Source organism: Mesoplodon bidens (genome assembly GCF_964165515.1).
Source record: "Mesoplodon bidens genome assembly, chromosome: 1".
Classification (NCBI taxonomy): Eukaryota; Metazoa; Chordata; class Mammalia; order Artiodactyla; family Ziphiidae; genus Mesoplodon; species Mesoplodon bidens.
In genome coordinates this window covers 156,780,578-156,852,666 of record NC_138176.1, presented here as the reverse complement: position 1 = coordinate 156,852,666, position 72,089 = coordinate 156,780,578, and positions in this window count along the sequence as shown.

The window sequence follows — 72,089 nt, the reverse complement described above, 5'->3', positions numbered from 1 at the left end:
TTTACAGTATTGTGTTAGCTTCTGCTGTACAACAAAGTGAATCAGCTATATGCATACGTATATCCCCATATCCCCTCCCTCTTGCATGTCCCTCCCACCCTCCTTATCCCACCCCTCCAGTTGATAGCAAAGCACCGAGCTGATCTCCCTGTGTGATGCAGCTGCTTCCACCTAGCTATCTATTTTACATATGGTAGTGTATATATGTCAGCGCTACCCTCTTACTTCATACCAGCTTTCCCTTCCACCTCCCCATATCCTCAAGTCCATTCTCTAAATCTGTGTCTTTATTCTTGTCCTGCCCCTAGGTTCTTCAGAAACATTTTTTCTTTTTTTTTTCTTTTTAGATTCCATATATATGTGTTAGCATATGGTGTTTGTTTTTCTCTTTCTAACTTACTTAACTCTGTATGACAGACCCTAGGTCCATCCGCTTCATTACAAATAACTTAATTTCGTTTATTTTTATGGCTGAGAAATATTCCATTGTATATATGTGCCACATCTTCTTTATCCATTCATCTGTTGATGGACACTTAGGTTACTTCCATGTCCTGGCTATTGTAAATAGTGCTGCACTGAACATGGTGGTACATGACTCTTTTGGAATTATGGTTTTCTCAGGGCATATGCATAGCAGTGGGATTGCTGGACCATATGGTAGTCCTATTTTTAGATTTTTAGGGAACTTCCATACCATTCTCCATAGTGGCTGTACCAATTTACATTCCCACCAACAGTGCAAGAGGGTTCCCTTTTCTCCACACCTTCTCCAGCATTTATTTTTTCTAGATTTTTTGATGATGACCATTCTGACCGGTGTGAGGTGATACCTCATTGTAGTTTGGATTTGCATTTCTCTAATGATTAGTGATGTTGAGCATCTTTTCATGTGTTTGCTGGCAATCTCTATATCTTCTTTAGAGAAATATCTATTTAGGTCTTCTGCCTATTTTTGGATTCGGTTTTTGTTTTTTGATATTGAGCTGCATCAACTGCTTGTATAATTTGGAGATTAATCCTTGTCAGTTGCTTCATTTGCAAATATTTTCTCCCATTCTGAGGGTTGTCTTTTCATCTTGTTTATGGTTTCCTTGCTGTGCAAAAGCTTCTAAGTTTCATTATGTCTCATTTGTTTATTTTTGTTTTTATTTCCATTTCTCTAGGAGGTGGGTCAAAAAGGATCTTGCTGTGATTTATGACAAAGAGTGTTCTGCCCATGTTTTCCTCTAAGAGTTTTATAGTGTCTGGCCTTAACATTTAGGTCTTTAATCCATTTCGAGTTTATTTTTGTGTGTGATGTTAGGGAGTGTTCTAATTTATTCTTTTACATGTAGCTGTCCTGTTTTCCCAGCACCACTTATTGAGTAGACTGTCTTCTCTCCATTGTATATTCTTGCCTCTTTTTTCAAAGATAAGATGACCGTATGCATGCATGTAGGACTACCATATGGTCCAGCAATCCCACTGCTAGGCATATGTCCTGAGAAAACCATAATTCCAATTATGCATGTGGTCTGGGCATTCTATCCTGTTCCATTGATCTATATTTCTGTTTCTGTGCCAGTACCTACTGTCTTGATTACTGTAGATTTGTAGTATAGTCTTAAGTCAGGAAGCTTCATTCTTCCAGCTCCATTTTTCTTTCTCAAGATTGTTTTGGCTATTCGGGATCTTTTGTGTTTTCATAGAAATTGTGCAATTTTTTGTTCGAGTTTTGTGAAAAGTGCCATTGATAGTTTGATAGGGATTGCATTGAATCTGTAGATTGCTTTGTGTAGTATAGTCATTTTCACAATGTTGTTTCTTCCAATCCAAGAACATAGTATATCTCTCCATCTCTTTGCATCATCTTTAATTTCTTTCATCAATGTCTTATAGTTTTACGCATACAGGTCTTTACTCTCCTTAGGTAGGTTTATTCCTAGGTATTTTATTCTTTCTGTTACAATTGTAAATGGGAATGTTTCCTTAATTTCTCTTTCAGATATTTCATCATTAGTGTATAGGAATTCAAGAGATTTCTGTGCATTGATTTGGTATCCTGCTACTCTACTAAATTCATTGATTAGTAGCTTTCTGGTAGCATTTTTAGGATTCTGTATGTATAGTATCATGTCATCTGCAAACGTGACAGTTTTGCTTCTTTTCTGATTTGGATTCCTTTTATTTCTTTCTCTTCTGTGATTGCTGTGGCTAAAACTTCCTAAACTATGTTGAATAATAGTGGTGAGAGTGGGCAACCTTGTCTTTTTCCTGATCTTAGAGGAAATGGTTTCAGTTTTTCAACTTTGAGAATGATGTTGGTTGTGGTTTTGTCATATATGGCTTTTATTATGTTGAGGTATGTTCTCTCTATGCCTTCTTTCTGGACAGTTTTTTTTTTTAATTTATTTATATATATATATATATATATATATTTATTTATTTATTTATTTATTTATTTATTTTGGCTGCAATGGGTCTTCATTATTGTGAGTGGGCTTTCTGTTGTTATGGCAAGTGGGTTTCTCATTGTGGTGGTTTCTCTTGTTGCGGACCATGGGCTCTAGAGTGCAGGCTCAATAGTTGTGGCTCATGGGCTCTTCAGTGCATGCTCAGTAGTTGTGGTGCATGGGCTTAGTAGCTCCTTGGTATGTGGGATCTTCCCAGACCAGGGCTCGAATCATGTCCCCTGCATTGGCAGGCGGATTCTTAACCATTGCACCACCAGGGAACCCCTGGACAATTTTTATCATAAATGGGTGTTGAATTTTCTTGATAGCTTTTTTTGCATCTATTGAGAGATTATCATAAGGTTTTTAACCTTCAATTTGTTAATATGTTGTATCACATTGATTGATTTGTGTATACTGAAGAATCCTTGCATTCTTGGGATAAACCCCACTTGATCATGATGTATGATCATTTTTATGTGCTGTTGGATTCTGCTTGCTAGTGTTTTGTTGAGGATTTTTGCATCTATGTTCATCATAGATATTGGCCTGTTTTTTTTTTTTTTTTCTTTTTTGTGACATCTTTGCTGGTTTTGGTATCAGAGTGATGGTGGCCTTGTAGAATAAGTTTGGGAGTGTTCCCAACTCTGCTATATTTTGGAAGTGTTTCAGAAGGATAGGTGTTGGCTCTGCTAAATGTTTGATAGAATTCGCCTCTGAAGCCATATGGTCCTGGGCTCTTGTTTGTTGGAAGATTTTTAATCACAGTTTCAATTTCAGTGCTTGTGATTGGTCTGCTTATCTTTTCTATTTCTTCCTGTTTCATTCTCTGAAGGTTGTGCTTTTCTAAGAATTTGTTCATTTCTTCCAGGTTGTCCATTTTATTGGCATATAGTTGCTTGTAGTAATCTCTCATGATCCTTTGTATTTCTGTAGTGTCAGATGTTACTTCTCCTTTTACATTTCTCATTCTGTTGATTTGAGTCTTCTCCCTTTTTTCCTTGATGAGTCTGGCTAATGATTTATCAATTTTGTTTATCTTCTCAAAGAAGCAACTTTTAGTTTTATTGATCTTTGCTATTGTTTCTTTCATTTCTTTTTTCAGTTACCTCTGATCTGATTTTTATGATTTCTTTCCTTCTGCTAAATTAGGGATTTTTTTGTTCTTCTTTCTCTAATTGCTTTAGGTGTAAGGTTAGGTTGTTTATTTGAGATGTTTCTTGTTTCTTGAGGTAGGATTGTATTGTTATAAACTTCCCTCTTAGAACTTCCTTTGCTGCATGCCATAGGTTTTGGGTTGTCTTGTTTTCATTGTCAATTGTTTCCAGGTAATTTTTGATTTCCTCTTTGATTTTTTCATTGCTCTCATTTATTTTATAGCTTATTGTTTAGCCTCCATATGTTTTTATTTTTTATAGTTTTTTTTTCCTGTAATTGATATCTAGTCTCATAGCTTGTAGTTGGAAAAGATACTTGATATGATTTCAATTTTCTTAAAGTTACCAAGGCTTGGTTTGTGACCCAAGATATGTTCTTACCTGAAGAATGTTCCATGAGCATTTGGGAAGAAAGTGTATTCTGTTTTTTTTTTTTTTTTTTTTGGATGGAATGTCCTATCAATATGAATATCAATTGAGCCCATCTAATTTAATGTGTCATTTAAAGCTTGTGTTTCCTTAGTTATTTTAATTTTGGATCTGTCTACTGGTGAAAGTTCCCTACTATTATTGAGTTACTCTTGATTTCCCCTTTTATGGCTGTTATCATTTGCTTTATGTATTAAGGTGTTCCTATGTTGGGTGCATAAATATTTACAATTGTTATATCTTCTTCTTGGATCGATCCCTTGATCATTATGTAGTGTCCTTCTTTGACTCTTGTAATAGTCTTTATTTGAAAGTCTATTTTGTCTGATATGAGAATTGCTAATCCAGGTTTCTTTTAATTTCCATTTGCATGGAATATCTTTTTTCATCCCCTCACTTTCAGTCTGTATGTGTCCCTAGGTCTAAAGTGCATCTCTTGTAGACAGCATATGTATGGGTCTTGTTTTTGTGTCCATTCAACCAGTCTATGTCTTTTGGTTGGAACATTTAATCCATTTACATTTAAGGTAGTTATTGATATGTATGTTCCTATTACCATTTTCTTAATTGTTTTGAGTTTGTTATTGCAGGTTTTTTCCTTCTCTTTTGTTTCCTGCCTAGAGAAATTCCTTTAGGATTTGTTGTAAAGCTGGTTTGGTTGTGCTGAATTCTGTTAGCTTTTGCTTGTCTGTAAAGTTTTTAATTTCTCCTTCAAATCTGAATGAGATCTTTGCTGGGTAGAGTAATCTTGGTTGTAGTTATTTCCCTTTCATCACTTTAAATATGTCCTGCCACTCCCTTCTGGCTTGCAGTTTCTGCTGAAAGATCAGCTGTTAACCTTATGGGGATTCCCTTGTATGTTACTTGTTGCTTTTCCCTTGCTACTTTCAATATATTTCCTTTGTATTTAATTTCTGATAGTTTGATTAATATGTGTCTTGCCATGTGTCTCTTGAGGTTTATCCTGTATGGTACTCTCTGTGTTTCCTTGGCTTGACTGACTATTTCCTTTCCCATGTTAGGAAAGTTTTTGACTATAATCTCTTCAAATATCTTCTCAGTCCCAATGTTTCCGCATTTAATGTTGTCCCAGAGGTCTGTGATTCTGTCCTCAATTCTTTGCATTTTTTTTTCTTTTTTCTCCTCTGTGGTAGTTATTTCCACCATTTTATCTTCCCGGTCACTTATCAGTTCTTCTGCTTCAGTTGTTCTGTTATTGACTCCTTCTAGAGTATTTTTGTTTCAGTAATTGTGTTGTTCACCATTGTTTGTTTGCTCTTTAGTTTTTCTAGATCCTTGTTAAATGTTTCTTGTATTTTCTCCATTCTGTTTCCAAGATTTTGGATCATCTTTACTATCATTATTCTGAATTCTTTATCAGGTAGGTTGCCTATTTCATCTTAATTTATTTGGTCTTGTAGGTTTTTACCTTGCTCCTTCCTCTGTAATAAATTATTTTGTTATTTCATTTTTTTTTCATTTTTTTTTGTTTTGATTGTTGGTGCTGTATTCCTATCTTACTGGTTGTTTAGCCTGAGATGTCCAGTCCTGGAGTTTATAGGCAGTTGGATAGAGCTGAGTCTTCGTGCTGAGCTGAGGACCTCCAGGAAACCTCACTCCAACTGATATTCCCTGGGGTCTGGGGTCCTCTGTTAGTCCAGCGTTTTGGACTTGAAGCTCCCACCACAGGAGCTTGGGCCTGACTTCCAGCCTGGGAACCAAGATCCCACAAGCTGGCCACTGGGGTCTCCTCCCATCTCCTTAGGTGTCTGTGGTTCCCCACCAGTGTCTGGTAGGTGCCCCAGTTGTGAGGAGTTGTGAATTCAGTGCCCTCTTAATATGCCATCTTGCCTCCACCCCCCCATCTTCATGCTTTTTAAATTAAGGTAATTACATAATTGAAACTGAATTTAAATTTATCTTTGGATGTGTTTATTAATAGAATCAGAATGATCTGCAGAGTATCACTTCAAGTCAAAATGACTGTGTATTGGACACATCTGCTTTATTTTGTAGGGACTAACAATAATTTCATTTCTATGTTAAAATATACAAACTAGTAAACTAATAAATAAATAAATTACAAAAATATACAAAACTATAAAAACAGTATATAGTAAACTAGAATTGAAATTAAAATATGTAAGAAACTAGAACTAAGTTTTTGGATTTAATTACTTGGAAAAGGGCAATAAATCTATTGGTTTTGGTAGCCATGCTAGGGAGTTTCTTTAGAGCTTATTAGACATCAGACACTGTTGTTAATGCTTTTTGTGCATTAACACATTTAATACTCACAAGAACCCAATAAATCTGTTCTATTTTTATTAACCCAAATTTACTGATGAAGAAGATGAGGCATAGAGGTGAAATTGCCCAAACTTAGGAAGCTAATGAAGGTTGACCTGGGATTCATACACAACAGTGTGACTCTGCAGCATCCAAACTTTCCACTATACTTCCTGCAAGCTGAAATTTATGCAATGTTTTGATTTTTCAGAATAGACAGCCTGAAATTTTTAGCCAAGAAGATTTTTGAATAAAATGCTATCAATCATTTATGGTAATGGTAAGATAGGCACATCATCAATAAAGTAAATTTTATGCAAGTACTATTCTTGGACTGGTAATCAATTGAAAGCCATTTTCTCTCATAGTGCTACACACACTTGAGAATTTTTTTTTTGTGTTTTAATGCTGACTGGTCTATGGACTACATTATCACCAAACAGCTTAAGTTCTTCAAGAATTGTACAGTTGACTTATTTAGGCCATGTTCTCACTTGCAATTTTGCAAAACACTCAGTAGTAAGGCCATCTAACATTAACTAAAACATTTGAACTCTTATGTATGATCATTATTCAATATAGTGCCACCAATCTATTTCATAGTGAGAAGTCTACAAAGATAAGTAATATCTGAAAGTATTTGAATCTAGGTTTCAGCACAATGGCAGCTAGCTCACAATTGAGATTATGCAGTATCTTTCTATTTTTCTCTCATAGTTATATTTAGCTCCTATAAAAGCCATCTCTGGGAAGATATTTGTGAGGTACAGTTATTATTCAGAACCCAATTGAACTGATATATCAAAATGTTATAGTTTTTCCTCTAAGGTTAATGAATATTTACAAAGTTAATCAAGAATTGATAAAATAATTCAGGAAACTTTTGGCATATATTTATTTATTTATTTGCTTTGAATAATCAAGATTTTTGCTAACATTCATCAAATTTAAAAGGTAATCACTGGGGGTCCCCTGGTAGTGCAGTGGTTGAGAGTCCGCCTGCTGATGCAGGGGACACGGGTTCATGTCCCTGTCCAGGAAGATCCCACATGCTGCAGAGTGGCTGGGCCCGTGAAGCCATGGCCCACTGAGCCTGCGCGTCCAGAGTCTGTGCTCCACAACGGGAGAGGTCACAGCAGTTAGAGGTCCATGTACTGCAAAAAAAACAAAAAAAACAAAAAAAAGGTAATCACTGAACTATTTATTTTTCACAGCAGAACAGGAGAGACTTGGAAATTAAGGGAAGAGTTGGACGAAATTCCCCAACTATATGCCCATTATAAACCCATATTAGGGGGAAAAATCATTTTCTGCAATGGAGAATGAGTGGACTCTCTTGCTTTTCCACTTATTCAATAAGCATTCATGCAGCATTTACCATGATTCAGGCAATATGATAAGAACAGAAACACAAAAGTGGCTTAGATGTGGCCCCTGTCCTCAAGGAACATACTGTCTGGGAGACAGAATGAAATAGTAAGAAAACAAGTCTTAAAACTGTGAAAATTAATTTAATGTTTCAAAGAGGTAGAATGGAAAAAGAAACACATAATTACCTTGGGTTTTAGAGACAGTTTGAGTTTATTTATAACTTAAGAGTCAAGAACTGCTTTTTAAAAAAATATTATGTATTTTAAAAGATTTGAAAGTTTTGCCTAAGTCAAAAATGTCAGGCACTTAATTTTTGTAATATTTGGTTTTAAAGCCTAACTATGTTTCCAATAGAGCAGCATCAATGTTATCAGTGTGTAAGGGATTATCTGATTAATTTTAATTATTAATAATTTTATTAATTATTTATTTTGATTTTTCCAGTGTGTTGTGTTCCTTAGGAAACAAAATGCTGTGTTCATGTTAATTGACAGAAACTAGCTCAGGATAAGGAAGAACCTGATAATGACTGACAGTGAAAACCAGATTTTCTGTGAGGAGTGAAAAGTTGAAATCTAGTTTAAATGTATTGATGAAAAAGCTATGAATGATAGTTTAAAAAAAATTATTGTATAAAATGTTTGTTATTTTCATGTCCCATATCTCACTTCTCTTTTTTTATTACTGACTGTAGGCTACAATATTCATACAAGCATTAAAAAATAATTCAGGTAAGTGAAATAACCCTCAATCATATCATCATGGTTGGCGTTTTTGTGCATTGCCACATACTTCACTCTGTTATGCATATATTGTATAGTGGGAAGTAAAATCAATGCTAGTAAAAAAAGATCTCATTCTCACTTTCTCTCCCTCTCACTCTCTCACTCTCTCACTCTCACTGTAATTGCTTCTTTTCATCCATCAGTGATACGAGAAGAAAAGGTGGCATTACTCCCTCTAGAATGAAGAAAATCTGACACAAAATGTGAGTTGCCCCATGATGTAAACATAAATGGAATGTCAGTGTTTCTTAGTGACGCCAAATGCTAGAGAATGTGAGAAGCATTAATACACTCTGAGATTTAGAAAGATAAATACTAGTTTGTAGTGGAGAAATTGAGAAAGCTGAATTTCTATGCATAAGATAGTGTTAGGACTTTTTGCTTTTTAGATTGTCAACCAAGAGGAAGAGGAGAAGGGAGTCCTATAAGATGGTAAGAAGCCAGTACTTCAAACGCGAGAATAAGTAGGAGAGAAGTGCCCAACCCCCCGGGCCACAGACCCCTACCAGTCCGTGGCCTGTTAGGAACCGGGCCGCAGAGCAGGAGGTGAGCAGCAGCGAGCAAGTGAAGCTTCATCTGCTGCTCCCCATCGCTCACATTACTGCCTGAACCATCCCCCCACCTCCATCTGTGGAAAAATTGTCTTCCACAAAACTGGTCCCTGGTGCCAAAAAGGTTGGAGACCGCTGAAGTAAGAGGTAAACTCAGTACCAGGACTCAGTTCCCAAGTGACTTTGAAGAGTGAGGAAAAACAATATTCAGTATTAAACTGTAAGCTGTACTCTGCTGTGGAGTAACATCTCCCCATTGTGTCAGGTTTTCATGGCATTCAGCTCACACAAACATTTTTAATTGGTTCTTTAGTGTCGATGGAGGAAGAGGAGCTCATTTGGGGATGAGAGAGGGAAAACATATTTTGACAGACGTTGCCTGAACACACAGAGATAGAAATGGAGAGAGTTGGAGCAGTTGACAGGATTAGCAGGACCAGGTGACAGGTGAATACTTTCAGGGTTCTCCAGAGATTTTAGGAAAAATGTATTAAAGTACATGAGATGGTGAGGCGAGTTTGAGCTGATTTTAGCAAGATCTTAAAGGCCAACGTGACCCTTACAAGCTAGAAGTCCTGCAGATCAACTGAGAAGTTTCCAATTGGCCCATGTATGCACACCCACCCACACACACCCACAAAGTCTCTCTCTCTCTCTCTCTCTCTCTGCTATGGCCTGTATTGTGCTGCCCCACACACCCAAATTCATATATTTAAACCCTAACCTCCAATGTGACAGTATTTTGGAATGGAGTCTTTGGAAAGTAATTAGGTTTTGATCAGGTCTTTAGTGTAGTATCCTCATGATGGGATTAATACCCTTAGAAGAGACCAGAGAGCTTCTTTCTCTCTCTCTCTGTCTTTTTATTGCTCAACTATGTAAAGACACAGGGATAAGCAAGTTGTCTACAAGCCAGAAAGAGAGCCCATATCAGAAAATTAATTGGCTGGTACTTTGATCTTAGACCTCAGCTTCTAGAATTATGAGAAATAAATATCAGATGTTTAAGCCACCCAACCTGTGGTATTTTGTTAGAGTAGCTCAAACATACTAAGACACACCACACACACACACACACACACACAAAAATGCACACACAACTTCTATATGTTTGCAGGTAGACTAGGATTTCATGCTACTGTTTTCTAATCCACTTCTTTATTTAGTAGGGTACCACAGTTGCTTCCCCAATTCATTTAATTGGGGAATTTACCATGACTTTCAAAAGTACCACAGTACACCATTCTGTGGGTATATGTAGTTCATTTGTTATACATTCACAAAATAAATAACTTATTTTATATATATTAAATAAAGAAATCTTTATTGTTTAAACATTAATTCTTGTTTTTGAATATTTCCCCTAAAATATTTTCCCAGAGATATTAAAGTTGAAAATTTTAAATACATTTGCAGTCCTTATATTATAATTTGAATATATTGTGCATATGACATTTATTCTAATAGATTGTAAGCATTGGTTTGTGGTATTTTATTTTATACATCTTTTGATTATTTCATAGTAGCTAACACATTGGCTGTGCAGAGTAGATATTCAGCAAATATCTCTTGGATATTGAAGTAATCACGTATTTATACTACAAAACTACCATCTGTTAAGTGAAACTATTTTTTTGTTTTGTTTCTTTCATGAGATTTGAGCAAATGTTTATGGTTTTATTAGTAATTTTTATTAAATTTTAATCCTCCTTATCCTTTTGTATTTGTACTTATCAACCACGTGACTTAATGGTTTTATACCATTAACTTTAATTTCCCCCACAATTAAAAATATAATGAAATAAAGGTATTATGTAAGTTAAATTTTGAGACTTTTCTTAGATCTTACAACCAAATAAAAATGGTTTCAGAAAACCAATTCTTCTGTTAATACTTACAATAGGTCCAGAGCTTTACTGCACTTTATGACTGTTTTGACAAAGGTTTTAAGCTCTTTGGAGAGATAAAACCAACATATTTGAAATCTGAGTGAGCCACATATCACAGGATGCAATTACTAAGTGACATAGTGAAAAGATGTTGCTGATCAATCATTGAAAAAATAAGCAAAAAAATTAAATGCAATTGTCTTAATCAAAGATAAACACTTTTATTTCAGTTCCAGACTATGCACATACAAAACAAGAAATCGGAGGCCATATCATATTTTGCAGGAGTTTGTTGTGAAGAAAGTTTTAGTGACAACGTTTAGTTCAATCTTATAATTTAAAAAAATAAAACTTTTTTTTCTAAGCATTCAAAATAAAGCTGTATCAACTGTGGTTCAATTCTTAAAACCACCTAAATGAATATTCCAATGATCCAGGGAATGGTAAGTAAAAAGCTAGTGATCTTCCTCTGCTGTCATGTAAAGTCATCAATATCAGATTTAAAGAACTTTTCTGATGGGAGAAATATCATAAGATTCTCAGGCTAACAGACCTTCTGTCTATGGTACCAATAATAAGCGAAGCCTTTTTCATCATATTATATTGTATTTTGAACTGCTCACATGTCAGTTTTAAACTACATTTTCATGCTAACAGGCCCATGGTGTGCCTGATCAATAGTTCAGCATTTATAAAATCAATACTTTCACTCATTCTAAATCCATTGATTTTTGTATGATCTGAATATCAGCCATGCTTGGGTTCTTTTACTCTACATGTATTGACTTTATGCTCAATTTAAATTCAGAAGATTGGAAGATAGCCTATCCTTAATATCATACCTATTTTCTTCCTACATTTTTTTTCCCACAGGTTTAATTCCAGGCACCAATCTCTGATGAAATCATATGTGACTCAACCTAAACAACATTTCTATCCATTACTTGTTGCATACTCCCTACTTCCATTTCATTAACCAAAATAGTTTGATCTGTGTTTTGGGGTGGTTTTCTTTTTTAACATTTTTATTGGAGTATAATTGCTTTACAATGGTGTGTTAGTTTCTGCTTTATGACAGAGTGAATCAGCTATACATATACATATATCCCCATATCTCTTCACTCTTCTGTCTCTCTCCCTCCCACCCTCCTTATCCCACCCATCTAGGTGGTCACAAAGCACGGAGTTGATCTCCCTGTGCTATGCAGTTGCTTCCCACTAGCTATCTATTTTACATTTGGTAGTGTGTATATGTCCATGTCACTCTCTCACTTGGTCCCAGCTTACTCTTCCCCCTCCCCGTGTCCTCAAGTCCATTCTCTAGTAGGTCTGTGTCTTTATTCCTGCCCTGCCCCTAGGTTCTTCATGATATATATATTTTTTAGATCCCATATATATGTGTTAGCATATGGTATTTGTTTTTCTCTTTCTGACTTACTTCACTCTGTATGACAGACTCTATGTCCATCCACCTCATTACAAATGACTCAATTTTGTTTCTTTTTATGGCTGAGTAATATGTTTGATCTGTTTTTGATCTATTGTTTTATTCTAGGGTACACTAACTCTAAAAGGTATGGCATCACAAAAGAATAGAAACTAGAAACTTATTTTAAGTTTATTACAATGTGACTTTATTGTAATTCAAATATAAAATTTCATACATAAGTGATGAGGCTATGTAAATTAGCAATACTTTGATGATAGTTTTTAGATGATACCTCTTTGTGTCTTTTGTAGTCCTACCAGAAGTAGTCACATAAATCCACTGCAGTAAATTTAGGGAAATAATCTTACACTCTTATTTCCCAATTAATTTTTAGGTAACATATTATTATTAAATAGATAATATAAAGAAGGTAGGTTAGATTCTCCAGGGTATGTCAGTTTAAATAAGCAAATCTGTTACCAAAAATGGACATAGATTAATATTAATAGCAATGATGATGACAATAATAATAGAGCTCACACTTACATAGCAGTTAACACACGCTGTTCACTGTTCTCAGTGCTTTACATGCATTAACTCAATTAACTATGTTAGGAAATGAATGCTATAGATTGTGGTGATATTCAAAATACTTCATGATCCTTGCAGTTCATGGCAGAAACAGCAGTTTCTACAGGCAGGTGGATACATTTCTGGTGGGTAGAGGCCAGATACTGATGATCATGATCTCTGGGTTCTTATAAGTACTGAGCTGTTTGACTTCCTGAGTGCTAGTACTACCAATAGGATGGCATCAGCCCTACAACTTCTAGGCCTGTCTTAGAGAAGAGTCTGCATTTGTGGACTTTCTCAGTTACCTAGCATGTGTTAAATTTGGAAGGGATCCAGGTGGTATCTCCGTTTCTCCAGTCTCTTAACCCTTCACATACTAGTTTGAATAACTGGATGGGGAACCTCAGGAGGCTCAGGCAGTAACTATTTACCAATAGATATGCTTCAAAATTATACCGATTGGCACAGGTCTCTCATTGGGTACCATTGGATTGTCAGCCCAGAGGATGAGTGCTGAAATAAATTTTCACACAAGGTATGTCAGTTCAAAGGCAAAGGAGATGATGTCAAGTGATTTGAGGGTAACTGCTTAATAAAAAATGTGGAGTTTAAATTGAGGGTGAATTTGCAGATGTTTACAATTTCCTTTACCAAAAAAATTGGGATAACACTTTAGTCTGAAATAGAAACATGAGTTAATATGCAGGGGCAGGAGACCATGGGAAAGGTGCAGAAAATACAGAATTTGATGTTGACTTGACATGAAGTTATGAGAAGTAAGTCTAGAAATATAAGTTGACTCTAAATTGTAGAATATCCACATGTTCCACGGATGTAAACTGGCACATAATTGGTAAAACTGTGGGGAGACAAGGCATTGGGAAGAGGAGTTCCCTGATTACCGCATTAAGTCCTTATAGAGGAAATTTGGTACTAGGAAGCAGGAGGAGTTGAATGACGTTTTCTGAAAATATCTACAAAACAAAAGGAGAAAATAAATTGATTGATGAGAATAGAAGACATAGATTCAAGGAACCCTGGGAGAATAATTTCCAGTAGCAATTCTGTACTATGTCCTTGACGTTGCTCCAGCATCTACTGGGAAGGGTCAGATAAGACAAGTCAAGCGACCTCCAGGCCTACTGATACTCTTTCAACTAGAAGAACTCAGCTTCTGTATCATTTATCTACTGAGATTCTTGAAAATGGTTCAATTCACATTCTCTAATTGGATTCCTCTTCAAAATTGTAAAAGTAAGGATCCAGTTTGGAAAAATAAAAGTTCTCTGATGAATATGTATACATATATTATATATAAATATCATATATTTACATTGCACATGAGTTTTATATAAGAATTTAGGGATTATTGAATGAAAAGAATAAGAAAGAGAGGAAGTAGGGGGAACACAATGGAAAACTTGGTGATCAAGAAAATTCCAAAAGAAAAGTCACATAACGAAGGTGAAGAAGTAGTTTTATCTGAGGTATGTGACATTTAAAATGTTTCAAAGAAGCACATGATGTATATAAGATATAAGAGCCAAATACTGGAAATTGATATTATCTCTTTAGAGATTACACTTGAAATCATGAGAGCATGAACTTGCCAAGAAGAAAAAACAAACAAACAAACAAACAAAAAAGCAAATAGAAAAAAAAAAAAAAACTACCCAAAAGCAAAACAGAATTTTGAGCTAAAACTCTCAGTTGAGTAGCAATTGGAGAAATAGGAACAACTTTTGAAGAAAGAAAATGATCAGTTGAACAGAGTAACAGAAACTAGACTACTTAGGCTGAGAGAAGTCAAGGACAGATGGAGTTCCAAGAAAATCTTCCATTTGGAGTGAAGTTCTCAGCAGTTTTCATTGCATATGGTTGAGATAGATTAAGCCTTAGAAAGTGTTTATGGACTTAGTTTTCAAAAAATCAGTTACACTCAGATGATGTGGAAAGAACACCAAGGTGATCAATAATGAGAGCATGGTGAGGGAGAGGACACAAAAATGACTATTTCAGGAGATTTGGCAAGAAAAGGAAAGGGGGAGAAAAGATTACAAGTTGGTAGCGTCTAGGAAAAACATTTTTGTTTTTTGTGTTGCTGTCTTAAATATGGTAGTGTACCTCCGAGGCCTCTATGAATGACTAATATAGATGGAGAGGGAGAGAGCTACAAGGTGTAAGTTTGAAGAAATAATTGATTGAGCAAGGTGTCTATGTGTGGGAGGACTAAGATTCAAAGGTACAGGTGAAGGGTTATTTTTAGCAAAAAGGGAAAAATATAGTTCAATGAAGACATATAAAGTTTCTCATGTAGACATCAATTTTAATAAATGAGAATACAACTTCTGCTGAAAATATGAAGGGAGACTAGGACAAAGTAAGAAATTTAGAACAATTGGAGATATTTTATAGAGTTGCTATTTAAACAAGTAATTAATAAACAATAAAAATTTGAATCATAAAGATTACTTATCAATATTAGGAGTCTCTACTTTAGCCTGGAAAACAGGATATCATTATGTCAAATGAAAAACATATCTAGACTTAGGTAAGGAAACACTTTATTTGAAAATACAGTTGCAATTGGGATAGGGGAATTACTGCAATAAGGGGAAATGGACTGTTGCAATAGTTAGGCAAAGTTAGGCAACCATGAGGCAAAATGGTTTCTCTTTTATAAGGAGAAATAAACAAGGCTGGAAAGAACCATGTATGTGGGGGTGTGGGATAAGCACAAGGTATTTTCAGAAGATATTTTACTGATGCATAATTTTTTGAGATCAATAGATTCTCAAGAGAGGCCATGAAGGAGAGAGTGTTTTTCATTCATATGCCTACTGAAGAGTAGGTCGAGTCAGTGTCTTGTGTGGAGAGGAGACACCTGGCTAAATTTTGCTCAGGACAAGTTAGTAAGCATTTTGTACTGCTTATTAGCTACTGAAGGCAAACCATTCAGTTAATCATGTATGAGACAAACAATGGGAATTTCAGGATTGTGTCCGTCCCTGTCATTCCATCTAGCAGTATTATTTTAGTCAAAGGGGGATGGATGTTTCTTTGAAAGAAGCTCTTTCCCAGACAAAAAAGATGGGGAGATTTCTTCTTTCTGTTTCTTCTTTCTTCTTTCTGATTTCTTTCAACAGACTGATGCTGTTTTCCAGGAGCATAGGGCTCAGGTAAAGTTCAACAGTGTCAGTTATACTTGCTTTCATTTAAATCTCTCAAATGTTACTGAATTACTAAGAAGAAGTGGGGAAAATGTGGACCCTACAGAGCTGGAGAACGGCAAAATGAAAATAATGTGTATTTGGGTGGGGCAAAGATTTTCCAATGGTGTGGAGTGGACATAACTGAATGGCTCACTCTAGAGACAAAGATGAAGAACAGGCTCCTTCCTGCAGGTTGCTGAGATGGAGAAGACGAAATCTCAACTATTACAACGAGACTTGGAATACTAATTGTTTAAATGAAATAGGTGTGTGTGTGTGTGTGTGTGAGAGAGAGAGAGAGAGAGAGAGAGAGAGAGAGAGAAAGTCAAAGTCGCAATAAATTTTATTGAAGTTTTCCTAAATTTTATCCTGCAGCAGTGGAAGATCCAGCCATTTCCAGCACATATGAAGTGTCAGTAGTAGATAAAATAAAAATCCACTATGGTTGCATCCCATGAGTTGCACGTTTTAAATGTAAGAGCTACAGGCTTAAGGTTTGCACATATATCAGGAATTGTCAATGTTGTCAATATTGGGAGTTAGAGACATGAGTTGGGGCTATATATAAGTAATCGAATATGTAGCAAAGGCTGTAGCAAAGGAATGTAGCAAAGGAATCCCCAAGGAATAGTGTAGGGAGCCTGCGTTACTCCAAAGCCAATCACCAGGGACCAGGTCTGGAGTACAGAACCAAGGAAACAAACTACCTAACCCCATTCTCCGCCCCTCTTCCAATCATCTCTCATTCTTCCCATCCCAAAACCCAACTAAGAGCCAGAGGACAAGAGTCTGTTGATGAAGCCACACCAATCCACAGACCAGGATGGAGAAAGGAAAGATTAGATCTGGAAGTGACGAAGATTTCCAGCTTTGGGGGAAGGCGGATTGGTGATTAAGAAAATAGCTAGCTGCTTTGATCTTGTTAAATATGTGAGCCACAGGACTTCTGGTTGAATATGCTGTTTGTCTCCAATGCAGTGTCACCAAACTTCTCAGTAAGATTCACATGAAGTCACAGGAAAAACACAAAACTCTAATATTACTTGCAATTTAAGTACAGAATCTGGAAGGAATCCCCCTCTAATATTAAGGCAGGTGGAGTGAGAATGAGGAAAATCTGTCTCAGACTTGCATTATTGCATACCCAAGTATTGTTCCCTGAAAGACAGAGAAAAGGGAACATTTTGAAAGCCATTTTATCTGTTCTTGTTTAAAGCATCCAAAGCCTATATAAATCTGAAATTTACCTCTATTCCTAAAGGATATTATGTTTTAATGAATATTACTTCATTCTTTAACCTAAACTGTCCTTGTCACAACTCTGAAGCAATTCCCAGGAAGACTGAGGTATAATGATTGTGGCTGAGTGAGAGCTTTCGGAGAGAAAGTACTAAAATTGAGCAAGGAAAGAGTCAATGGAGTATGACTATGTCATCCAAGGGACGATTGCCCTATCCTCCCATAGGACAATGATTTGAGAATTACATTCAAAAACAGAACACAAGTGTAAGGGCAATTCACACATGCTTTTTGATTTGAAGTATTTAGTCTCAACAAAGGGTTAATTGTAAGGGGGAAAGAGCAACACGCAAAAGCTATGAAGTGATTTCTGACCTTAATATACATACCTCAGTCTTTGGAAAAAGAAACAAAAACAAAGTAAACATATCACATAGAAGATATTAATAGTTTAATTTATGCTTGGAAATATGTCAAATTAATACCAAAAGATGAAGAGCAAAATTTTTCCAAGGCCCTGGAATTAGTCACAAAATTTAGCTTATATTAGGCACAATAGCAATATCAAAAGTGAGTAAATAATATTTCTGTTTTTCCATCATAATGCAAGAAAACCAGCAAATAGTGATAAAAATTTCTTTAAACTTTTTATATTTTGGAAACAATGTGAAACTGCAATTAGATCACATTTAGTAAACAAAACCAAAACATTTTTTATCACTCTTTATAGAGACAAAAAAAACTGTATTCAGACAAAAATTTACATGTTTAGATGGTATGTTTTAAATCAAAATGGAATAAAATAAATAAAATAATCCCTTTCAAGAATTAGAAGAATCATAAAATATGTGTGGTGAAAATAAGATACAAACACATAAATATTATAGCTAAATTAATAGAATAAGATATACAAATATTAAGATCTAATAGTGAGATAAATAGTTTTATCTGTGGTAAACATAATCAAGAAAAGCTTTAGAAAACAAAATAACAAAATTTAACATGAAAAAATGTATATACTTCTATTGGCAAATACTATAAATGCAAAATTATATTTTACATTATTTTATAATCATGTAATAATATAAATAAAATTTAGTATATTTTATATGTATTTAGTACATAATATTTTGTTATACTTATCTTTACTATATCTGTTACAGTTTGTTATATTTATTATATTATGTTCACATTTTATTATATTTATTATTTTACTATATTCCATAATAAGCTACATTTTACTATATTTTTCAACTTTGAAATGATAAACTTGAAATTATATAAAATAAACATTCTTTTAGGAAGTACACATTGATACATTTTACATGTCAATTCTTGCAAAATGCTGAGTACATAGTTCCATTTTAATAAACTGATCTAAAGCAAAGCTGAGAATGAAACATTGTTCTATTTCTCTCTTGCCGCTTGCTGTGTTTCTTGATTTCCACTGATGTAATAGACTTTTTTTTCATTTTATTTTCTGTTTTTCAGTGGAATTTTTCATGGAAAGTAATGCAGGACTAGATTCTTATTCCATAAATGTATAAATATACACACAATAAGGTGACCAATGCAAGCTTTCCTAGTTTGTGGTGTGGAGAAGTGTGTTCATTTCCTGCCTCTAAAGTTTTCTTCTCCATCCACTCATCTGTCATGACTTTATGTTAAAATTTGGCCACCCTTTTTCTTTCATGAGAAGCAAGCAATACATTTGACATGCTAAAACTTTCTGTTCAGTTCCCTTAGTCTTTGTTACTACAGAGATGTACATTTGTAGAGTTCTATTGGACTAAAGCAGGCCAATAGTTCCAAGTCTAAGTATTGGATGGTGAGTGCAAGATACCAGGTTAGCTCCAGGGGGACTCCATCTTCCTCCTTCTCATTGCTGTCAGATTGATTTTCCTAAAGCATGGCTTTTTTTTTTTTTTTTTTCTGTACACGGGCCTCTCACTGCTGTGGCCTCTCCCTTTGCAGAGCACAGGCTCTGGACGCGCAGGCTCTGGACGTGCAGGCTCAGCGGCCATGGCTCACGGGTGCAGCCACTCCGCGGCATGTGGGATCTTCCCGGACCGGGGCACGAACCCGTGTCCCCTGCATCGGCAGGCGGACTCTCAACCACTGCGCCAGCAGGAAGCCCAAGCATGGCTTTTATATGCCTTAATTGCCAATAAATTTCCATGTAGTCTGCAGGGAAGTGTATATTTGAAAACAGGAAAGCTTCTCTAGATTTCATTTGTAATCCATTTTCTAAGATTTATCTCCAGCATTCATCATTATATCACAACACCTCAAGCCATGCTTAACAATTTATCCTTACTTTTATACCCTTTCCCTTTGCTGCACTTTCATTCTTTTTTTTTTTCCCACTGATGCCCTTTTCCCCCATTTTCCTATGGCCAAAAATGTTCCATTTTTGAAGTTCTTGAAGTCTTCCAAGTAAGTGCTCCATTCAGGAAAGCAAACACACCTACAAATAAGTCTCTATCTCTCTTATAAAATAAAAAGTGCTCTCACAAGACTATAACTGCAAATGGCTTAGTTCAATTATGACTTTTATGTTATAGTTTTGCTTCTCGTGTGCATGTTTTCCCACCATGGACAAAGAAGAACGTGCTTGATCCTTATTTATGTGATTTTAAGTAACTGCTTACACAGTTGTCCTAGCACAATTATTCTAAAACAAATGATAATGACAAATATTTGTTAAATAAATGAATAAAATAATTAATTGTATGATGAACTCTTAAGGAACTTAAGGCTATTCCATAAGTAATATTGTCAATTCACTGGGGACAAACCTCTAATTTAATGCTGCCAGCTTCTCTTTCTTTGTAGCAGAGATTGGATTTGGCTCTGCTTCAATAGACCACTTGCTTATGTAAATGCAAAGCTCAAATATTATTCTGAAATAATATGAGAAACCAAGAGGGTATGCTGTTCTTCATATTGTTTAAATTCTCTCTAGCAGTTTCTCCCAGATCAGAGCCAGAAAATGTTTGGTGTTTCTACTGTTGTCTCATACGTGGCCAGCTATCAGAAAATTATAATTTGTTAATCCATTAGATTTCTCTTTTGGCTTTAGCTGTTGGAGGCTCAAAATAAACTTTAAATATAAATACCGCGACTTCCCTACTTGTTTGTTTCTTACTTTAATTTAAGGATCTCCTTCTCATTATAGCAATTATTTTTATTTATTACTCAGTTTATTGTTTTCTGATGAGGAATATTTTTAGGTACTATGATAAATAAGCTAGGTTTTCTTAATATGCCACTGCTAACATTATTTTTAAAAATAAAATCTAAGTGGTTTGTACATAGCATAAGTATTTATTTGCATGCATCTTTTATTTAAGGTTGTGAGGCCACTTAATGCAAAAACAACACCCACATAATAATCACTAAGAATCACCTTGCAATAATTAGCAATTATCTTGCTAGAATTTTTCTGGTTTCTGCTCTTTCCTTTAGTTACCACACCTAATTCATGAGGAAGTTCTCTGGAATCTCCTGAAAAACTGATCCTGTATATCTACTCTTTTTCCATTCTTATCTCTCTCCCCTTTGTTCAAGCCACTATCATTTTACAACTGGATTACTTCAAGATTTTCCTAAAATCTCCTCACTTACATTTTATTCCCAGGAATGTGTTGTCCTCTTGGAGGCCAAGAGGTTATTTTACATGTAAATTGTATTATATCACTCACTTGCTTAAAGCCATGCAATTTTTTTCATATCATTTGGAATCAAATTATGACTCCCTACATTGGCTTTCAAACCTTGAATATGTTGTTCATGCAAATTCTGTGATTATTTTTCACTAGTCTTTTCCTTCCCTACAATGTTCCCACGACTCAGGCCTATTATGCTTCCTTGAACACACACATTTCTTTTCTACCTTAGTGATTTTTCCTCTTCCTGCAATGATCTCCCCTATTTTCCCCATTCCTATCATTTATAGATCAGTTTAAAGGCAGCCTTCTGAGAAACTCTACCTTGATCACCAAATCTAAAGTTGGCTACACAATCACTGCCTATGATATCAACTCCATTTTAATATTCCAATATGGCAAGCATCATTCTTTGATATTTCTCTCTGTATATCCATACATCCACTGATCCATGCATCATATACTCTTTCATTGGTTCAACAGCACCCATCTAAACTTCAAGATCCATGAAAGAAAAAATATCTTTTGTGTGTTCACTACTTTCTTCTGGACCTACATTGATAATGTATAGTAGATATTCAATAAATAAATGTTAAACCAACAACTGTTAACCTGACAAACACTCATTATTATTTTGCATATATCTTCTCAATAAATCTTCACTATAAACTTTTCAAGTGGTGACTGGTATGATTCCTTTAATAAGTGAGGAAACTGAGGTTTAGAGAGGTGGACTAACTTGTCAATTATATATATATATATATATATATATATATATATACATATTAAAAATGTTATTTGTTTTCTTTGGGGGAAAAATCACAAAATGTATGTATGGCATTAAGTCACAGATTGGGTCTTTCCAATCAATTATAATCCTTAGTTAGAAATATATTAAAATAATCCATTCAGACATAAATCTTTCTTTCCCTCTCCTATGCTTTATTTCAAGTAAAATCTGAATTCTACTACCATAGTTACATTCGTTCCGGTATTTAATATAAGTTCTCCAAGTCAAACACATAGGCATCCATAATCATATAATACCATTCTGTGAGTTTCTTAACTGAAAAATTGCATAGTATTCAAGGGCTAATATTGAATTTCATCTTTTTCAGTCATCATTATGCTACTGAGATTCATTCATATTGATATCTGAGGGTCTAATAGAGTCTTTGAATGGCTTTGTGATATTTTTCCATGTGAGTAACCACATTGTATTCTGTAGATCTTCCTCTCTAGTCCCTTGGGATGACACCAAATTTTGCTATTCCAGATAGTATTACATGAACATCTTCATCCTTAACTCCTACATACCTGAGAATGGAGTTCATAGGCTCTTAGGAGATATTATATTGGCTGTAGTGTTTAAATGAAACACCTAAAAATATGAAAACTTTTTTGTGTATGTACCATATGAATTTTCCTGTGAAATGGATTTATTTGCTTTGTCACATTCTCAAATGTATGGCAATCCAAAATATTTAAGTACTTAAAAGTTGCATTGCTCAGTCATACCTTCTTAATATTTTCAGTATTATTAAATATTGACCATTTTCCATGTTGACTGCACTTATTTATATAACTTCTAGTAAAGAACATCTCTTCATAAAGTAAATCTCTTCATAAATCTCTCCATTTCTTTATTGTTTTTTGCATACCTGTTTAAATAGTGGTACCTCACTGTTATTTTAACTTGTTTTTCTCTGTTTAGTTTTGAGACTAAACCTACATGAGGTTATTTTTATCATGTACTTAAAGCATAATGAAAATTAACTTTTCATTTTGTAGTAACTTTGCATCAATGGTCTTAACATGTCATCTTTTTCAGAATCTACCCTTTGCAGTGTTCTCCTACTGTGCATGGGAAGCAATTCCCATCAGTGAATTCAGTCATGAGTTGGCTAATTGAGTGACAATAGTATTGATGTTCTCAGTTCTAAGTTTAGATATCATGAGGCCCAGTGTATTCTTTTTGCCTTTTTATGCTTCTACCATTTTCACTGGAAAGATGTCCAGGCTGGTCTTCAGGTCAGAAAAAGAGGATGGAGCAGAACTACCAAAGCAAGCTACTCTGGCCAAGCCAGCCTTGAGTGAAGCCTCCAGCCTGACTGCAGGTGCATGAGCCAGATGCCCCACAGAAGCCCGAGGGAGCCCAGATGATATCCATGAATCCACGGTCTCCAGACTCAAGAGACTTAATAATAAATGTTTGTTTAAGCCACTGGGATTTAAGCTGGTTTGTTAGTCAACAACAGATAATGGTCACATATTATATGTCAGCAAAGGGGATTTGTCCTAGGAAATAAAAATAATCAGTTTTAATGATTCGGTGACATTTTTCATTCATATAATAACATGCTTTAAATAATTTATATATTACCTTTTTTTCTGAGCAAACCTAGCTGTGTTTAATTTTCTCTTAGGTATAAAAAATATAGTAGTTATAATCATATCTCTATATATATGATTAATAAGGATAAGCTGAGGCCCTGGAATGTCAATCATCAAGCAGTGATAAAGTATTGAATGGGATTCTCAAACACACACACATGCACACACACAGACTTAATTTCATAAAACAAGCCAGGTGGTGAAATAAAAGCTGTTTTAATCCTTAAGGATTTTCGTGGTGTGAATGAGAACAAACTTGACTTTTTTTTTTCACTCCTGCATTGTAATGATGCTACATTAATATGCATAGAACTCAAATAATTAAAATAAAATAATTTTGAAAGAAGCCCACTTTTGAAATAAATTCCCATGATTTCATCTGTATAAGCAGTTTCTTTTCTCGTTTTCTTTTGCTTTAACTATATTATCTTTAATTTATATTTCGTGTGCTCTCAGTTTTTTAAAACAATCAAATAATAATAATTTGATAGTATTCGAATGTAGTTTAACCAATGAAATTGTTAACATAACCAATTCTTTTTGGCATATGTGAAATAAGAAAATAGTAATAGTGCTTATTATTTAAATATGCTGGATCTTTGCTATCTGGAATTTCAACATTATGAAAATGACTAACCAAATCCCTTTACACAAATTTACAGTAATGGTATCACATATTAATATTTTACATAATTTACACTTTCTTTCAGATTTTAAATACACAAATAATTGAGAGAACCTGTGCTAATAGTGACAATTTTTAAAGATTTAGGATAAGTTAAAAAAAAAGAAAAAGAAACTTCTGGAAATATGGAAATTCAACTTAGATTTAGATGTTTTAGTCTCAGAAAAAAATAACTGACTTTATTCTTATCAAATCCACTTATTCAAGAATGTCTAACTTATATATGTGTTAATATATATTACTATATAGGAATGTATATTATGTATATCATATATATTTCACATATAGTAGAACCTTTAAAGATAATGCTTTAGATCTTCCTTTTTTTGGCATGAATGTGTATGAAGAAAGGAATATTTTCTGGTCCATAAATTAATTCCACTTATCATTCAAATGTAAGCCAATATTCTGTTTTAAAGAATAGTTAATCTGTAAACTCTCTGTTATCTAAATATATTTTCAAGTGCAATAAATTCACAGCATTTAACAGGAAGACATTTAAAATAATAATATCTTAATAGGCTATTCTAAAGAAAGAATAGACATTTTAGCATGTGACAATAAGTGTGAGTATGAATGTTTCTGTTTTCTCTTCTTCCAAATATTATTCAAATGTATATAAACTAATGGAAAAAATAGAACATATTTTATCTATTTATCTTTCATACGTAAAGAAAATCCTTAATTCCTTCTCTTTCCTTCTGCTTTTAATATCATAAAAATCACAGTGTTTCACAGTTTTCATATACAAGGTCTGCCATTTCTTACTTCCATAGCATTCACATTGCTCATGTCATAATTAGAATAAAACAACATAAATCTCCCTGTCAAAGTTTTGTATAAGTAGTTAATAGCATTTGTTACTAAAAAAAAGTTGTGTATCTCATAATCCAAAGGATTGTGCTGAGAATTGGAATTTTATCATTTATTACTTGTTTGTTTTGTAGTGGCTAGTGAACAGGGAATATAATAGAATTTAATAACTATTCTAATTGGTTATTTAGTTACTAAAATTATCTGGATTGAAGTGAATCATAATTTTCAAATAGCAATAAAATATAGAAATACAAAAGCAACTTTGAAACAAACAGCTAAAATATACTTATGTAAATCTATGTGGCACATGTGTCATTTTTTTCAGTAATCAAATAATTATTTTAGTAATTACAGATTTACTAAAATATCATTAAATTAGCAAACAATTGAATGTAAGAAATATGATTTAAAGTACAGGTACTTTACAAAATTACAGAATGAGAACTGACCATTCAGTGCATACATTTTTTTTCTCTTACCTTCTGAGTGAGAAAGCAACTGAGATAGGGGAATAGATTTCTGCCTAATTCTTGTATCTTCTCTACCACTCCATACTCAACTCTGTATACGCCATTCCCAGACAGTAACAGTTCTCATCTACTTGCTTCCTAAATCTTCACCCTCAGCATGTCACACTGTCCTGGAAACCTATCAAAACATGCCATTTTTGTTTAAGGTGGATGCTTAAAGAAAAAAAAAAGTGGATAAACATTAACTAGGTATTGTTCATTACCTTTCCAGTAAGACCCTGATAATAAATCAACTATCATCACCAGAAAACATCACATTAACTTACTGATAAATAACAACCTACTTATGCAACTGAGTATTTAAAATAATAATGATTAGCATTATAAAGACATATGCTAATGTTAATCATCCATTCTCTCAACAAATGCCTACTTTACTGCCTGCTCTGAACAAGGCATAGTGATTGATCTCTTCCTTAATTGTACTACTTAATATATAAAGTTATTCAAACTTTACAGAAACTGTATTTTGATTCACTATATTTTGAAACAATATAAAATTTGGACTATAAGATACTAATTATGGTATTTAATAATAAGAAATCTGTTTGTTTTCTTGAAAATTAAGTATTATCAAATGTGGTATTTATGTATAAGGCTCTGGCTTAAGCCAGTAGGAGGAATCCATTCTATCAGTATTATTTCTATATCATTTCTAATATTTTGAGTATTTCTTAAGATTATTGTATATATACTTCAATGTTCACTGTAATGTTTTTAAAAGTACAATGTATATTTTTTATTAAGTATATTAGTTCTCTACTAAATTCAAATATAATGGGAAAACATTACACCATGATATAGTAAAGGTCATATGTAGAACAAATATCTTATAAATCATTTTAAAAGCATTTTGTTAAAACATAAAAAGAAAGTATTTTAAGAACAAAAAATTCCTCTGTTAAAATTTCATAGATAGTATTTCTTTATACCTCAATTTATAAAAAAGTAAAGATGGGCACTAATATATATACAAAGGTAGAGCAAAAGTGTTTTCTACTATCCTTAGAAATTTTCATAGTGAATACATTTTGTCTTTTTAACTAATGGATAGTAGATATCGAATATCTTTCAACAATGTATCATTCTAATTAAGAATAATTTTGTCTAAACCCACATGGTATCTGAATCAGATATATCCATCTAGGTGCGACATACCAGTTTTATAGACTTTCTTGATGTTGATCATAGCCTAAAGTAAAAGAAAGACATTAAAAAAAATCTGTTTCTATTACCTGAGAACAGTTAGAAGGTCTTTAAGAAAATTGAGTAGAGTATTTTGAATATAAATTTAGGCTCTACACTCTTCTTAAATTTCTTATTTCAAAAAGACCCTAAAATACGACTTCCTGTCAGGAAAAAAAAGATATCTTCTCTTCACACAGTCATTTAATTAAAAAATTGTCACAAGCACCTAAATGAGCAGTTAAAAGAAACGAAATTGAGTTATTTGTAGTGAGGTGGATGGACCTAGATTCTGTCATACAGAGTGAAGTAAGTCAGACAGAGAAAAACAAATACCGTAGGCTAACAAATATATATGGAATCTAAAAAAAAAAAAAAAAACGTTCTGAAGAAACTGGGGCAGGACAGGAATAAAGACGCAGACATATAGAATGGACTTGAGGACACGGGGAAGGAGAAGGGTAAGCTGGGAAGAAGTGAGGAGTGGCATGGACATATATACACTACCAAATGTAAAATAGCTAGCTAGTGGGAAGCAGCTGCATAGCATAGGGAGACCAGCTCAGTGTTTTGTGACCACCTAGAGGGGTGGGATGGGGAGGATGGGAGAGATACACAAGAGGGAGGGGATATGGGGACGTGTGTATATGTATAGCTAATTCACTTTGTTATAAAGCAGAAGTTAACACACCATTATGGAGCAGTTATACTCCAATAAAGATGTTAAATAAATAAATAAGTACATACATACATACATAAAATAAAGATTAAAAAATGAACATTTGGGATGTATTTGCAATACTTTCAAATCTACAGTTGAAGAGAGTTGAACCAGTTAATTCTATTACACCTATTCAAATATTAAATTAAAATATGGAAAACATATTGCCCACATATTTTCAATCAAGTAAGTTTACATGCTTTGTGACTGTTTACATTTTTTTTTAGTTTAGCACATTAACTAAAATATGAAAAATATTTTAATAAGTGAAATGTGATAAATAGAAATAAATGATTTCCCAGTTTTGAAGATGATATTATATAGTGAGGCTGTCAAATAATCAAAAATAATAAATCAAAGAGGATACTTAATCTGCAAATATAAAAAGAAATTTATACACCATTGAAAAGGAACTGAGGTCATTGCATATGAAAACTTTGAAGTTGTGGGTTGGAGTCTTTGTATACATCTAAGGCTGCACTGACCTTATGACAATGACTAGTCATGTACAGATACTGAATATTTGGAATGTGGTTAGTCTGAATTGAGATGCAATTTAAGTATAAAATGCACATTTGAATTTTGAACAATTATATGGAAAAAATGAAAATATATTATTCATAAATCTATATTGATTACATATTGAATAAATAATATAATGATATATTTTTCTTAAACCATATTATTAAATTGTTTACTTGTTTTGTTTTACTTTTATCAATGTGCCTACTAGAAAATTTGAAATTATATATGTAGAACACAGTATATTCTATTGGATAGCACTGTAACCCTCGATGTGAAATTTTTTGGTAATTTTCTTTCAATACATGTAAATATCAAGAATGCTGGATTACATCATTGATATAGTAAAGCACACTGTAATATAAGAGGAGGTAAACATTACTGAAGGAAAAAGAAACACTCAAAGTCAAACAGTATAATGACTGTAGGTGGTTCATGAGGGCAAATTCAGGCACTTAAGTATAGTTATAAAATGAGGGAAATAGACTCTCCTATGAGAGTTTTATGAAATCAACAAAATACGAATGTGAGTCCAAATGTGCAAAATCACCTCAAAGAGACCAAATAGTTACTGGGACACCAAAAATGTTTGTTACTATATTCTTGGTAATAAAGTGCTAATGGAAGACCAGGTCAATAAGAAGGTTTTGGGGTGACAATGGAAAATACAGAGAGCAAAGCACAGAGGCAAACATTTAGGATACTCATCTAGAAGCCATGCAGTGAAGTGTTTGTGACCTTAGGATAAAGTTAGTATATAGTTGCCCTAACAGTAAATTTTGCCACTGTGCATAAACACACCAGATCATCAAAATTTGATTTCTTTAAGCATTCTAATTATACAAAAATGCTTGCTTTAGTTCTCACTCATCAAGCATCTTTTAAGTAACTTGTATTTCCAGGTAACTTGTTTCTAAATGAAAATGTGGTAGTTTTACGTTTTGTTCATGGAACAGTGGTGTTGTTTCTCGTATTTGCCTAATGGATTTCTCTTTCGGCTTGATCCATTGGTTTCTTTTTTTATTTTTAGCTTTATTGAGGTATAATATTTGTCTCCTTTATAAGAGAAAATTAGTGTACTTGAGGGCTGCTAAATCTGAGGCTCTGATAAACAGGAATGCCTGATTATGAAGTTTGATGATTAGAACCAGGATTTGAAAAAAATATGTGTCCAGGAGGTCGTTAAATATTCCCAGGCAGCATTCTCCAACTATATGCTGAATGCACCTCTTATTTGATGTTTTCAAAATACATAGCGTTTATAGATGGAAATTTGAACAGTATCTGCATGAATATAATCTTGTGATAGTTGATGCAATGGATACAAGTGTGTATGCATGTGTGTGTGTGAACATGAAGGAGAGGGAAAAGCATTTTACATAATTAACCCCTCTTTAGTACTCTAATTGAAGCCATGTGATGCTTGGAAGCTTTGGAAGTAAGGACACAACTATGTTTTATGTGCCACACATTCTCATTAGAACCAAGGATATATTTTTGAGACACAGACATGACATCATGACATTAATCTTTAATTTATATTTATTTGCATAGCTTACCTAGCATTAAACAAAATTATTCTAACCCTCCTATGCTATCCCAAGAGCCAAGTATAAAGAGGAGAAGATAATGAAAGTAGATAAAATCTATCATTGATAAAATACCAAGAGTAAAGAATCTGTTGCCTTCAGAACTATGAAATATTAAACTATATTTTCTGCCATTGTTACTTCACATGAGTGCAATCATAATATTTCCAGCTGTTTTCCAGTACCTACCTTATATATCAGCTTGTGGAAACAATATTGGCTACTGTGACTTCATTGTAAGAAATTCTATGTCATGGAAGGTTGCTGCAGGAGGAGAGGAGTTTCTAAAGAGCAGTAAAATTTTAGATGACTTTTACAGTAACTGCTGAGTAAAGTTCAACGGTGATAGATGAGAAGTGTGAGATCCTAGAGGGATAAACACATACGTAAAGAGGAACATAGAAATAATTACTTTTAAATTCCTCTCATTTTAGGAGAAAAGATGCAGGAAAGAATAATTTTATTATCGACATACTTTATTTTCCCATGAGAATAAACCTAGCAGATTATCAGGATTTGCACAGGACTCAGAATGATATTGATTTCCAAGATGCCTATTATAGCTCCACCATGAAGCATTTGAGGTAAAGTTTTCGGCTTTTTTGAGTGTATTTATGAATTTTCTATTTCCAGTGACTGTAAAATGTAATTGGAAGTCTTGTTTAAATGTCACTTCCACAGGGAACATGACAAGATCATAGCATCCTGTATTTCCCTTTTATTTCTCTCCCCACGTGGAATCACTCATTTAAACTACATCTTTGAGAAATTGGTAAACTCCATAAGGGCAGGAACAACAGTAGTTCATTCTTATTCTGAGCTCAAAGTGACCAGCAGAGCTATCTCTTGATTAATAATTGATCAATACCCAATTGATAATTTAGGTAATGTCTTGCAGAAATTGTGAGGATATCAAGGTTTTATTTTTAATACAATTGCAAGGTAATTCACTCAACACGTGTACTATGTCCTAAATCAAAACTATCCTGGTAATTCAACCAGAAGTAATTTCCTTCCTGAAAACTCTCACTATGGCTTGCATAAACTTCTCTTAGTGAACATCATTCTTCCCTGGATTATCACGGCTGCAGACATATTTTATTTTAAGAATTGCAATCTGAATACCCATAGGGAAAAAACAAATATTATAAATAATAAAGCCAGACTTGGGTAGTGACAGTCACAGAGTCACACTGGAAAGTCACCTAAAGAAAACAGGGACTACTTGGCTCCAGCTAAGTGACACTGTTTGAGAACTCATGCTCAGCACTAAGACAATTGTTTCAGCTCATTTAATATTATACAAATTCCTAAAGTAATTTTCTATACTTTACTTTTGTTTAAACCTTATCTACCTAGCACCAGGATAGCACATTGCACATATCAAGTGTTGCATTAACTTCTTTGGATTAGTTATAGCATGCATTATACATAATATAATTTTAAAGAGAATAAAATTAGCCAAAATAAGAATGAATATTTATTTATCTGCTAATTTATTAATGTTTTTCTATACAAGACATTAGGTTACACCCATCATATGAGTCAAAATGTCCTACTATGAGAATGGTATTAGAGGTGTGTGTGCTACAATGTATATCCAACTGTATATTCAGTGAATATTTCAAAATGTACTCCCATTTCCTCTTAAAATGTTACAACATAAAATTCAGAGAATACAAGAGAACTTTACTTTCTCTATCCAAACACGTAATCAGCTCAATTATTGCAACCTAACTGTAATACTGAAAAAGTTGTTTTATTTCTAGAATTCATTACATTGTAGGTGAGGTACTTAAAAGCAAGTATGATTTCTCATTTATTCTCTCATTTTCCAGTGCTAAACACTGTGCTTGTAACTTCTTAGTATGTCAAATGAATCATGAATTAATTAATGAAATAGTTGACAATTAAAACAACTTTTCTATAAGCAAACCACATGTAGTTAATTAACTGTAGCCTTAAACATGAGTTTCTGAGGTATCACCAGGTAATTTCATGTAGGTGAAACTGACCACATTTCTCTTAGAAATGCTTGGCTGAAACCTTCCTTTAAGAGAGTTTGGAATAGTTTTCCTTTTTTGAATCTTACCCATAACATACTCTCCTTTTGCCCTGATTCCATATTTTGCCTTTCTTATCTTAGCCTCATCATTGTCCTTGTCAGAACAGTTCTTAGACCAGTGTTAACAGGAGAGCTCCCTTTTGGTAGGCACCTTTTGAATTACCCTATTTGAAGTACAGATATTCAGTTCTAATTATAAAATGACATACGTGACATTTCACATAGTTCCTTTGTTACCCAGTGATCGATTCACACACATTCTCTTCATCCAAAGTTCATGCTAACTTGAGCATGCTCACTCCCATGATGCTGTAATAGGTAATGAATAAAATTATCTTCAAAAGCACTGGGCTCCTAATCTTGCATTTGATACTTCCTTCTGCTGATTCTGAGTTCCTGACTTGGCTCCCCAGCCTTTCTCCCTGTTCAGGCGTGGGTAACAAATGACATTTGCTAAGTTCCTAGGTCACCTTGGATGAAAAAAAATCATTATTTTTTTGCACTTCAAACCTTTTATATCAGCTATATAGTCCTTTAAAAATATGTTCCTTAAAGTCACACACAATATCATTAATTGATAATTTTTATTTATAAAAATGAATAAAATTATCAAACCACTTTATTCTTCATTTGAGGAAAATAAGTCACACATACACATGCATAGAAACTCAGAGCTATGAGTGGTGGCATTTGAGACATTTCTTCTAACAAAAAAATATCCTGAAATAAATTATTCCTGAAACATTTGGTGATTTATGGGGATGCTGGAACAGAATATTTAAAATCAGGACTAAATGAGAGAACAGATTTTAAATTTGCCATATAAATCATTTGGAAACATTTGCCTATTTACTCTGTACAACTGGTAATATAATGTATAATAATCATAAATAAGCATACTCTTTTTCATTACTTTTAATATATACTTTCCTTATGCCTTTTATTTTGACATGCACTGTCACTTGAAAAGGGAAAACTAAATACTTTCTTGAAGAGTTGACAAATCTTTGCACTTATTAACTACCTCATTATTTTACATTTCAGAGAAGAGAAGCCATCTGAATTTCACTGTGACTAATTTAATTAGACCAACACTGTAATTCTCAGTGTACAGTCTACGATGTGTCTTTATTTTACTATACATTTTGGTTCCCTTGCCAGATGGAAGCAAAAGGGAAACTACATCCCTTGTGCTTTTAAATTCTACTTTCTCTTTTTGCTTTCCTAAAATCTTCTTTTAGATTATGTGTAACTTGCCTTCTTCCTCCAACCCTGCTTTCTATTTCCCTAAACTACACAATGAAAATTTGACCCTTAACAAAACCCCAGTCTGTAAGGTGATTATATTATGATAAAACATAATTACTTTATGAAGGAAAGAAAAAGCCAATATACATTGATGAAAACTAGTCAAAAGGAACTGATATCTGTTTTATTTATCATAAACACTGTCTAAATAAAGAGTTCTGGAAAAATAATTTGTTTTCTCCTGTACAGTAATTTACAGTTTTATTTCCCATTACACATTGTATTTTTCCTTAAAAGATCATTATTTTACTTATATTTGCTTTCAGTTAGATAAACTAGGATAAAGATGGGTCATTTTCACTCCATCGTATAAACTAAATTTATTTGCAGAAATACTTGTCTCCCATAACTGATGTCATTCACCCAGTTCGCCCCCTGACTTACAGCAGAAAATGGTAAACACTCTTTATAATTTTGTGTAATTTGCATTAAATTTTAATGATCCTCCAAAGATGTTTTAAAATGTACACAATCCAATACAAATATATGTTTCTCTTCCAACTCCTTGCTTTTATACAGAGAGAGGATGCTAAATACTTTGTTCTAAACTTTGATTTTTGCATTTAGCAATTTATCTTGGCAAACTTTCCATATCAGCACATAAGAGTTCCTTCTTTTTTTTTTTAACCTTCAGAGTATTCCATTATAGGGATTTATCATAATTTATTTGTACAATTCTCTATTGATGGATGTTTGTGTCGCTTCCAATTATTTCCAATAATTATAGACAGTGATGCATTGAGAAGACTGTATATACAGTATTTTAAACATGTTCAACTTTGTTACGAAATTTCCAGAACTTGAACTGTGAGACACAAGATTATGTGAATTTTTATTTTAATAGATGTGTCCAAACTACTGTCCATGTAAGAGACACAGCACCATCAATCATGAATGAGCAGACCTGTTAATATAGAACTTAATCAAATATTTATCTGTTTGTCAATCTGATAGGTTACAATGTTCTGTTTTAATTTCCTTTTTATTTTAAAATGATGGTGACTATATTTTCATATATTTGAGAATTTCTATGAACTACCTGTTTATATCCTTTGACAATTTTTCTATTGAACTATTTTATTTCATAATTTATAGGAGCTATTTTTATATTGGAAGGGTTAGCTTTTTGTTTATGGTACGAATATTGAAATATTTCTCAGTTTGTCACTTTGCCTTTAAATTTTGTTTACAGTGTTCTATGTCATACCCACTATCTTTAAATTGAAGGTAGTTGAATATATATCCATTTTACCCATTGTATCGTATGGATTTTGAATCAAGGTTAGAATAATTTTCAACATTCTGAAATTGTAAAACAATAATATTTCATATCATTTTAATATAGATTGTTATTTTTTATTATTAGTCTTTGTATCATTTGGAATTTACACTTAGGTGATGTCTGGCTTATGAATCTAGTTAACTTTCATTTCCAGAAAGTTACCCAATTATTAAAAAAAACCAATATTGAATAGTCACCTTTTTCTCACTGACCTGAAATGTCATCATCAGCATATACTTAATGTCTGTTTTTATATCTGCATATCAATTATTCATTTGCCTGGCATATATCAGTAATTTGTCATTTTAACTATTAAAACCTTATATTTTGCTTCAGGAGAACAAGGCTCCCTTCACTGTTCTTATTCAGTTTCTGGCTGTTTTCATAGTATATTTTCTAAAGGTGCCAACTCCATATCCACACCGTCCAAAATCAAAGTTTGTTTCCTACAGCTTCAGCACGTTCCTTAATCAGTTTCATCAGCTGAGAAAATAATACTACCTACCTCAAAAGATTGTTATGTTTATATTTAGGGAACTCAAATAATGTCTGGCAAACAGCCCTGAATTAAGTGGTAGCTCTATCATTATTAATTATTTCACAGGAAATATGTTATTACTTGTCCAGTTAAAATGCTAATATTATAAAGGGATTTTATTAATGAGATACATAGATATGTAGATTAATTTAAAGGACCTTGACATTTTTAAGATTAATTAATGACTGACTTTGAGTTAATTTAGGAGTTTCTATTCTTGCTTACTGTTTGTCAGTTCAGGCTATTATAAAAAATATCATGGACTGGATTATGTGTAAGTACTGGAAATTATTTCTTACAGTTATGGAGTCTGGAAGGTCTAAGATCAAGGCACCACAGATCTGGGGTCTGGTAAGAGCCTGCTTCCTTGTTCATAGATGGTCGTATTCTTGCTGTATCCCCACATAGCAGAAGGGATGAGGGAGCTCTTTGGTGGTTTTATTTTAAGGCTCTAATTCCATTCATGAAGGCCTAACCCTTATGATTTAATCACCTCCCAAAGGAACTACCCCCATCTCCTAAAACCATCACTCTGGATGTTAAGATTTTACAAATGAATTCTGGAAGGACACAAACAGTTACTCTATAGCACTTATCTACTTATTTGGGACAGAAAAGAAGTGCAAGTATTTATGTCTCTCAAAAATAGTCCAAGTCATGGTAATTCCATTAATTTAATAATTAAGTTTTACTCTATATGTTTTTGTTATATATTTTGCCACTTTTAAACACATAAGTTAATTTAATTTTTTGTTCATTATCTGATGTTTGTTACTTTAGTAATTTTAAACTGGGGATTAACAGAAACTTGGCTAGTGAGTTGTCAACCTGATCATAAAAGATACTAGAGTAAATTTTATTATCTTTGGCTATAAACCATAAGGCAGGTTACAATGACATTTTATTTTGCTGATTTTTTACTGTCACTACATATAATGAGTTTATTTTAAATCAAGCCCAAGCAGCCTGTATATGATATGACTAAAATGTAACATGTAAGAAGTCTCTAAATCAATTATGGAAGAATAATCAGACATTAACAAAAAGTGACTGAATAGAAATTGAGAATCATATCTAGAAGAATTAAAACTAACATTATTAAATATGAAAAAGTCTTGAGAAATAAAGTATCATTTAAATGCCCTCCAAAATATCTGGAGTAGAAAATATTATTTACTCAAAATATAATTCCTAAATGCACCAATTAAGGCAGAACTTGTTAGAGTGATTCAAAAAAGAATAACCATTATTTTTAATGTCTGAGTGATATTCCATTGTGTATAAGTATATATACCACATCTTCTTTATCCAATCTTCTGTCGATGGACAATTAGGTTGCTTCCTTTTTAAAGGATTTTAGGTTGTTTACTTTAAAATTTGAAGAATGGAAATAAAAATAAATAGTACTTTGTTCACAAAGTAATCTTGGAGCAACTTGCTCCCTTTGGATAATTATGTTTTAGTTTGTTTTATCATTTATTCTCTGTGAAATCTGTAAACTTTTAATACAGAAACACTCAGAACTATAAATTCTTGCTGAGGAATCAAAGCATTAGAACAATAAATGTCAACACATCATGTCAGCCTTTCACTCAAAAGCTTTCAGTTTCACATATCCTTTGCATTATATCCAAAATTATTTCCTCATCCTCCATATTTTGTCATTGACATATATTTTCAAGCTTACCAACAAATTTATTTCAAAATAAATGCCACACATTATTTCCTTAATAAAAAAAATAGTTAATGTTTTTTGAGCAGTACACTGCCCGTACTTGTCAGTCAGTCACTATTCTAATATTATTCTATGTATTATTTTATTTGATATTCACAATAGTCTTATGAGGTAGCTACTATTATTATTCCCATTTGGCAGCTGAAGAAGCCGGGTTCAGAAGTTAAGTAATTTTCCCAGAGATAATAGAGCTTTTGTTATTGGGATGAGTATTCATTTCCAAAGTCTGAATATAACATCCTCATGTGCCTCCCTAAACATATCTGTACCTATAACACAAAAGATATAAATGGTATACTGGAGAAAACAAACAAACAGATCTACCCATTTTTGGTCATACAGCTCCTTTCCCTTGAATCCAGACTCCTCCTCAATCTCCTTTGACGAATATCCTCAGATCTTTCAGAGCCTAGTTTAAACTCCACCTCCTTTATGAAATATTAAGTAATCAATATCTTCATTTATATCAATTTAGAATGATAACTGAATCGTATTTCTTCTCTCTCTTCTCAGAACCCCACTCCAATGTTTTGCTGAATTTTTTTAATTGTAAAATTAACTTCCAAACAGAAAAATTATTTTTTGTGTATTGTGATTATTTCCCTTCCCATTATGATCATTGAAATCAAGTTCTGTGTCTCATTCAGGTCATCATTTTCTAAATACTAGACCAGTGCCTTTTTGCCAAAGAGTATCTGTTTAAAAAATTAATTTATAAATGTATTTGGGAAAATAAGTAAAGAAGAAACATTTGGTGGATGTCAACCAGTCAGGCAAATAGCCCTCTCTCTCATAAAAATAACTTCTCAATGGTAAATGGAGAATATGAGTAGAACATATGGTTCATGAATGATTTCTCCAGAATTCAGAAAGTGAGATATTGAATCATTTTGTAAAAGCTATTGTATTGCTGCCGAAAGTGAGGAAAGAATGGTGAATCTTAAGCCTCTGTCATGGGAATGTGTACTATGTAAGCATAATTCCTTACACACTCAGGCTAAAACCTTCCATTCCTCTCCATTGTCTCCTTAAGGAAACTTACTCACCCTCACGTGGTTTTAACAGCCTATTCCTAACATTACATTTTCATTTTCATCTTCATCATTCATCATAGTTAGCCTTATTTCTGATTCTCAAGCTGCACTGGACTCCCCTCAGATTTTTCTGCTTGGATTATATTGTTCTCCAAATTAAGAATTGTTAAGAATTGTTAAGAATTGTTCTGCCTGCTTTCTCTTGTGAGTGCAGCATCACTCATCTTTCAAGTTGCGGCTCAATGATTTTTACCATGATTCTTGGTTGTGAATTATTTACTATCCAGTGTTTACTTAACTGATTACAGTATTTGTGATATAATTTGTTGGGTATATATGCTTTCTCTACCTATCAGATCATAGCATTTTAAGGGGTAAGAACAATAGAATCTAAGCTCCACAAAACTAAGGATTTTTTTTCCCATTTTGTTCACTACTAGTAGTCCCAGATCATTATAGGTACTGAATTTCTGAATGAATATTTTGCGATCTTCCAAAATTCATAGCACAAAACATAACTGTTCACTTCAAATAAATAAATTTTCTAAACTGAAAATTCTAAACACTAAAAAGTGTTTACTGTGGAATTTATATATGTGCAAAAAGCATTAGCTATAAATAATCCCAACAAATGTGATGTTTAAATAGCTGTAATTTCAGGTATTGTTCTAAGTGTTGCATACATTTTAACATATTTATTCTTCATAATGACACTCTACATGAAAATAATATTATAACCATCTTTTCTGCTGAGGAAACACAGATACAGAGAGACTAATCACATAGCTGTTACGTAGTAGAACCAAGATAAATCCTAGCAGTTTGATTTTAAAGTCTAGAATCTGTTTTTCTTTCAATCATTATACTCTACTATCTTACTTTTCCAACTTAAAGCTTGCAAAAGAGTGTTAGAAGATACAAATTAAAATGTTTGAACGTCAGCTCTTTACTAAATATATGTTTCAATTTAAGCCTTCAGTGACTGATTTAGAAAGTGAGTCAAAGTGGAATTTTAAAATAATGTTTCATCTTGTAATAGGGACATATTTGCATGTATTTCTTTTGAAAAGAGGAGAAACCTCAAAGAAATAAATGGTGTTGTGGCTAAAATTTAAATCCTGTATAGTTTAATTTAATTTTAATTTCACCTTCTACTCACTTTTGTATGTTTGCTCTGCAGTGCTTTCCCAGCAGGTGAAAAGTCTACTTAGTTATATTCTAAGAAGCATTAAGTGCCTGGCAGAGTTCAGACTGTGTTTTCCAAAGTGTGCTTTCAGTCTTTTTTTTCCACAATGGATAATTTGGCATAATTATAGGGATCATTTTTATGCAAGTTATCTTCAGTAAGTACATAAGTGAGTATCAGTCACTCATCTCACTCTTTATTTCTAAGAAAATATGTGTTCAGTTCTTCCAAGTTATGATATACTGTGATCTTTTTAAAATGGCTGCTTAGAAAACTTCAGAGTTGCAATTAATTTTAGTACTTTATAAATTATTCAAAAGTATTCATATAATAATAATTTAGTATCACCCACTATGTGTCAGGTACTTTTCTAAGCATTTTACTTTGACATTGAACAAAAATACTCTCTTGGACTGGTCAAAGAGAGAGATTTATCAACAACCACAGGCTGGAGAATTAAAAACAAAGCTCTGATTCATAATATTTTCTAATTTTCTTGGTGTATAAACTTCTAGCAAAATTGGTTTCAAACTTCCATCATGAAGCCAGTAAAGATGAATTTGGGATGAGATGAGCGTGATCAATTCATCAGTTATAATATTCAGTTACGTGGTATTATACCATGTAATAAGTGTCACAACTTATTACGAGGTATAATAATCTAGCAAAGCAAAGAACATTAAAGAAATAGTCAATGGCAAGTGCTAAGCACAAAGAAGACAGAGTAAGTGAATACAGAGAAGGCAAAGGAGACCAAAAAAAGAGATGTCAGCAATGAAAACATTATTAAACAGGAGACCGTAGTGAAACGAAAATCAGGGGAAAAGTATTTTGAAAGTCGAATCCTATTAAGAAGATGTGGCAATATGTTAAGGGGATAATAGAAAAGAAAAAAAAAATACTGGAGAGGATCAGGGCCTCTTAGAAATAGAAAGCCAGATAAGTAGATAAGTACCAATATTCTCTTCAGTTATTGAGAGCAGGGACTTGGCTTAATGCCTGATTCTGTCTGTGGCAGCCAGCACTGTGCATTACACAGGGTAGGAGCTCAATGGGTATCTTCAATAACAAATGAATGAACGCTCAATTTTTCACTCAATATCCTTCAATCTATGGCCCCTGTGATGAATTTCTCTTTAGGTTTAATGGTGATAACTTTGAGAGAGTAAGGGGGTTAATTGCCTAAACTTGAACCTCACTATACCATGGAGTTCATCATTATATACATGAGCTTTTCTCTTAGAGCTTGAAATATCACCTCTTTCATTTTAAAGTCCATTCATTCTCTCCAGTCACAGAGAAAATGGTATCCTGCTTTTTAACCAAAGCTAGTGAACAGATGCAGATTGAGAAAGACATAAGTTTCATTCCCAGATCCTCTACTTACCTGCTATGTGATCTTAGCACATTCTTTAGTAGTTCTGTATCTCACCTGTATAATAATAACAATAATAATAACAACAACAATAAGAGTATATTAGAAAACAGAGCTATTACAGAGATTTACATTACATAATTCATGTTAAGACTGGAACTTAGAATATCATAAGCATTTCATACATACTAGTTGCCATTTGGTATATTGTAAGAAATCAATAGTATACTTAGTAAATAAAGGCACAAAAGAATGAACGAATGATGAAGAATTCTGACTCTGTGAAGGTTACATGCCTTAAATACTTCCTCAAATTTCAAGTTCTTTCCTGGGATACATTACTCGTTTACATATTACACACTTAATAGATGTTTTAATAATTTCCATGGTGCCTTGGCTAAATCACCCCCCAAAAAATTGGTTGATTATTTTTTGACATGAATGGGAATTTAGAAACCATGTTTTTTTTGGTTTTTTTTTGTTTTGTTGTTGTTCTTTTTTTCAGTATGTGGGCCTCTCACTGTTGTGGCCTCTCCCGTTGCGGAGCACAGGCTCCGGACGCACAGGTTCAATGGCCATGGATGGGCCCAGCCTCTCCGCAGCATGTGGGATCCTCCCGGACTGGGGCATGAACCCATGTCCCCTGCATCAGCAGGCGGACTCTCAAACACTGCGCCACCAAGGAAGCCCGAAACCATGTATTTTGGCACCTATGTTTTACAACTGAAAGATGTGAGACTTAGCAGTGTCAATTATTTTTTTAAGAAAAAGATGATAGTGTTGAGAGAGGGGAAAAATGTATAATATTGTAATTTATTGAAGGGGATGTTACATATTTCCAAATAATCTCAAAACAGATTAAGTTAAAGGGAGAAAAGCCAAGACACCAGTGGAGCTCCTTTGTTATCTTACTATGATGGAGAGAAAACAAAACAAGACAGAAACTAAAATAAAAATTCATCTGTTTGAATGAAGGAGAGTAACTGCCATATGCTCCAGTACTAATGATATATATGAATATATGTGTGTGTTTGTGTGTTTCTATTTATTGTTATATAGAGCCAATTTATAGAGCATTATTTATGTCATTCAACGTTTATGAATACTTTAAAGTATGTTACATAAGAATCCATGCAAATACTCATACACATGCACATATGTAATTGTTCAGTCATTAGGTCAGGCACCATGACAAACTTTGTAACCATTGCTTCTTACTATAAGCCTATGAGACCGAGTCTAGAATTATCTCATTTTACAAATAAGCACACTGAGAATAAGAAAAGTGATATGAATAATGTCACAGAGCTAGTCACAGGCAGAGCCAAAACATGAGCTCAGTTTTTATTGGGTACAATTGCTGCAGTTATCCATCATACTATGAGACAGACATTCATTCATTCTACAAACATTTATGGAAGTCCCAGTATATGTGAGACATCATACCAGATGTTGAAACTACAAATTCCAATAGGAAGCAGAGTCTTCTTCCTTCACCGATATCACAGTCTAACGAGGAAAATAAACATGTTAACCAGGAATACATTATAGTGTGAAACATAATATGATAATAGAAGCACCACTAGGAGTGCTGGGTAAGTGTCTAAAATTTCCAGAAAATGCTTTATAAAGGAAGGAGCATATGCCATTTCTGAAACAAGAGTAGACTTTCACCAGACCCTAGACAGGAGGCATTTGACTGAATCTATAGACTATTTAGGAAGCTGCTGTGTTACCTTGCAAAAACCTGGGGAAGTGTTTAGATACTGACAAAGGAGGGGGCATTTAGATTGTGGTGATGAATTCCAGAGGCTGATTGGTCAGGCACAAAAAGTGGAAAAATGCAAGCCTAGTATATCAGCCTAATAAGTTGCTGTGAAGCTCTACTAACTGCTTTGATTTTAAAACCACTTTTCATTCCCACGCCAAGGTCAGCAGACTAAAGCATCATTGGGACAGTGTTTTACCACATTTATCTCTTTCAAACTCAGAGGATAACCTGCTTTATATCTCACTTAGAATGCTCAGGGATGTCTGCATTGCCTATTACACCATGAGAAGGAGATGTTCTCACTTATAAAATAATATAGAGTCATGCGTTGAGAGCTATTTTCAAGATTTGTTATCTTAGGGAAAGTGACAATCTAACAAAATTTGGTGACCAGGTAAAGAAGGAAGGAAAAAAGACACCCAAACCCTGCAGAATATAAGCACAGCAATCAGGGAATTAATTTTCCATAATTTGTTTACTATTGATTGGTTCTTTTTTAACAGCACCTGCATTACAGTATTCAGGTACTGAAATAACCAAGAATTAAGAACTTTAATTAGAAGTACAGTTGAGTCAGCAGGGAACAAACAGGGGGCAAGGTAAGCTAATAACAGGAACATTTTATTAAGGCATTAGTCACAGGTTGACCTGCTTCCAACTATATCCACAGCTAAGTGATGCAGCAGCTAAAATCCTGACAAGGCAAGTCAAAGTGCCATGGGATGGTCTTAAGCAGAGCTAATTTTTAAAAGAAGCACTTTTCAAAAGAGCAGTGCCCAGCATTCTCTGTAGAAACCTTCTTAAAGATGTTATCCCATAATAAGCAACACTCAGCCCACTTAATTGCTGATTTTCAATACGAACAAAGTTGTAGATAAATGAGACAAAATGGGCAATGAATTCCAGGCAATATTTTATTTTTTGCAGAGCTATGTGAATGAATAGCCAAAAAAGAAATGTGATAGGATTAAAAGTAGGTGGCTGTAAGGAAATATAAGAATAAATGACAGAGCAAGAAAGAAAGGGGAAGAAAGAAGATTTGAAATGTGACAATTTTCTGTTAGTCTGTGGGGTCCTCAAACAAATGTGTCTGTTGTGTACAATATTACATTTGTAAGCTCCATCAATGTTTAAAGTGAGTTTACTGTAAATGGGAAGAAATCATTTAAGAAATTTTTTTTTCTAAATAGGTTTATTTATTTATGACCATTGTTGCTCTCTCTTTTTAAATCATACTGATAGGAGAAAGCTTGCCTATACAGGAAAGCTTTATTTGATATTGGTTTATTTTAAGTGGTGTCTGGATCATTCTGCCAGTTTCTCAATATGCTGTTAATTCACGTTGGTGAGAGAAAACTAAAGACAACACAGATTTGCTGGTATTTAGCATATAAAAATCTTATATTCACAGGTCTTAGACTAGGTCTAACTATATATATTTATTTAATTGACCGAATTTACTCATATAAGCAAGTGATTTTTCTTATCATTTAACATTAAATTTTAGGATTTTATAGATGATCTAATGTAGGCCTTTAATTTACACACACAAAAAGGGAAGACGTCAGTGCTGCACTAGTCCAAGGTTACCAGGTTAATTAATGGCAAAAGGTGTTAAGCAAAAAGTATTTGGACTAGTTGTCTAGTGTCCTTATTAGTATCACCTGCTATATTTCTGATTTTAACATTGTATTAAATGTGAGTTACATAAAATGAAGGAATGCAGGTTGTGTGCTGATTTCTCAGTGAAATAGTTCTGTTTCTTTTTCTCACATGTATTACACCCTGAATTCTTCTAGCTTCCCCCTCCCAAATTAAATTTTGAGGAATTTTGTGAATTATGTTTAAGAGCTTTATAAGTTTATTTACTGACTTTTATCAGCATTATTTTTAACCTCTGAAACACTTCCGTTCAAAAACATATCAAATATCTTCATGCCTATATTGCACAAATTCACCGAATACTTTATGATTGTCTTTTATTTTTAAATACATGGTTTCTTAAAAGCATGGGTCAATTTTTAAGACGTAGAATAGAAGACCAGTGTCTTAAAACACTTAAATGAGGTAAACATTTGCTCCTTTCAACATAAAAAAAAAATGTGGAGAAAAAATTACAAAGCCATTAAAAATCTTAGAGCATGAGCTGGTCTAGAGGCAATTTCTGTGAATACAGTCTTCGTCTATTCTGACACTGGACAATTAGCTTAGTGTGAGAACAGTGAATTTTATTTTTTATATCAATCTTCCATGTGTTTGACTCAAAACACAGAGTGAGGAACCATGTGATTCCACATAGTTATTTATATACAGATGGCACTAGACCAAATAAGCTGCATTTTCGCCAAAGTGAAAATAAGCTAAGATGAGAACAAAGCAGAAAATGAATGGCATTGTGTTATTGAATGTCTTACTTCATACAATTAAGCAGAGTGACATCATTTTAGCTTAATATTTCTCATTGCCTTGGGAATTTCCTGGGTGAAATCTGAAACTGGCCACGGTACATGGAGGGCAAGGAGAGACAGAGGAAATAGGTAAACCACTCCAGATTGGTAGGTGGCAGGTTAAATAAGCAAGGGGACTTATGTATAAAAGGCTTGTCTTGGGCAGCCACAAGATTAGATCTCCATATCTTCCCATCAGAATCTAAAAGGTTATATAGAGACCTTAGGTGGGTACAGTCACATATGCAGTCCAGGTAGTCTCAACAACATCTTGTTCTCTCAATGCTGCATTCATGAAACAGCTCCAAGTGTGAGAATGATGGGCAGTGTCTACATTCCAAGAACAAGAAAGGGAATGAGGAGACTGATTGCTCAGCTCCAGCTCATGGGTTAACCAGCAATCACATCTGCTCAATGACCTCCTCTAACATTCATAACTACTATTGTCCCACCTTTATGTGCCATCAAGAAGATTTTTTACAGTATGTAAAACTGAAAGAAATTTGAATGTGACTGTTGTTACTACTACAATAAATGATTGATTTGTTTCCATGAGTCTCCCAGATAGTGTTCAGATTCAGTACCATTATCATCAGATATACTCAATTTGGAGAGAAAACCACAAGGTGATGGATTCTAGTGATGAGGACCATATGAAATATCCTGAAACGTCCTGAGGGCCTGGGAAGTACTTAAGTGCTTACTGAAACTATCTCTTTCAGCACAGCAGGAAATTCTTTGTGTTTCCAGTATACTCTTGTGACTTTCCTTTTAAAAATATGAAAAAGAAAAAAAAATTCTTCACAAATCTCATTTACAAATTATGCAATGATCTAGGATTGGAATTGACCCTTATAAGTAACCATAGACAGGATTACTCAATTTTTTTCAATTGTGATCGATAAATTTACTATTGTTGCCTGAATGCTGTATGTGAGTATGTATGGGTGTGTTTCTTTCAATTTAGAATTGTACCAGAGTGCCAAGTAACATTTGAAAAAGTTTTCCCATGTATTTTACTAAAGATTAAATTTCAGAATATGTCAACATAATAATTGCTAATATTTTTGAGAATTTACTATTTGTTATCCACTGTTCTAAGCTATATATCAAGTATAGATCTCTTTTAAAGCAATGAGAGCTGTTGCAATATTGGCTGTACATTTAAATTTTAAAATTAATCTTTTAAAATTAATATTATAAGATTTAAATTGATTAGCAATATATAATATTGTAAGCAATCCTTTTGTATGTGTGTATTTTTTTAGTGTGATTTGTGATAAAAATTAATGGCTTTTTAAAGAAAATTAGGTATCTGATAAAACTTTTCAAAGACACCAAAAGATACTTTTAAAAGATACATTACCTTGATGTTAAAACTTGATTTGTGACTGATTATAATTATTTATAAAGACTCTAAACAAAGTGAAAAGCAGGCAATAAAAGTTTATAAAGAAATACAAGAAGTTAAATCAATCCATTAGAGGTGGAGGGGATCACAGAGAGTTAGTCTCATGCTGAGAAGGGTCCATGAGATAATTGTCTTACACTTTATGAAGTTTTCTTAAAGCATGTACTACACATGTACTACTTTTTCTCTTTATCACTTTATTGTCCGTTGACTTTTTCCCCCAAAGTACTTGATGTTATCTGTATTTCTTTAGCTCAAGCAGTCAAGTAACTTACAAATATGTGAAAATTTTATAGATATAGATAATTATATTTTTCTGAAAAGAACTCTGACCAAAAACTCGTTGAACCTCAATTCACCAAATAACAAAGGACCATTCTCAGCATTTCTTGGACTAGAAAAATAAATTCTGTCTCTAACAATTCTAGAAATTATCATTACTGATTTGACCCTTCTAAAACCTACAATTACACCACACACTGGAAATATACAGTGTTATTCCCAAATGAAGCTGCTCTTAACATTGGATTATCAGAAAAGAAATAAGACTTTTGAAAGGAGTCAAAACTTTAATAAGAAAAACCAGAATATGTGGTTTTGCTTGAACTTTTAAAATACAGTCATGCATATCAGACATAGCAGTAATAATAAAATAGAAACATTAAGCTTAGGATTCTCTGAGCTAGCCTCCGAGAACTCCACTTAGACTTGACTTTGTATTTTATCGTCTATCCTGGAAAAATGACTATGGCAGCTTAGCAGCAACATGAAAGCTAAGGTCATTTTGTAAAGGGCTCTATTTCACTAGACTCTGTACTTATAGTAAAAATCTCCTGAGCCAGTGAATTACCTTCTGCAAGATGATGTATGTATTTAGGATTGAGAGGTAGAAGATAAAAAGATACATGTTATACTGTTTTATGTTCTGATCTCTTCTCTCTGTTTCTCACATTTTTCTTTCTCTGTGTAACTATTCTCTCTTCTTTATTCCATATGCCCAAGAATTATTTCTCTATAGGTCTTAAGTTTCCTCTGACAGGTATAGTCACTCAGAATGAACTGAAGGGAATCATGGTCTACTCAGGAATGACTGGAAGTGGAGAAGGAAGGGCACATATGGCAGCTGAGGGCTTATAGTTCCCAGTGGCACCAGAGAGTCACAGACTCCCAGACGATCACCACATTGAAAGAGTGCTGGATTGTTTGCCTTAATTTTTTATATTTTTATTTAAACTTTTTACACTTTTAAAATAATGTGATCCCTTAAGATAAGTATGAAACATCCTCCAGTTGGCAGTAAGACAAAGTTTTACTTGATGTCTATTAAAAATGTGGATATCAGAATTATACCTCCAAGCCCTAATAAACTTTAGAGAAAAAGAACAAGCTTCTGAGGCTTTGGTGAAAGTTAACAATGGATTTGATTAAGAGTTCTGTGCCATCTCTCTAGTGGGTACAAGTAGAAGATGTATCTTGGAATACAGAGGAGGAAAAGATATGTGAAGAGTGAACAGTCATAATTTATAAAAAGAAGTTCCTAGAGTTTTCAGCAAGCCAAATACTTATAGGAGGCTTTATCAATTGAGCACTGATTCTTTTGGCCAAATGTGATCCAATCTTTTGGGGCTTGCATTATTCATTGTAATTCCTTTTAATGTAATATTATTGTATTGCAAATCTTAAGTTAAAGTAACTATCATCTTTGTTATTAAAGAATTGTTCTTCCTAAATTGTTTATATTTTCTTCAATCAAAACTTCAGCAAGTCTTATACTGTTTTTCATTGCTTAACACCTAATAAATTTCTTGAGAAATTTTTATTTTATACTTCTTTGCAATTATGTTTAACTGATTTGTTACAAATTGTAGTTCATCTTTTGACTACAAAAGTAGTCAAATTATTACAAAAGTAATAATTACTTGATTATCTTCAAATAACCTCAATCTAATTATTTTCTTATGAATTAAATATCTAGACTCAATTACCATTTGGAAATAATTCATTGAATTATGTGAAAAATATAATAAATGATTCTCATTTTCTACATGTCATCTTTATTAATTTAGATTTTTCAATCTCTAGATATCTAAAAATTAAGTGAGTAAAGCTGTTGTAATATTATCTTGCTTCATTATTTTTCATTATATCTATCAGTTTAATTTCTCATGTTTTCCAACAGGCAGGCATATTCACAATAAACTTTCAATAGTTTCCCTCCTTTCCTATCTAAAATGGAGACCGGCCCTCTAGTTTTAGAGATTGTTGCAAAGAAGAAAACAGAAGCAGCTAAGACCAGCAGTTCTCCTTCATATTTGGGGAAAATTCAAACAATTGACAAGATATTTAATGTTCTTTAAAGGGAATGGAGAGGGAGAAGGAGAAGGATATTTAAGACAAAGGGAAAATCAAAGTATGAAGGTGGGGGATAATTTCAGGGACTGGAAAATCAAGGGAATGTCCACAGCAGAAGAAAACTAGATACTGCTTCCAAATGTGATAAGAGCTACAAGGGATTTACTAAAGATGAATTTTTCATAAATATTAAATAATTTTTAATCCAAAATTTCAAGATGGTCCACTGGGTGCATTCACAGCCATCTTTCCCCCTTACCTAATCATGGAAATTGTAGACAAGATAAGGGGTAAAATATATTCTTGACCCAAAATTTACAAGAATTCTTGATGGCAAAAAAGTGGGTCTAATCTTTAAAAGATCAAACATAAGAAGAAAACTTTAGGCTAAATGTGCTGTAAAATGTGATCCATGAGGGAGCTTCATGCCCACAGGTGGTAGACAATAGAAACATAAAAGAATTCAGGATCAAACAAAAATGTGATTACTTGGGGAAACAGCAGCTAATGCAACAAGCTTTTTGTATCTGTCACCAATTCTTGGGACAAGTGGCAGTAATAGAACTGTCATTCTACAGTGTTTCCAGACCTCTGGGATTGTGAAATCTTGTCAATTGCACAGGTGGCTGGAGGACACTTGGAAGAGTAGGAACATTCTGAGCCTAGAAAAGTATCTGTATAGATATTTCAACTCATGGTATGATTTAAATTTTTATTCTCTCAATAGACTAATAATATTTGCATTTAAGAGGTATCTATTGTTTTATTCTTTGAATGACCAACTTTACACTTTTTCTCATTATCCAACATGATTGTTTGTATCTTTATTATTGATTTATTTTAGTCCTTGTGTATTCTGTATTCTGATATTTTGTTGTAGCTTTTCCAAACATTTCTCCTAGTCTTTCATCCATATATTAATATTTATTTTGGTATCTTTAAAATTATAAAATGTTTAAATTTTGGAAGATTTTTCTTGTCAGATTACATAAACATTCCTATGTGTTGTTAAGTCTAAAGTAAACATTAATTTAAAATACCTGATATTAACTTTTTAAATTATATTAAAATGAGACTTAGAACAAAAGAAAGTAATTAGGGAAAAAAAGCTACAAATCCGTTAATAGAGAAGGAACTAAAGCATGGCCTATTGATACAACAGACTACTTTGCTAGAAAATAAAAATTATAGATATACAGATAAGTAAGCTAATAGATTCATAGATTGATAAATCAAAAGACAGATTGAGATGTGTGTATGTGTGTTTATAAATGGCATTATAGTAATTCCACAGCATATTGTATAGTAGATGTCTCTATTTTTTCATTAGAAGGAGAATTTATTATGTATTAAGTAAAAAAATAATTTTCAGAAGTTAAAAGAAATGGAATCTGGTAATATGAACTCAGTTATTATAGAGTAGTAAATAATATCTCCAAAACTCCTTAATTTCTGGATTTATACATTAGGTCTTTCTTTCCATCGACCTGAAGGACACTATTTTCTGCTAGTTTCTACTTTTCATCTTTGTATTCTATTCTTTCCATTCTTTTGTATCTATCATTTAAATGTTAGATTATATTCTTGAGTAGTTTCTATTTTCATGAGAAAAAGAAAAATGTCTTAGGTTACTACATCCACCCTCATAGTTTTAATACCATCTATAAAAAAATCTTTTTGAAATTAATATTTCTAGCTCTAATACTTTTGGAGTTCTCCATACCTTTAAGAGAATTCTATTCACTTATGTAATATGTTTTGGAACATACATGAGAGAAATACATGGATGAAATGAGATTCACCAACTGCCTGAACATTCTCAGGGCCCCAGGGCTAGTATAATATGAACTTTCTTTGACTTGGGATTGAAGTTGCAGAGAGGATTTGCCAGAGCCTTTTGCAAAACTATTGCAAGGCAAAAGACTGGCTGCCTCCAGGAGGTAAAATGTGACTATATCCTTTAGAGTGTCACACAGGGAGAAAATCAGGAGAACAGAGATATCCAATCACAATTCTATTTGAACTTACTTTGGTATCTGAGAGACAAATTTCTCCTCATAAACAAAAAACAAAGAAGTAGAATTTCTTCTTTTTTTTTTTTTTTTTGTGGTACGCGGGCCTCTCACTGCTGTGGCCTCTCCCGTTGCGGAGCACAGGCTCCGGATGCGCAGGCTCAGCGGCCATGGCTCACAGGCCCAGTCGCTCCACGGCATGTGGGATCCTCCCGGACCGGGGCACGAACCCGTGTCCCCTGCATCGGCAGGCGGACTCTCAACCACTGCGCCACCAGGGAAGCCCAAACTAGAATTTCTAAACAATGATAGATTCCTTACAGATATTTGAAAGGATCATTTACCCTTTCTTCTTTACAAATCAATAAGTTATCTTCTTATAAGGAATTTATAGACCTTGAGTTAACTTGATTAAAACCAATAGAAAGTGAATATAGTTTGTAAATATCATGAAAAAGAAAAGAGAAAAAACTCTTAAATGGAAATTTAAGAAGTCCCATGTAGAGATCTTCCAAGTTTCCCATTAAAAAAATAATAATATTTCAGATCTCACCTTTATCTGGGATGCCATAGAAATCAATCATCCTGTAAACACTACCTACATAAAAATGTCAAAATCCCAGGCCTGATTCTAGTGCAATAAGTATGCAAATACCACCTTTGGAGTGGTTGAAATTCAATATGTTCATATGTAGCTAATAGTTTACTTAAGCCCTAAATAATTATAGCATTGTTTAAGTCCTCTGGGACAAGCTAACTCTGTGGAGATGATTTTTCCATGGTCAATTAAGGCAAAAGAGATGGTAAAAGAGTCTGTTGGTGACCCAAAATCTATTTTTAATGCTGGCAGAGATGTTTGCATACAAGAAGTTATCATGACAAATGCAGGGAAAAGTCTTTTAAGATGTTGTGCAAAATTCTATGCATTCTGGGGAATGGTGTCCAGGTAAAGTCAGAACCGTTGTTGCAACCAGGGTTCAGAGAAGCAGAACCACCAGACATACTAAATAAAATTCATTATAGGGATTCTGCCTTATGCAATTTTTAGAGCTAAACAGTCTCTGTGAGGCAGCTTTCTTCATGTCTATTGCTGGAGTTTGAAGTTCTCAAGGCAGATAGTTGGAAAAGGAAAATGGATGTAAAGTGGAGGTGATCAAGGACAAGGTGGAACCTATGGCATGGGCTGATACAAAAATAGACTGGAACCATGCATATTCATCATCTACGGTTGTTGTAAAAAATTACTACAAATTTAAGGGCTTAAAAAAACATAAATTTATTATCATACCGTTTTGGAGGTCAGAAGTCTGAAATAGGTCTTTTTAGGATAACATCAAAGTCTTGTCAAGGATATGTTCCTTCCATCCACTCTAGAGGGGAATCTGCATCCTTGCCTTTTCCAGCTTCTAGAGGTCTGCATTCCTTGACTCATGATCCTTTCTTCCATCTTAAAAGCCAACAGCATAGCATCTGCAAATCTCTCTCTGAACATGACCTCTTCTTCCACTGTCACATCACCTTGTATGATTCAGACCCTTCTCTCTTCCTCTCTTGTGATTATATTGAGACTATCCTGATAATACAGGATAGTTTTTATCTCAAGAGTTTAATTCAGTGATGTCTGTGAAGATGCTTTTTAAGGTAATATATAAACAGGTTTGGAATTAGGGTGTGGACATTTTGGGGGGCCATTATTCTGCCTACAGCATTCTAGTTCTTACATTTCCAACCTTGATGTTGTAATGCCCTTCATAAGAAATAGGTGCCCTTTTCAGGGAGCTATTCCCACTTGGCTTAGAAGTTAAAAAACTAGAGGATCCAAAGGAAGGTGGGGGAATTGTGGACCCAGTTACTGTCTCATAGAAACATGGTGAGTCAGCAGGTAAATAACAATGTGTGTGAGCTACAAAGCTTCTGGTGATCCTGCCCCAAATTTTAGAGCATAAAGGCCAGTAATACTGATGCTTCTCAAATTTCATGTAAACATGAATATTGTACCTCAACCCAATAAGGAATTTTAAAAAGATTATTTATCCTAGTCAAGTTGATACTTTACAAAACCATTACAGTTTTTAACAAGTATGCTGGGATACACTAAGTTGAGTATTACTAAAGAAGTTCTCTTTGATGTCCTGCTCCTTGAAGGATGGACTACCTTCATAATGTAATATCAATCTTAGTCTTTAGTCAACTGTCATTAATAAATCTTATTATTTGCTATAGCTGAACAAACTTTCTGTAATTTGTTTCACATGTATAATATATCCAAGGCCTCCTTGTATCACAACATTTAATTCATAACATCTTAGTAACAATTTGAGTTTCTTTGATCATCCATTAGTAGAAATTCACTATAGCAGGATGGTCAAGATTTCTCAGGCCCCAAGAGAGTGAAAGCAGAAGTTGCAAAGCATCTTAAAAGCCTAAGCATGGAATGTGTAGAATATCTCTTCCATTACATTCTATTCATCCAAGCAAGCCATAAGGCCATGCATAGTGAAGAAGTAGAATACACAAGGACATAAATTCACATTATGTGATTATGGGGGATTACGGTGTGGAGAGGGAAGTTTGTAACAATGTGACTCAAGAGTTCTAGTCATCAAAGTCTCACTTGCACATCTTCTCAATCTTACATAAAATGTTACAAAGACTCTACATTCTGATCAGGACTTTGTATATCTAGTATTCAAATTCTGACTCTAGGGCTAGATCTACAGCCCTGGTTTACGTGTGCTTTGAAAGCTAATTCCCAGAGATTGGTGGTAGAATGAAGCAGATATCCAGAACAAAGCTGAAAAGAAATCAGGTTTGTCTGTATGGAAGAAAGGAGGTGGTGAACTAGATAAAGAGGCAGAGAGAATCTGCCTTGTTTCCTGATGGTTTTCTTGTCTCCAGTCTTTTGTGAAGGCCAGTGCTATCTGCTTATTTGGTTTTCCTGTGCTCTACATAAGGCATAACATTGGATCATCCAAACCTAAATACCTGGAATGAAATTTTGTTTTTTGAAGTCAAACAACATACAACTAACATTTGTATTACTGGTGATTTTCTTTAGAATGAAGATCCATACAATTTGACAAGAAATTATTATCATAATTTTTATTGATTCATAAAAATTTAATACCATGCATGTATATTCCATATGGTTTATTATATTCTAAAATGCTGTCTTTGTACATTTTCTTTGAAGCTGAATTTGTTTTGTTATATGCTTATTTTTTTGTTTGCTCTAAATGTTATGTGATTGTTTATAATCTGCCCTTGCTTTACTCTCATACCTCACACCTAAATACTTCCCACCAAGAAGGGTATGCTTCTGCCTTCCCATATCACTGAACTTTCTCCCAAAGTACCATTTCTCCATTGTCTTCAAACTTTGACTATGTTCTTGACTTTACTTAGAATACCTTTCTCCATCTCAACCTTCCCATGACTAATTCCAGCTCCCATCTATGTCATGCCCAGCTCCACTTCCCACTCTTTTAAGGTGCAGTTCCTGCTCAATTTTCATGCCTAACTCTTCTTCTAAGGAGACTTAGGAAATAACTAGTACTTATCTTCACACTATAAGTGCTTTTTAGTATTTTATATCTCTCACTAGAGTATAAACTCTTGAAAACATGATCAGATTTTTATTTCAAGTATATAACACACAGCAACTAATGCAATACACTTTAATGAAATAGTTTACATTAATCTTATTTGTCCTTTATTATTTTGTAAACTTACTTTGATTTATAAATTTGGTCCAGGATTCATCAATGCTCAGTTAATAATGTTTAATATTGCTTTCAGTCTTGCTGAAGACAACTATAATCTCCCATCGTTCATTCATATTTAAATTTGAGACAAATACTATCACTTTATACAAAAAATCAGAGGCTGAAACACATTGTTACTTGATCTTGATCACAGCTGAATAATAACTAAGCCCAATTTTCATTTCCCATCTTTCAGTTTTGTGGTTTTTCTCAGTCAAATTATTAACATTTATTTGATCATAATTTTTAAAAATCTGTTTAATTACAAGTTTTCATGTACATATATGGTACTTCTATAAATTAATCAATCCTTAATTTTTAATATTATTCCACTGTTATTTTTATGTTTTCTACATTTGCAACCCGATATTCTTAGCTGATAATTACCACTAAACATCATTATTAAAATCAATAATATATGCATTTTTTACCTCCATGTGAAAATAAAATGTTTTTGATTTATTATTTATTATACTTACAGTTCTTACGCGTATCCTTTTGCAATTGCAGTATCATCATCAATTCTTCCCTACTTCATGCCTCAATTTCCACTTAGAGAAGAGAAACTGGAATAATTGATATATTCCTAGATTAAATTATTTACTTCCTTTTCTCAATGTTAGCATTCCAAAAAATATTAATGTCTTTTCATATTCATATCAGTTGTATAATTCATCAGGACTGTTAAAATTTGAAGGACATTTTGAATCAGAGGAATGCAGTATACCATCAGTGAATTTAAAAAAATGGTAGAGAGATTCCCTTATTGATAAACTCTCAATGTATAAAACCATGTACAAAAACAAACCTATAAGCAAGGAAAATAGATGGCAATAATATTTGCTTCTATAGTTTCCTTGGATTAAAAAAATAAGGGAGATGTATAGACTGCCTTGCAGAACAAACAAATAAACTGATAAGGAGCAGAGCTTTGTTATCTGTCTATTTCATTGTCTAGCCTGTAATTTAAACTGGCTATCTCACGAGACATAAAGATTCTCTGTGTGTGTGTAATTGTATATTAATATTATACTATATATTTTACCACTGGAAGAAAACACATCAGGGTGCCAGATGTGTATATTATTAAACTCTCATGGTGTATTAGTAACCTATTGCAGCATACCAAATCACTTCAACTGGTGGCTTACAGCAACAAAGATAATACTAACATGTGTGTTATCAAAACTAAATTTTTTATCTAGATAGTGTCTTTAAGACTGTACGTATGTATATTTTTTAAGTTATTGGCCTCTGTTTCCCTCCTGGCTCACCACACTCTATCTCAATTTAATAACAGCTATCTTGGGATCATCTCACAGCGTTTCCTGAGATGGCAATGTCCTTAATCCAATTTTGGCTGGTCAGCTCACAGCCTTTATGAAGTGGAATACCAGTAGCAGGCTGCTAAATCTGCAGCTTCACAACACTTTTAATTGCTTCCATTTCTGGTACAGAATTAGTGGATGAATTAGAGACTTCATAAAATGATTCACTCAGTCAAGTCCAAGTCCAATTGCCTGCCACAGGCAGAGAGCTTCTGATTTAACAAAACCATAATACTATTCCTTCCTTTTTTATGGAAGGGTTACCTAAAGACTAAGAATATCATTTTCCTAGAATTTGTCTAAAAGTGTAAGAAGGAACCACCACACACAGAGTTGTTGTTGTTGTCTTTTAATTTCACTACCATTTCCCTTTCAAAATAATCGGCATGAGTTTTGCCCCTAACTTTCATCTCAAATTTCATATCTCTTGACACACTTTGCCACAAGGCTAGGACATCAATTCTTAATTTCATCTAGTAAAGTTCTTAGTTAAGAACCAGTGGTTCTATTATTAAGAGGGAAAATATAGAGGGAAAAAATACAATGACTATTAAGACAGACAAGATTCTCAGTTGAATATAGCATACAAATTGAAATCTTTAAGTAATTAAAATTCATGACCTTTTTTGAAGGTTTCCCCCATGAAACTGTATCTAGATATAGGAGCAAATAGATGAAAATTATACAGATAGACATGGTAAAGATATATAGAAGTAAATAGGTATAGAGTTTCCGATTGATAAAATCAATGAAATGAATGAAAGTAAGACAGCAAAATTTAAAATAAGGCAGGTATTATCTTTCTCAGAAAATGAACAGAGACTCTCTCAAGATATCGATAAAAGAAACGTTTTGCTTTTCAGAAATTTTACAAAATTTTGTAAAACCTTCCCATATTTCTTCAGTACTTTTAGATATCTTCACTAAAATGCCTGTCATTTAAAAAGAAACTCATTTTAGATTGTGATGGTGGCTTGTGGATGGATGCCATGGAAGCAGAAACACAGCAACTAATTAGAGAAATTAGATCCTGTGTGCTGCCTGAATCTCAAAAGAGAATTATTTGTTGCATATAATTTAAAGAGACAACACAGTAATTTATGCATTTCTGTTTTCTGAAATACATTGAATATGTTCAATCATCCTTATGTGTTAATCATTTTAGCCAACTTGTGTCAGAAGCCATATGAACCTGTCAAGAGCATAAATTAGGAGAACTTCCCAACATGGTTCAAAATAGAAATGCACATACCAATGAACTGTAAATAATGATTGTTTCTTTACCATAGAATTCAAAGACTATCCAGGAGGGCTAGATACAGAATTCATGAGCAAACAGGCTATGCAAATGCAAATCTAATAAAGCAAAAAAGACTAAAGTTCCTTTTATAATAAATTTTATACCAAAATACGTTATTGGTTTTGGATATCTTTTGTTGTCTCCTTGATGAAACGATCTAAATATCCTCTACAAAGTGGTTACAAAGATATTGCAATAAAATTCCAATTTTAATTTACATAGATGTATAATAGAGTATATAGATGAATTTGTACTTATTTATGACAAAGGTAGTTACTAAAGTGTACTCTAAAGTTGAAAATTCCTATTAAGTATTCCTATATTTTAATTCAAATTTAAAGTTACTAAGAAAACACAGGATACTTCTCAAAATCCCAATTTTGCTACAGTTCTCTTTATCTCATAGAATTTTAAGGAACTTTAGAGATTGGTCAGAAAAAGCTGTGAATTAGTGATATATATTTCACTAAAAATTTGTGCAAACACACAGACAAAATAAGAGAAAGCGAAACTAGTGATTTTATCTCTCCTGAAAAAATTTATATTACCAAAAGCAGAGCCCTCCATCTTTACATAGACTCATGTAACACCAGCAACGGAAGAGTGAAGTCTGATTTATGTAATCCTTGGTTATGGTTTGGCTTCTCGGAAATAGGTAAATACATATCTCAATCTTTAGTCGTAGAAGACAACTTCATTAATATTAAATAAAATAAGTACTGCCTATATTACCTTTTCCACCTCTCTTCCTAAAGCTTACTACCATTCTTTACCCAACATAGAAACAATGAAAATTTTACACGTCTGTCTTTTTTTTTGACAAGACTTGATAATTCTACAAGAGCAAAACTTTGATTGTAGAAATCTTATGCATGCTTCTAGACCTTTCAAACTCAAGCTGGTCAAGACTAAACTCATCACCTTTCATCATAACCAAAAAAAAAGAAAAAAAAATCTTCAGATTTACTTATGTATTTTAAAATTCTCCATCACTATCTGAATTCAACAATTTTTCCATAATGGACTAGTCTCTTCTCCTAAAAAAGAACATGAGAATTGGTAATATTTTTATAAGAGAACCTGCTTTATACAAAACACAGATGCAAAACACAATCATATATTTATATGGATATTTATTTGACATTCTACCTATAAAATGCAACAAGGGCAAAACCTGTGTAGGTGTGTGCCTGTGTGTCTGTGTGCTTGTATATGTGATTGTTTCCTCAATTTGTTTCTCTAGAGTCTTATAAGTTGGTGAATATTTAATATATCACACAATTCCAGATCTTGGACAGTTCTTTGTCTGAATTTCTTCCATCCTCAAGCAATCCTTTCTCCAAAAATCTAAACAGTTGACAGTTTTTATAGATTTTACCTTCATTATATGTCTTGAAAATTTCAGTTTTCAAGACACAGTATATCTGTCTCAAACTGACAACTCATTTTGTTTCTGTCCTTACTGTATCAAATATCTCTTAAATATCAATAGTTTTTCTGTCAGTTAATAAGCTATTCTAAATTTTTGCACACAGTGAAGTCTTGAATGTATCATGCCCTTGTTCAAAATACTTCATTGGTTAACCATTAAATATAAAAGGATGTATTTCATAGTATGCCAATAAGTATACACCTATTTATTTTTTTTCCCATCAAGCTTTACAATGTACTACTATTAACACTATTAGCTAGTGCTCTTCCTCCTACTACTAATTGACTTCTACTTCTGCAGACTCACGCATGCACACACACACGCACACACACACACACACACATACTTCAGCCAAAACATATTATTCAAGGTCCCCTTTAATTGTGTCACAGGTCCTTTCTTATAAACTATTTTCTCTATCCACCTACAACAGTTAAACATCTATGTGGCATTCAAGAACTCAGAGCAAATTCTCCTGTTTAGTAAATTTTTTATAATTTTTCTCTCAACATTTATTTTAACTGACTCTGAATCTAAATTCACATTCCATTGAATTTCATGATAGTTTTACACTGCCTGACATCATTTTTATTTGTATTTTTATATGCTTATTAGATTGAACCTTTCTTGAGAGTCAAACTTAGTTTCCAAGTTCTGCTGCCTAACAAATCTTGTAAATAACCAGTTTTGGATTGGTTTAACTGGTTTAAATTCCATATGCATATGAAAATATATAGTGTGATATTATAGTGATTTATAAAGCACAGTTATTAAAGGTAAAGGTAAAAATGAGGAAAAACACAGGCAACCCAAAAGAAGGTACTAAAGTAAAAAAGTAAACACACAAATAAAATAAAACAATCACAAAATCAGTTAGAACAAAAATAAGATGGTAAAAATATATCAAGATATATTAGTAATTAAAACAAATGATAAATACCTAAATGAAAAAGGCAAAAAACAAGATTGTCAGAGTTAATTAATAAACAAAACCCACATATATGCTATTAGAAATGAAACATAAATACATAAAATCATAGAAGGAGAGTTAAATAAATGGGACAAGATATGACAGGTAAACACTAACAAAGAAGAGACTGGTCTACATAAAAATCACACAAGGGGCTTCCTTGGTGGCGCAGTGGTTGAGAGTCCACCTGCCCATGCAGGGGACACGGTTCCGTGCCCCGGTCTGGGAAGATCCCACATGCTGTGGAGCGGCTGGGCCCGTGAGTCATGGCCGCTGAGCCTGCGTGTCCGGAGCCTGTGCTCCACAAAGGGATAGGCCACAACAGTGAGAGGCCCGCATACTGCAAAAAAAAATAATAATAATTAAAAATAATAATAATAATAATAATATCAGTAGAAATACCATGTGATTTAAGGTCAGACCAAGCTAGAAATTAATTCCAACTTGGCCTTTGCCTAATTTTCTGACCACAGGTAAGTTATTTGTGTTATTGGAGCCTCCAATTCTCTGTCTGCAAAATTACAATAATAATTATCATCCTGATTATTTCTGTATGGATTACAGCAGTGCTTATTGCATCTAGTCCAGAGGAGGAAATCAATAAATGTTGTGTCTCATTATTATTGATGGCCAGATATGTTGGAAAAAAACAGAAGTCAAATAACAAAGAACCATGAACTTAATTTTGTAGAACTCTGCTGAGAATATCCAGATCTCCAGATTTCCCAACTGGTTAATATAGCAAAGGCAGAAGATAAACTGCTAGAAGTAGAATACACAGTGACAGATATTGACAAATAGTCAGGCCAAGGATAAAGTAACAAAGATGAAAACCATATGGTCATTAATAGATAAGGTTTCCCACCTGTCGCTTCCTCTATTTGAAAAAAATCTGTCATTTCATTTCTGGAGAGGCCCTTGGAGACAATAAAGTACCCTTCCCACTCCTGTAACAGACTAATGAATAATTTTATCAAATCATTCAGAGTAATTCAAATCCAGAATTACTTTCAAGTGAAGTAACAATTTAATTGAAGGAAAATTGTTTGGTTTTGCTCCAATTATCCAGTTAATTGCTTTCATTTTGCACTTTACTTTTCATGTGTTGGCATCAGCTCGGTCTTGTAATCCAGTGTTTTCTTTCTTTTTATGCTCTTTTGTGTACAAGTTGGAAGATACAACCTCATTCCTCTATAACTTTGTTTTTTTTCCATGTCATTGATTTCTCCCTGTGGATCTAATCGAGCTTAAGCTTGCTTATGTTCATTTGTTTTCTGTTTGTCACTAGCAACCCTGATGATGTAGTCTTGTTTCTGAGAATAGTGTGTTTACTGGAGAATTATTGTTGCAGAACAAAATAAAGAAATAAGGCATATGGAATAGAGAGAGGTTTGGTGCAGTGGAAGCGGAGCCTTCAAATAGAATAGAATGCTAGTTAATCAGTAAGAATAAAAGTGAACATTTGGAAATTTTTGTAATATGGAAAAGAAAAATTAAGTAGGAGAAAAGAAAAGCAAAAACAAGATAGGCCATAGCCAGTTGATAAATTCAGTATCTGAAGTAAATTCTGTAACATGCTTCATAATCAAATATTATAGTTCTCTAAGTGGTGACCACAGTAATCAGATAACTTCCAAATTTTCATTCAAAATTATCATGTGTAAACCATGCCTAATGATACCAGTAAAGCCTTATTTTCTATCTTTGTGTGTGTATGTGTGTGTGTGTATAACCCATAGACAAACACAGTTAGGAATATCTCTCATAGTGACTTGACATAGTTAAATGAATACTTAATCATATGATTCATTGTTGTGCAATATGATCCAAAAGAATGCCCTATAATACGTGTTCAGATGAGCATTTCCTGAAGTATGTTCTGTAGAATTCTTGTCTCACAAATTGATTCATAAAAATGTTCTCTGTGATCAATTGAATTTGCAAATTATCCACCTAGGTATTTGCTTTAAGCATTTTTTCACATGTCCTGTTGAAACCAAGCAGGACACCTCAGGGTTCTCCTGGCTTCAAAAGCCCCTGTATCTCCAGTTTGTCATTTGTAGAAAAAGGTTTTAGTCTCTTAGGTCTTCCCTGAGTTCCAAAGAGCAGACTCAAGCAGTTACTAATTAGGGAAGAGTGGGATTACAGAAACAAAGAAAAAGCAGTCAAGCAACAAAAAAGTAATGAGAGCTTAAGCAGTAGTTCAGTGATAAAATAGTCTTAATTTCTCCTAAAGGGATACATATAACAACCTGATGGATATTTTTGAGTTATTCAACAGAAACTAAGATCCCCACCCAGGTAGAGGATGATGACTACACGCTGACCACCAGCATGTAGACCAGAAGGTTGGAACCAGAAGGTTGATGATTAAGATTCCAGAAACATCACCCTGTTACCTCACCACCAGCCAATCAGAAGAAAGTACACAAGCTGCAACCCTCATCCCAAGTGTTACCTTTAAAAATGTTCCCTTTAATCCATCAGGGAATTCAGGTCTTTTGAGCATTAGCTGACCATTCTCCTTGCTTGACACCCTGTAACAAATGCCGTACTTTCCTTTACCACAGTATGGTGTCAGTATATTGGCTTTGCTATGCGGTGGATGAGTGGACCCACGTTCAGTTTGGTAAAAATTTATAGACATTGGCAAAGACTACAAGATTTAATTCTTCCAGTATCTATTAGTCACAGAAAGTAATTCATGGAAAAGCCATTTTTAGCAAATGGCTTTTAACAAACTGCATTGTGATACACTTGATACATTATTACTCTTTTTGGGGTGGGGGGTAGATCTGTTGAACATGTGTTATATCCTAAGCACATTGCCTGTTCTGTAGATCTTGACACTCATAAAGCTCTTTGATACCCCAGGCCTCAAAGAGATCACAATCTAGTTAAGAAAACTATTGTTTATTAGTAATTATGAAATAATGTGAAGTGATTAGCTCTAATGAGAAAATTAAGGAAGAGTGAGCAGGTCTGGGGAGGGTAAGGCAAATTAACTTAATCAAAGAAATAATTATGTTAGTGTAAAAAGCTAATAAATTATTATGAAGTAGACATAGCTGTATTTAAATATGACCTATGTTTTCTGCTACAAACACAAACTGACAGATTTTCTACATTCTTAAGATGAACAAAACCACAGTGGAATCATCCTGCTCATTTTGACCACTATAATAAGAGATGAAAATCTCTGCGTGGAACTGAAGTCCTTAGGCATTGACAACCATGATGGCTGAAGGACCCAAATCAGTCCTGCTGTGATCCACTGGAATTTCAATTTCCAGTCTAGAGAAAGGGCACAGTTGATCTCATTATAGGGGCTTGCTAGAGAAAGAAGCTGAATTGTGAAATAAACTCATGATGACTATAGTCCTGTCCCTGTGGAGAGATTTGCATCACAAAAAATCCCTCATCACTGATCTTGTCATTATTCATATTGGTGGTGTCAGCAGAGAAAACAAGAGCCCAATGTCTCTGAACAATAAACTTATGATTTACCTTCACTTTAGTAGGAAGTTTTGTTATGTCCTGAATTAGAAAAAAAAAAAAAAAGTCAGGAATAAATTTTAATAAAAATCACCTATATTGGAAGTTACACTGAGCTTTAAATTTTCCAGCAGAGCTTATATGACTTTGTATAAATATGTTTCATACATATATACAGCCTCACACTTTGTTTATTCATTTATACAGTATATTCAAGTATAATTTTTAACAAGTCCCATTGTTTTTCTCTTCTTTACTATGCCCAACTCTACTATTTTACACAAAAGACAAATGAAATAAAAGTAGTTAACCATTATTTTTGAAAATAGTATCTTTCTTACATTTCAAATGCTTTAAGACATAGGCCACCTGATTTACCAATCATGTCTCTTATAGACAGTCAAATATATAGATTCACACAGCTATTAAATCTAACTTATGGAAAATGTATTATTTCCATAATGCCTTTGTCACTTATGTGGTATATTTACAATAAATGAATCTTTTAAAAATGTTTATATCAGAATACACTTCTATCTCTTGACTGTTCCTTTCTGGAATTATACCTTCAAGGATTACATTCATAAAGAGTCTAGCTCCATACATATCAAAAGAAGTGGTGATCAATTATAGAAAAGAGCAGTGTCTAATGAGATGCAGGGTCACTATAATTTACTAGTGATTACCTTAAAAATGAATATGTGACTACATGACAAGTGACTTCCAAAACTGCATTTTCTTAAATGTCAAGAAACTTTCCCCTTAAGAATTATTTGGCAGTTGGCCTTTGCTATCATATTTTTATTAAATTACATATTTGATTTGACAACATTTTTTTATCAGAGCAGGTTGAATGTTCCATTAAAACTCTTGACTCTATGAAGATATTTTTATTAAAGTGAACTTTCTATTGCTTTTTTTTCAGCTCATTTGTTTCTTTTTTAGAAAACATTAGAGCAAAGACTTGTTCATATCTTTGTGCTTATAAAATAAGCAAGTGTACTTATGTAACATAATTAGGTATTACAGCACTAACCAAAAGGTAATGGCAAGCCACCGTAGGTGTGTTTATACTTTATTCCAGTGAAGGGATAACAAAATTTTTCAACAGGATGAAACACAACACGCTGTCCTGAATTAAGAGGGTGGTTTGGGTTTACGTGACAGTCAGCTACCTGCATAAAGGGTCTTGAAAGTTAACAGAAGAAGCAAACTACACAAAATATTTGCCCTTCTGCAAAACTAGAAAATTGCAGAACTAATTCCACCATTTTAAATTTTCTGTTACCATTAGATAAATATTAGATTTTCTATCAATATACAGGTACTGACTGTGCTGACAAGTACTGAATTTTAGAAGTTCATACATTAAACAATTAACAAATAAGAAGACAATGTGTTGAGCTTATTATCAGAGCTATTTCAGAATCAAAGCTAGATTAAGGCCAGGGTCCTAGAAGATTAGTACACGAGTGGAGAGAGCATTGTGCAGTGTGCTTTAGAGAAGTTGGACTAGTGTCTTGGTCATGCTAGGGCAAAATGAGGCTCTGGGCAACAGTGAGAGGTAGAAATGAAGCTCACTCTCAGAAAGAGAGGAGAAAAGGAAAAGGGGGTTAGAAATACTTTTGCTACTTTATTTAATCAACATAAAACTTGCTAAAATATTTATGATAATCCTGAACTGAAAGTGGTTTCTCTCTCTCTCTCTCTCTCTCTCTCTCTCTCTCTCTCCCTCTCTCTCTCTCTCTCTCTCTTCTTCTCTGTCTCTCAATAAAGCTCTGGTACAAAGCTTTGAAACTGTTTTCTGAAACTGTTTGGTACTATCATGCCAAGAATAGCAGCGTCCTTCATTGAATCTGGTCATAAAAATATAGTATTCTGAAGAGACCAAGACATATTTAATACTTATTTTAACACAAAGTAATAGAGATCTTCAGACTATGTTTGGATATTAAAATACAAAGAAATCTTAAATTTTCAATGTTTGATCATCTCCTCCTGTCATACATGATTACTTGAGGAAGAGAGAGGAAATTCTTATCAGGTGTCAGTCTCCTGATTTGTCTGAGGAATGACTTCCTATGTTTTATAATGTGCTAACCTCTCATGACTGTGAATCAGTTATTCTTTCCTTTGCCCACTACTGGTGCATCCTCATCCAAATGTAATGCTCCTTGGACTATCTGTTGCTTACACCTAAGCAACTTCAGTCTTGTGTCTAAATGAGTTTGAAATTAAAAAGAAGTGGCAGGAAATATTTAGGGAGGGAGAAACAGGTTTTTGTTTTTTTTTTTTCCTGGAGCTGCCCATTTTTTTTGTCCTTTACATTAATTAATTTAATTATTCATGCATTAATAGATACAATTTTCTTGTCTCCCATAAACTAAAGCAGCATTAGATACTTTATAAATATGATTGACAAACAATTTCTTCCCACAAACATACACAGGAATTCTACAGGGAATGTTAAAACCCAATACCTCAGAAGTTAGAATATGTGGGTTTCGAAGAGATAGCAGTTACACTATTATGCGGAAACAGGATGTGATAACAATACATAAAATAGAACCAGTTTAGAACTATGTCTATTCAGATCCTCTGCCCATTTTTTAATCAGGTTGTATGCTTTTTGTTTTTGAATCATATATGAGTTCTTTATATATTTTGGATATTAACCCCTATGGGACATATGATTGACAAATACCTTCTCCCATTCAGTAGGATGTCTTTTCATTTTGTTGATTGCTTCCTTTGCTGGGCAGAAGCTTTTTTATTTTTATGTAGTCCAATTTGTTCATTTGTTTAAATTTTCTTTTGTTTCCCTTGCCTGAGGAGACATAATGAAAAAGATACTGCTAAGACTAATGTCAAAGAATGTACTGCCTATGTGTTCTTCTAGGAGTTTTATGGCTCTGATCTTACCCTCAAGTCTTTAATCCATTTTGAGTTAATTTTTGTATATGGTGTAAGATAGTGGTGTAACACATTCTTTTGCATGTGGTTGCCCAGTTTTCCCAACACCATTTATTGAAGACATTATACTTTCTCCATTGTATGTCTTGGCTCCTTCATTGTAAATTAGTTCCCCATATATGTGTGGGTTTATTTCCCAGTTCTGGCTTCTTTGTGTGTTCCATACACCACCTTCAGACGTATAGTTGTATGGATCTCTCCACTGTCCTGTTGTGTTCGACCAAGAAAACTTTGTTGAATTATGGATGTTTTGCTAGTTGTAGATTGAAGGGGAGAGAAAATGGGGACATCTCATAATGCCAAAATGATGACATCTCTCTTTAATCACCACTTGTTTTGGCTCATTTCAATTTGTTATTTTGGTTTGCCCTGGCATTATGTATTGAAGAATAAGGTAAGGAACATAGTGTTATTTATATGGGAAACAATAAGTGTTGGATTTAATATTTGTTCAGATCAGAAGTACTCAGCATGAAAGTCTAAGTGTAATTATGAAGTGTGATAAAATGGCTTATTACTTTTCTAATCATCTGTTATAAGTAGATCTGATATGAATGGATACGTTTTTATTGTAATTATTTCCAGATTTTAAGGATTGGGAAAGATTCACATTGTCAGGTTATACATTGGGAAAAATTCACATTGTCAAGTTATACAGACTCTCCTTTAAATTCATATGGAAGTAATTGATTCTCATAGCCATCTCAACAGTGAATGCAAATGTAGCAAGTATTAAATATCTACAGTGTGAAAATAAAAACTTAACTTTTTCACAAAGCTTATCTTCTCCTTTGTATATATGAGGGCTAAGACTTTATGAAGAACCATGAGAAATATGTACTCTTCTTTACTAAAACCTATGTGTACTTACCTGTGTTTGCAACTCCAGAGCCTGGTATGTCAGGGTCACTCAATTAGTGTCATTGATGACTGAGTCAGAATTTCAGAGACCTCCATAAATTGGATATAGTTTATAGCTTCATGTATGCTATTATAATTTATATACTTAAGTCAAATATGTATATCTCTGAAATGTAATAGTGTCATCTAATTTTACCTATAACATGATATTTTCAACTTCTACAAGGTAAAGATAGAAAAGATGTGCATGTGTCTAAATTTCTCCCCACCATGATACTGTTATAGCCCTAGATTCTTTATGAATTTGAGAACACTAATATATTTCTGAAATAGCAAAGCATACAGCAGAATTCTCATTATGAGAGTAACCATGTGTTGTCATCTTAAGATACAGATATGCAGCAACAAGTCTAATAATAAGATGTTCCATTTGGTCGCAACCACAGATTTTGAATGAAAATTATGGATGTTTCTGTTGGTCAGTCCACCTTTAATTTTCTCATGATTGAGCATGAACTTTCTAGTCCAATAGAACTGTATTTATACTAAGGTTTGCTAAGCACTAACTCTATGATTTTGAATAAGCTTTACATTGCCTTGTTACATTATTCTCACTACAGAAGAGAAATAACACTTACTTACTTGCCAGATTTATATTAACTATTAAATAAAATATCTGTGAGTATTCCTAGGGTACTGCCTGGCATGGTCTATGCTCAAAAATTGCACTGCCACTTCCCTGGTGCAAGTCGCCATAACCACTTGCCAAGATTATTGCAATATTGCTCTACTTCCAATTCTGCTTATTTACAGTCTATTATCAACAAAACAACCAGTGTCATTCTGTGAAATACAACGCCCTCCAATGGCCTCTCATCTCTGGACTCAAGGGAAGCCTGTGACTACAGATAATGATTTATCAGGTTTCACATCATCTTCCCCACCAGACACAGAGCCCTTACTCCTCTGATATCATTTTCTACTATTCTCTGTTCACTCCATTTTAGGAATACTGGACCCCTTGATGTTCTTCAAGTACATCATGTAATCAAAACTATTCTTTTCCTAGATATATTCATAGTTCATCCTCTTACCTCCCTGAAATCTTTGTTGTTTCACTGCAGTTTGTACTGACAACATCCTCCCCTATCTCTTGGTTCTTCCTTTCTAATGCACTGATTACCTTTTTCCACAGTTACCACATTTTAAAGAATTTGATGATTCATGCAATTCATTATTGTCTACCCGCTCCTTTAATGAAAGCTCCATGATGAGAAAGACTTTAATTTCTTCTGTTTACTGACAACAGCATGCCTAAAACATAGTAGCACTCAATAAATATTTATGGAATGAATAAACGATATATGTATGAATGAATGAATGAATATCATTTCTTTTATCCCCTGCTTTTCCTCCATAAAAATCCAGTGGACGTTTTTCTTTCTTATTGACCATCTGTCATTCTTATCTCTGGTTGTTATTGTCTCTGACACAACGCCTATTTCTCTTTCTGAATGTTCGATCTCTTGTGTCTATAGAAATAATTCTAACTAAGATGGCATCTTATTTGAACATGTCAACCAATTCTCTCTCCCCTCAGAGATCTCTGCTCACTTTCCTTCAACTTCCCCTGAAATGCTCTCCTAACTTCCCAGTTAGAAATCATTACTTTCTGTGGGACCTTCTAATGGGGCAAACATATATAAGCAAAACAACAACAACAAAAATAGCCTAGAGTCCAGTATAAGCCACTATACCTGCGTTTTAGCACCATTTTCTGCATCTCTTCAAGCTGCTTCCATATTTTATTGATCTATGTACCTATCTGTCTGTCTTTTTATGAATTACCTGTTCCCCTCTCTGGAATTTCTAGCTCCTACGAGTCACTTAATATATAAATTTTGATATAGTGAATAAGTGAATGCATTATTTAAATATAATTTTTCCAATATTTACTTCTTAATTCTTAGGAAAACAGTTTTGATTCTAATTCTGTACTCCAACCCCTTACTCCAACAAGAATTCTCATCCTTATAGCCAAATTATCTTACTATACTGTCACATTCAGTAACCCCATGTGTCTTTGCCACTATCTTCTTCACTTTTGGGGCCATCAGTATTTTCCTGCTGTAAGGAAAAGAGCTTCAGTATGCCTACTTTGTATATCAAAGTGTTTCATTCATGTAGCTTGGTTATCTCAGTTCTTATACCATAGCAGACTCAATTCAGTTTTTCAATTTTTCACCCTGCATCTTCTAGGATATTCTAGATTTTAGCTTTATTTCCCAATCATATAAGATCTATCATGATTAAAGTCTCACAAATGTTATCTTTTTAAATAGATTTTATTATTTTTTGAGCAGCTTTAAATTCACAGGGGTATTGAACAGAAGGTACAGAGATTTCCTATATTCCCTGCTTTCACATATACATAGCCTACCTTAAGTCAATATTCCCCACCAGCATAGGACATCTGTTCCTACATTGACACATAATTATTACCCAGAATACATAGTTTAATTAAGGTTAACTCTTGGTGTTGAACATTCTGTGGGTTTGGACAAATGTATAATGACATGTGTTCATTATTATAGTATTATACAGAGTAATTTCACTGCCCTAAAAAACCTCTGTTTTCCACCTCTTCTTACTTCCTTCCCATCTCAATCTTTGGCAACTACTGATTTTTTTTTTCCTGTCACCATCATTTTGCCTTTTCCAAAATGTCATATAGTTGGAATCATACAGTATGTAGATTTTCTAGATTGGCTTCTTTCACTTAGTCATATGCAATTAATGTTCTTCCATGTCTTTTGAAGGCTTGGTAGCTCTTTTTTTTCAGTGATGAATAATATTCCCTTGTCTGTATGTACCATTTTATTTTTCCATTCACCTACTGAGGAACATCTTGATTGCTTCAAAGATTTGGCAACTATGAATAAAGCTGCTAGAAACATCTGTGTGCAAGGTTTTGTGTGGACATATGTTCTCAACTCCTCTGTATAGATACCAAAGAGTATGATTACTGGCTCTTATGGCAAGGATATGTTTAGTTTTTCAAGAAACTTCCAAACTATCGTCCATGGTGGCTATGCCATTTTGCATTCACCAGCAATGAATGAGAGTTCCTGACGCTCTACATTATTGTCAGGATTTGGTGGTATCAATATTCTTGATTTTGGTCATTCTAGTATGTGTGCAGTGTTATCTCATTGTTGTTTTAATTTGCATTTCGCTGATAACATATGATGTAGAGCATCTTTGCATATGCTTATTAACCATCTATACGTCTTCTTTGGTGAGGTGACTGTTAAGGTCTTTGGTCTATTTTTTAATCAAGTTGTTTTCTTATTATTGAGGTTTAAGTGTTTGTATGTTTTAGATAAAATCTTTTATCAGATTTATTTTTTGCAAACATCCCTTCTCAATGTGTGGCTTATCTTTTCATTCTCCGGAAAGTGTCTTTCACAGATCAGAAGTTTTCAATTTTATTGAAGTCTAGCTTATCAATTTATTTTTTTCACAGATTGTATCTAAAAAGACCTCTCCAAACCTGAACGTGTCTATAGAAACCTAGAAGATACATTTGCAATACTTACCTAAGATGTATGTAAATGGTCCATTTATTTTTTTTTAATCACATTCAAGAAACAAAAGTAAGCTTGATTTTCCCAAAAGCAAGAGTGTATTGTAGAATATAGTTTTCCAAAACCTAGGTTTGGTTACATTTTTTATATGAAAAATCAGCTTAGTAAGTAGCACCAGATATGTTATAAATGAACTAGAGAATGATGGAAATGGGAAGTATTATTTCATTAAATTTCAAGATCCCTAGGTATGTAGTGGAGAACGTTTGTTATATCTGTTATGAAATATTACAACACCACACCATTTTGAAGTTAGTGCCTCACTGGATGAGATTTGTTGGCAGAGTCATACCTCCTGAGGCAAAAAAATGCCATTTCTTTTTCTCTATATATGCGCAACAATAACCCAGTGGGCAGTGATTTTTATACATATGTAGGTTCTGCATTACTATCTAAAATCCTTGAGGCTTATGGAAGCAAGGAAAAGCCACAGGGAGAGTTGAGAAATTATTCACAGCTTTAAAAGCATGCATAGTTAGTGGTGTCATCTGAGAGTATCAAGCAGTAACGATGTCAAATGTCCAGTGGCAGTGATGCCAATGGAGGTATTTCAACAAATTTGTTCCTTAGTTTTGACCTTGGCTGTATTTTCAGCTCTCTGGCATTCCTAGAATTGTGCCTTTTGTTAAACTTGTTTCTCCTGTCTTCCTATCAATTCTACTGGCTACATTATATGCTTTCAATAATTTTATTTTCTGCTGACATTAGCTAGGATAATTATTGTCATCTGCAACAAAAGTAAGGGTCATGAGCTAAAATACTTCTGTTTTTATTTGTTTAAAATTTGAATTTCTACACAGTATTGGGTTTAAATACCTACATCCTTAAGATATTTGAAAATTACATGTTTTTCCTTTCCCTTTTCAAGGTAAAAAAATATTATCCAGATAATTAGTAATTTTATTCATGGTTACTTACATAAGCAGTTATTTGTAGAATCAGGGAAAATATATTAGGTATCTTGATTCCATTACCTGTTTTTAGTATTTCACATAGACTGAAGTGTTGTAATTCACATTATTTAAGTAGTTCTCTGTTAACGGTATGCATATAGAGGTTTATTAAGCTAATATGTACTCATATAATATTAGCTATTTCATCAGTCCAGGTTTATCAGAAAATCTAGTATTTAGCTACGTAACTTGAGGAACTGAAGAAGAAGCATGTCTTATGTGAATTTAGAAATCAAAAATAAGGGTATAAAATGTGTCTAATAAAAAATCACTCTTACCCAAGAGTGGAATTGCTGGATTGAATAGTACTGAGTATTTATCAGAAGAAAACAAAAACATTAATTTGAAAAGATATGTGCTCTCCAATGTTTATTGCAGAATTATTCACAATAACCAAGGTATGGAAGCAACCTAGGTGCTCCCCAAAATTTGAATGGATAAAGAAGATGCTATATATATAGATATGTATATATATATATATATATATATATATATATATATATATATATTACATTCTTTATATACTGTACTCTGAATCCTTCATAGTGACGTCTGTGTAACAAAACTTGTATTTTAGATACCATTTATCTGAATATATCTTAAGTTTTGACCCCCAAAATATTATAAGCCCTCCTATCATGATGAACATAAAGCAATTTAAAATGTTAAAAAAAATTTAAAGACAAAAAATACAAAAATTAAAATATAGAATAAACTTTAAGTTATTTTACTTTTCTTAAAATTAGCACACATTATATGATCAGAAAGAAAAATAAGAAAGTTACTTGACTAAGGAGACTTTTTTCCAACTGCTTACCAGGCAAAATCTAACTCTGTACATCAAACCAGGACACTCCAAGATTTTTTTTTCTCTTTTTTACAACTACATTTAAATCCCTTCCTCAGTGATATATTTCCTAACTTATATGTTAGTGTGTTTGTGTATATATGTGTATGAATAAGCATATATAAGTATATATGTATTCATATACATATATTAACGTTATTATGTGTAGGTAATATATGTATATATAACATAATATTAAACTCAATAATGTAAATTAAAATTTAAAATGTTATTTTGAATATTTAGATATATCTATCTATATATGGCAGCATTTAAATTATGTGTTTTTATAGAATTTGGCTTTCACTTAAAGAAACTTTCATAGAAAGGAAATGCTGTCATCTCAAATGTCTAAGTGCACCGGTGAGTGAAGAAAGATGTTCTCTCGCAACATTACATTCAATTATTAGTTAAACGACTGTAAGTACATGTGATTGTATGGGTCTGGCCCCAACTTGTGTGATAATGCTTCAGGGCATTTGCCACTTAATTTTACCATAAGACCAGTTTGATTCCAGGGAAGCCTTCTGTAGA